The following is a 70,030-nucleotide window of genomic DNA, read 5'->3' on the forward strand; positions in this document are numbered from 1 at the left end:
CTCTGAGGTGACGTTACGTGATGTCTGCCCCCTGGTGGTAGGGAGGCTCATTGACTTCGCCTTCACCTCACGCATCACCGTGGGGGAGAAGTGTGTGCTGCAGGTCCTACTGGCTGCCATGAGGTAAGAGTCTATGTGGTGACATAAATAATTGGACTGTTAGATGGTCTACATATAAAGTTCTTCCTGGTGTCTTAAATGACGAATCCTTCTGTACCTTTTAAGGCATGTTGTGACTACCTCATTGAACATGTCTAAAATGTCTGTGTGTCTGTCAGGTACCAGATAGAAGACATGGCTAAGGCTTGCTGTGACTACCTCACTAAACTTGAAGCCGGCCAACGTGATCGGCATCGCTCGCTTCGCTGAGGAGATTGGCTGCACCTGAGGAGCCGCGAGTACATCAATATACACTTGAACGAGGTAGGAACCACACACACACACACTTTGTATCTCACTCAAATAATGTAGCCAATATGGCTGGCTATGTGTCTGAAGTGACCTGAAGTAACCTTTCAGATTTGGGTCAAAATAATGTTGCTGTCTGTCAAGCAGCTGTCATATTGCACACATGAGCTATTTTAGCACGATGTCATAAAGACTAAAACATCAACGAGACAAAGACGGTTCTGCCTTTTGTTGATAGATGTTAGAAGAACCATTTTGGAAGAGGCCCTGACATACAGACTCTTTACTAGAGACAATTACAGCATCCATGATGTTCTCACACTGTGAAGAGCAGGAAGCCACTGAAGGGGTTATAGTTTTCGTAGGAATCCCAGAGCTTCCACAATGTAGGGTTGCACATCTACACAGTACAGTCGTGGCCAAAAGATTTGAGAATGACACAAATATTAATTTTCACAAAGTCTGCTGCCTCAGTGTCTTTAGATATTTTTGTCAGATGTTACTATGGAATACTGAAGTATAATTACAAGCATTTCATAAGTGCCAAAGGCTTTTATTGACAATTACATGAAGTTGATGCAGAGTCATGCAGTGTTGACCCTTCTTTTTCAAGACCTCTGCAATTTGCCCTGGCATGATGTCAATTAACTTCTGGGCCACATCCTGACTGATGGCAGCCCATTCTTGCATAATCAATGCTTGGAGTTTGTCAGAATTTGTGGGTTTTTGTTTGTCCACCTGCCTCTTGAGGATTGACCACAAGTTCTCAATGGGATTAAGGTCTGGGGAGTTTCCTGGCCATGGACCCACAATATCGATGTTTTGTTCCCCGAGCCACTTAGTTATCACTTTTGCCTTATGGCAAGGTGCGCCATCATGCTGGAAAAGGGATTGTTTGTCACCATACTGTTCCTGGATGGTTGGGAGAAGTTGCTCTCTGAGGATGTGTTGGTACCATTCTTTATTCATGGCTGTGTTCTTAGGCAAAATTGTGAGTGAGCCCACTCCCTTGGCTGAGAAGCAACCCCACACATGAATGGTCTCAGGATGCTTTACTGTTGGCATGACACAGGACTGATGGTAGCGCTTACCTTGTCTTCTCCGGACAAGCTTTATTCTAGATGCCCCAAACAATCGGAAAGGGGATTCATCAGAGAAAATGACTTTACCCCAGTCCTCAGCAGTCCAATCCCTGTACCGTTTGCAGAATATCAGTCTGTCCCTGATGTTTTTCCTGGAGAGAAGTGGCTTCTTTGCTGCCCTTCTTGACACCAGGCCATCCTCCAAAAGTCTTCGCCTCACTGTGCGTGCAGATGCACTCACACCTGCCTGCTGCCATTTCTGAGCAAGCTCTGTACTGGTGGTGCCCCGATCCCGCAGCTGAATCAACTTTAGGAGACGGTCCTGGCGCTTGCTGGACGTTCTTGGGTGCCCTGAAGCCTTCTTCACAACAATTGAACCGCTCTCCTTGAAGTTCTTGATGATCTGATAAATGGTTGATTTAGGTGCAATCTTACTAGCGGCAATATCCTTGCCTGTGAAGCCCTTTTTGTGCAAAGCGATGACGGCACGTGTTTCCTTGCAGGTAACCATGGTTGACAGAGAAAGAACAATGATTCCAAGCACCACCCTCCTTTTGAAGCTTCCAGTCTGTTATTCGAACTCAATCAGCATGACAGAGTGATCTCCAGCCTTGTCCTCATCAACACTCACACCTGTGTTAACGAGAGAATCACTGGCATGATGTCAGCTGGTCCTTTTGTGGCAGGGCTGAAATGCAGTGGAAATGTTTTTTTGGGAGTCAGTTCATTTGCATGGCAAAGAGTGACTTTGCAATTCATCTGATCACTCTTCATAACATTCTGGAGTATATGCAAATTGCCATCATACAAACTGAGGCAGCAGACTTTGAAAATTAATGTTTGTGTCATTCTCAAAACTTTTGGTTTTCACTCAGTTCCAGAGTGAAAGCATTAGACATGTGCTTATGCTTATCGTCAGGCTTGAAGTCATAATTATACAGGATTCTCTGACCTTTTTTGTACATGTACAGTGCCTTCAGAAAATATTCACACCCCTTGACTTTTTCCGCATTTTGTTGTTAAAGTGGGTTTAAATTTGATTTAATTGTCATTTTTGGTAAACAATCTACACAAAATACTCTTGTCAAAGTGCAAGAATAATTCTAACATATAAAAAATATATAAAGTCAGCAAAAAAAGAAACGTCCCTTTTTCAGGACTCCGTCTTTCAAAGATAATTCGTAAAAATCCAAATAACTTCACAGATCTTCATTGTAAAGGGTTTTAACACTGTTTCCCATGCTTGTTCATTGAACCATAAATAATTAATGAACATGCACCTGTGGAACGGTCGTTAAGACACTAACAGCTTACAGACGGTAGGCAATTAAGGTCACAGTTATGAAAAACTTAGGACACTGAAGAGGCCTTTCTACTGACTCCAAAAGAAGGATGCCCAGGGTCCCTGCTCATCTGCGTGAACGTGCCTTAGACATGCTGCAAGGAGGCATGATGACGGCAGATGTGGCCAGGGCAATAAATTGCAATGTCCGTACTGGGAGACACCTAAGACAGCACTACAGGGAGACGGGACGGACAGCTGATCATCCTCGCAGTGGCAGACCACATGTAACAACACCTGCACAGGATCGGTACATTCGAACATCACCCCTGCGGGACAGGTACAGGATGGCAACAACTGCCTGAGTTAAACCAGGAATGCACAATCCCTCCATCAGTGCTCAGACTGTCCGCAATAGGCTGAGAGAGGCTGGACTGAGGGCTTGTAGGCCTGTTGCAAGGCAGGTCCTCACCAGACCTCACCGGCAACAACGTTGCCTATGGGCACAAACCCACCATCGCTGGACCAGACAAGACTGGCAAAAAGTGCTCTTCACTGACGAGTCGCGGTTTTGTCTCACCAGGGGTCATTGTCGGATTCGCGTTTATTGTCGAAGGAATGAGCGTTACAGCGAGGCCTGTACTCTGGAGCGGGATCGATTTGGAGGTGGAGGGTCCGTCATGGTCTAGGGCGGTGTGTCACAGCATCATCGGACTGAGCTTGTTGTCATTGCAGGCAATCTCAGCGCTGTGCGTTACAGGGAAGACATCCTCCTCCCTCATGTGGTAGCCTTCCTGCAGGCTCATCCTGACATGACCCTCCAGCAACAATACCACCAGCCATACTGCTCGTTCTGTGTGTGATTTCCTGCAAGACTGGAATGTCAGTGTTCTGCCATGGCCAGCGAAGAGCCCGGATCTCAATCCATTGAGCACGTCTGGGACCTGTTTGATCGGAGGGTGAGGGCTAGGGCCATTCCCCCCAGAAATGTCTGGGAACTTGCAGGTGCCTTGGTGGAAGAGTGGGGTAACATCTCACAGCAAGAACTGGCAAATCTGGTGCAGTCTGAGGGGGAGATGCACTGCAGTACTTAATGCAGCTGGTGGCCACACCAGATACTGATGGTTACTTTTGATTTTGACCCGCCCTTTTTTTCAGGGACACATTATTCCATTTCTGTTAGTCACATGTCTGTGGAACTTGTTCAGTTTGTCTGTTGTTAAATCTTGTTATATTCATACAAATATTTACACATGTTAAGTTTGCTGAAAAATAAATGCAGTTGACACAGAGGACGTTTCTCTTTTTGCTGAGTTTATATTAAAAATGAAACACTATCTTGATTAGATAAGTATTCACCCCCCTGAGAGAATATCTGTTAGAAAAATCTTTGGCAGTGATTCCAGCTGTAAGTCTTTTTGGGAAAGTGTTAGGAATTTTGTTAATAAATAGTTAAAACAAATTCTAGCTTTAGATAAAACTATAACTAATTGAACTCTGCATGCCTGGTGAAAAGAGATTTGTGTTGTGGGTCATAAAATAAGCAGAAAGGGTCGTTAAACTATGGTTGAACTGACCCAACTTAGCCCTGAGGTGTTTAGATAAACTTTTTAGGTTTAGGCATGACAATATGAGAGTGGTTCTCAGTGATGGCTTTGCCCCAAACATAATGCTTTGTATTCAGGACTTGCCTTGTTGCAAACAGGATGCATGTTTTGGAATATTTTTTATTCTGTACAGGGTTCCTTTTTTCACTCTGTCATTTAGGTCACTATTGTGGAGTAAATACAATGCTGTTGATCCATCCTCAGTTTTCTCATATCACAGCCTATCACTCTAACTGTTAAAAATCACCATTGGTTTCATGGTGAAACCCCTGAGCAATTTCCTTCCTCTCTGACAACTGAGTTAGGAAGGACACGTATATCTTTGTAGTGACTGGGTGTATTGATACACCATCCAAAGCCTAATTAATTACTTCACCATGCTCAAAGTGATATCCAGCATCTGCTTTTTTATTTTTTACACATCTACCAATCGGTGCCCTTCTTTGCAAGCATTAAAAACCTCCCTGGTCTTTGGTTGAATCTGTGCTTAAAATTCACTATTCGATTGAGAGACGTTACAATTATCTGTATGTGTGGGGTATAGAGATGAGGTAGTCATTCAAAAATCATGTTAAACACTATTGATCACAGAGTGAGTCCATGCAAATTATTATGTGACTTATTAAGCACAGTTTTACTCCTGAACTTATTTAAGCTTGCCATAAGGAAGGGGTTGATTACTTAATGACTCAATTAATGACTCAAGACATTTAAGCTTTTCATTTTTTAAATTAATTTTGAAAAATGTTCTACAAACAAAATCACACTTTTATTTAGGCCATAACACAACAAAATGTGGAAAAAGTATAGGGGTGTGAATAGTTTTTGAAGGCAATGTAAAATGTGTTAATGACAGTGAATCTCTAGTACACTCCTCTTACTGATAATGTGGAGATACCGGGAGCAGAGGACAAGAACATTTTGCATACACGCTTGAACTCCAAGACTAAAGTAAATCAAAAACAGTCTATATGATTGGGCCACAAAGTGACTACCTGTTGTCGGGTCGTAGGCCCTGCCGATGTTGGTGATGACTCTGGTGTAGACCGGGGTGGTGACATTATTGAAGGGGCCTACAGGTCCATTGTGGCTCAAACCAGCAGAGAAAACAGTAGAATTACTTGATGATACATTTACATCATTCTTCTATTCTCAGAGTGCAAATGACAGTATATTTTATGGTTCACAGGCTCTCAATGGTATTCAATACATTATATTTGTGCAACAGTGAATTCTGCAGCAATGTAGATTTTGTGAAATTAACTGATCCCCCAACTAAAAAGAAATGTTGTTTACATCCGTTTTACTATAACTACAGCTGCCCTCGTCAGCTCTCACTGGCACTCAGTCTGGCCTCCAGGCCTGAAAACAACAGACATATATTCACACTAAGGGTCACCAGTAACTTTACATCCAACATGAAACAATGTTAACCCTTCTTCAAGTCATTATAAACAGTGGGACGCTGTGACTGACTTATTTCCTTCAATTTACACTTTTTACAACCACACCTGTTAAATCACCTGTGTCCTTTATCTTCAGCTTTCCCATGGTGGCTTCTAAGGTCCACCACTGTGTTATTCTGTTTCTATACCTCACCCTCATTGGTTGTCACTCTGATCTCCATGTTCCTCAGCTTCTCTCTCTGCTCCACCACGATGGTTTCCAGGTTGTGCACCATGTCTCTCAGCGCCTTCATCTCAGTCCAGATGTCAGGGGTGGTCGTCTGTTTGTTTGTTGGTCATCTCTCCATCTGAACCTCACTCTCCTGCTCTCTCTCACTGCACTGTGTCCCTGTTGAGTGATGTCACTCTCTGACCCCTCCACTCTCCTCCTGAGCCCATGCCCCAGACAGACAGAACAGCAACACCAGCAGAGCAACAGCACCCCTCATTCTGAAACGATACCTGTTCAGATATGATGCACTTTGAGGCTTATACACACACATCTCAGTTAAGCAGTACGTGTACAAGAGACACGTCGTTAAAAAGCCAAGGTTGGTAAGTTTTATCAATGTTGTATAAGACCATGAGAAGTCCAACTGTTTGGTGAAGGGTCCCCTGACGTCACCTGTTCTTTATAGACAAAAACAGTGCGCTTAGTCGGACATAGAATTGCTTTGACGGACTGTGTTGGTGAGCATGTGACGTGTGTTGACTCTGTGTATTTGTCCCTACCCCAGGTAACCAAAGAGGAGGAGTTCTTCAGTCTGTCTCACTGTCAGCTGTTGGAGCTCATCAGCCAGGACAGCCTCAAGGTGCTCTGTGAGTCAGAGGTATGGATTTGATTTATATTCTATATACATTGTTTATCCTGAGGTGTATATTTATATACTTCACTTATATGCATATTTCTATGTGAAAATCAAGATAACCGCCTGCCAAAGTTTGACCATGAGCTCCTTGATGTCAGGTGTACAAGGCTTGTACAGACTGGGTGCGATGGGATGTGGAGAGCAGAGCTCCGTATCTCCACGCCCTCCTCAATGCTCTCCACGTCTACGCTCTGCCTCCCAAGTTCATCAAGATACAGCTCCAGTCCTGCCCCATCCTCAGCAAGGCAAGTCTCTATCTATGAAACTTATGTCATCTATTTATCTATGACCGGCTGCTGGGATTGATTGATAGATTGAGGAATACCAAATTCGATCATTTTTCTATTTTCATGTTCCTTCATTCCAGGCCAACTCCTGTAGAGACTTCCTGTCGAAGATATTCCAGGAAATAGCGTTGAGGAAGCCCCTCCCCCCTGCGCCTCACCGTGGAACACAGCTTATCTACGTAGCCGGAGGGTAGTCTACAAACATATGATGGGATGGAATGTAGTAGGATACGATACAATGAGATAATTGGATGATATGATATGATGATATAATCCTGATATGGTTATGTACTGTCTGATCCGCCTGTGTTCCATCCCAGGTATCGGCAGCACTCTGTCTTCTATGGAGGCCTATGACCCTGGTAGGAACGTCTGGCTGAAGCTAGCTGACATGGGCTCTCCCTGCAGTGGCCTGGGCTCCTGTGTGCTGTTTGGCCTGCTCTACACGAACGCACGCACACACCTTGCTTTATACGGCCTTGTAGGTCTATCTAACCCCTCTCCATCCTTCCCTCCCTCTCTCTCCCTCTCCCTCTTTCCCTCATCCTCAGGTGGGAGGCAGGAACCTGTCCCTACAGAAAACACTGAGTCCAGTTCCCTGTGCTGTTACAACCCCATGACCAATCAGTGGAGTCAGCACGCTTCCCTGAACACCCCCAGGAACAGGGTGGGGGTGGCCGTGGTGGACGGGAGCATTTACGCCGTGGGGGGGTCCCAGGGGTCCACACATCATAACACTGTGGAGAGGTGGAGGAGAAATAGTGAGGAGAAGGGGGGGTAGAGGAGAAAAGAAAGAGAGAGAGAGAGAGGGTTGTGTAAATTCCCCAGATAATGTAGAAATTCCTGACTAATTAGTGTGACATCCTTTGGTCCGGCTGTGTTGGTACCCACTTCCAAGGAATGTCAACTGGTTGGGAATGCTTCACAACTCGCTGCTGAGCGGCTAACAGGTAGGGAATCGTCTTCACCGGAATGTTGTTACAGGACCCATGGCTCTGGTAGAATACCTCAGAGATGTGTCCTTCCTGCTTTTTTTTCTATCTTCCTACCTTCCCTCCTTCCATCCATCCACCCTTGCCTCTCCGCTGCTCTCTCACACAGCGTGTTACTAGACACTGCACAAAGCTGGTAGCTTTAGTTAATCCACTGTACGTTACTTGGCTCCTATACAATGAGTTAGTTATACTATCAAACTCACACTCTGATAGCTCCTACAGTCCCATGCACTCAGGTCATGATGATGAGCATTAAAGTTGCACTATGCAGAAATCGCTCCACCATTTCCTGATTGCAGAAATTCTAATAGTTTGCCTAATTTCAATTTATGTGACAAAACAAGCAAGTATAGTGTAGAGAATCATTGTACCATCTAAACCGCTGTGAAATATATTTTCCATAACCAAAAATATTGTATTTTCAGCTGTTCGAAGCTGGTGTACAAAACCCAAAGTAAAAGATGCAAAAGTGAAACTTAAGACAGGGAAGCATAGAAATAACGCACATAGAGCAGATCTACTGCTTCTTAGATTTGCTTTCTTTAACTGGCATTTCTATGTGAATTTGGTCAGGCATGCCTAAAAAGTTACACATTGCAGCTTTAAGGCAACAACCACCATACATTTTTTCTCTCTCCGCCAGGTATGAACCAGAGGCGAACTGCTGGGTGTTTGTGAGCCCCGTGTCAGTTGCCCATCTGGGGGCGGGGGTAGCAGGTTGTGGGGGTTCTCTACGTGGTGGGGGGGGTTTGACGGCCAGAACCGCTGGAACACAGCAGAGGTGTTCCACCCCGACTCCAACACCTGGCACCAACTGGCCCCCATGACTACTGTACGCAGCGGACTGGGTGAGTGTGTGTGTGTGTGTGTGTGTGTGTGTATACACCTGTCAAAGTGTGTGGATAACGTTTCTCCCTCTGTGTGTGGGTGTGGTGTGTGTGGACTCGTATGCAATAGGAGGGTATGACGGTCATGCTCAGCTCCATGGAGAGGTACAGTGTAACCAGAGATGTGTGGGAGCCAGTGGCCTCCATGCAGCACTGCCGCAGCGCTCACGGGGTCACCATCTACCAGGGACGCATCTTCATACTGGGTGAGTCTGGAGAAACCTGCCATCTCTCTGGAGAGTTTGGCCAACTTTAGAACCAGATACCATGTTGCTCCTCCTGAGCCTTGGATTCACTCATCCTGTTTCCCTTTCTCTCCTCCTCCCTCCCTCCCTTCTGCCTCCTGGTGGTTTTAACTCCACAGGGTTTCTGTCCAGTGTTGAGAGTTACTGCCCTGACACCAGCCAGTGTTGAGAGTTACCGCCCTGACACCAGCCAGTGTTGAGAGTTACCGCCCTGACACCAGCCAGTGTTGAGAGTTACCGCCCTGACACCAGCCAGTGTTGAGAGTTACCGCCCTGACACCACCCAGTGTTGAGAGTTACCGCCCTGACACCACCCAGTGTTGAGAGTTACCGCCCTGACACCAGCCAGTGTTGAGAGTTACCGCCCTGACACCACCCAGTGTTGAGAGTTACCACCCTGACACCACCCAGTGTTGCTAGGACGCAGTGGAATGGCCGCCGCAGTAACAATGGAGCCCTGCCCCGGCAACCTGCCCGAGGAGGAAGAGGAAGTGACATGGAGATATGACTCATCATAACTCTTTTTATATCTGACTCAACATGGCGGCAGAGCAGGACTTGTTGCAATAGAATTAGAATGAGTAGAAAGGACAAAGCTCTAAGATCACTTTTATCCAAAGCCACAAAGTTTGCATTAATCAGGAATGTCTGTTCTGCTCATTCATATGTGGAGTCAGTAGGAAGTGATCTCACAAGGACTTCAAAGTGACCTCACCATTATTAGGGTGCTACAGACATAGAGTTAGGAATTAGAATACTAGAATGGACATGAATCTTCGTATGATGCCATTGTAAGACACATTGTCTGAATCACTAAAAGGGCTGTCACTCCCAAACAGAAGACAACTGCATTGGTCACAATTTATTTTTAAGTGTATCAACTTAAATTTAAGGAACACCTAACTTTACCAGACTGACATGACTTATTTCAACAACAGCAGCAATTACAAAGTCCAAGGGTACATCATGAGGTTAGAGTAAGATCTTTCAGATACAAAGGCCCAACTGACTGGAATTATGTACCTATAGAAAAAACGGTGAATTTAAGAAAGTCATTTTTCAAATGTTAAGAAAAAACAGTTTGTTTTTAACTAGCTAATAGAAACATCACCATGTGAAGATATTTGTATGTATATACACTGCTCAAAAAAATAAAGGGAACACTTAAACAACACAATGTAACTCCAAGTCAATCACACTTCTGTGAAATCAAACTGTCCACTTAGGAAGCAACACTGATTGACAATAAATTTCACATGCTGTTGTGCAAATGGAATAGACAAAAGATGGAAATTATAGGCAATTAGCAAGACACCCCCAAAAAAGGAGTGATTCTGCAGGTGGTGACCACAGACCACTTCTCAGTTCCTATGCTTCCTGGCTGATGTTTTGGTCACTTTTGAATGCTGGCGGTGCTCTCACTCTAGTGGTAGCATGAGACGGAGTCTACAACCCACACAAGTGGCTCAGGTAGTGCAGTTCATCCAGGATGGCACATCAATGCGAGCTGTGGCAAAAAGGTTTGCTGTGTCTGTCAGCGTAGTGTCCAGAGCATGGAGGCGCTACCAGGAGACAGGCCAGTACATCAGGAGACGTGGAGGAGGCCGTAGGAGGGCAACAACCCAGCAGCAGGACCGCTACCTCCGCCTTTGTGCAAGGAGGTGCACTGCCAGAGCCCTGCAAAATGACCTCCAGCAGGCCACAAATGTGCATGTGTCAGCATATGGTCTCACAAGGGGTCTGAGGATCTCATCTCGGTACCTAATGGCAGTCAGGCTACCTCTGGCGAGCACATGGAGGGCTGTGCGGCCCCACAAAGAAATGCCACCCCACACCATGACTGACCCATCGCCAAACCGGTCATGCTGGAGGATGTTGCAGGCAGCAGAACGTTCTCCACGGCGTCTCCAGACTCTGTCACGTCTGTCACATGTGCTCATGTGCTCAGTGTGAACCTGCTTTCATCTGTGAAGAGCACAGGGCGCCAGTGGCGAATTTGCCAATCTTGGTGTTCTCTGGCAAATGCCAAACGTCCTGCACGGTGTTGGGCTGTAAGCACAATCCCCACCTGTGGACGTCGGGCCCTCATACCACCCCCATGGAGTCTGTTTCTGACCGTTTGAGCAGACACATGCACATTTGTGGCCTGCTGGAGGTCATTTTGCAGGGCGCTGGCAGTGCACCTCCTTGCACAAAGGCGGAGGTAGCGGTCCTGCTGCTGGGTTGTTGCCCTCCTACGGCCTCCTCCACGTCTCCTGATGTACTGGCCTGTCTCCTGGTAGCGCCTCCATGCTCTGGACACTACGCTGACAGACACAGCAAACCTTTTTGCCACAGCTCGCATTGATGTGCCATCCTGGATGAACTGCACTACCTGAGCCACTTGTGTGGGTTGTAGACTCCGTCTCATGCTACCACTAGAGTGAGAGCACCGCCAGCATTCAAAAGTGACCAAAACATCAGCCAGGAAGCATAGGAACTGAGAAGTGGTCTGTGGTCACCACCTGCAGAATCACTCCTTTTTTGGGGGTGTCTTGCTAATTGCCTATAATTTCCATCTTTTGTCTATTCCATTTGCACAACAGCATGTGAAATTTATTGTCAATCAGTGTTGCTTCCTAAGTGGACAGTTTGATTTCACAGAAGTGTGATTGACTTGGAGTTACATTGTGTTGTTTAAGTGTTCCCTTTATTTTTTTGAGCAGTGTATTATAGGTACTTAGTTTTATTAGTAGTTGGAGTAGTATTTGTAACTTTTTAATTCTGTTAATGCATGTTGTTTTTTTGTATATATATATATATTTTGTTATTATTAGACAGTAGTTTCCATATTATTCTAAGTATTGTTTAGTTTTTTTCATTTGGACTCTTGAAAACGAGATGGTGCGTCTCAAGAGATTTCCTCCTGCAAAATGTCAAATACATAAATAAATGATGGGATAAAGGTCAGACATTTTGGTCAGGGAGTTTGTCAACCATGGTTTGCCAGTGCTGTGATAGTGTCAAATAATGCATTTGAAGAATTTATTTGCACTCTGTGTGTTAGCCTGCCAGGTAGTTTTAGAGGTTTGATTCCATAAATGTTTTAAATTAACTGCCAATATGCCAACATTCCATTTAAACAATGCAGTCAATCCACAGCCATACACTGTCTGAAATCAGTTGATGATGGGACTTAGACAAGTTGTAAATGCAACAAGTACTGATATTGCATCATATAATAGAACTCTCAGCTTTCCAAGAAAACACAATTTAGACATTTATGGTCTGTTTACATATATTTTAGTGGCTTTTTACAGCAAATGGTATAAAACCCATAAATTGTATTTATGATTATATGACAATATTTTAGGTTGACAGTAATTCTATTACATCATTTCCAATATATCACATGCCTTACTTAAATTTTCCTGCATAAGTAAAACCAGGATTATGCCTTTACTGCCATTCATTCCAATTAGGCTGGTTTGGATTTCTCCCTGACCACAATGGCTGATCACCCCATTCTGGAACGTTGAGGGTTTATGACATAGCCCCTCTAGTAATTTAATGGAATTTATTTTGCTACAGAACTTATCTCAGAGACTCTTCTAATTGACTGTGCCATCATGTCCCCTCTCTCTATCGACAACTCTGACCATAACTCTAGCAGTTTTTCACATGCAGTGTTTTCATAATCCAAGTGCACCTTATTATAGTTCACATACTGTTGTCTTGCCCACATCATTAGAGGAGGCTCCAGAGAAGCTAAAATGAAGACAGTTCTCTCTCTGACCTCACATAGTTTGTGTTACAAATGGCACCCTATTCCCTTTATAGTGCCCTACTTTTGACCAGGGCCCATATGTATTAAAACTTGTGGTTCATTTCTCTTGCTGCGCTGCAGTAGAGCCTAGTCACTGTGGGAGCATGTTGGTTAACCACCACTAGGTGGAGGAAGACTACTACCAAAGACTAGAGGGATGAGAACACAACAGGGCACATAACAGTCACACATAACAACAGGACCCATTCAAGTGTGTTGTTCATTCTGTATTCTAACCATGGCCACAGGACTGTTTAGTAGACATCACTGCATTAGTCACCACTGGTTTATGTCAGACAACTGTTTACTTATCTCTGTATGTGTGACCCCTCCCCCTCTGTGCTAGCTGATATCTCTGTGTGTGTTCAGTAGGAGTCTTTAGGGTCAGGCATATTCACATCCAAACCTCCAGGTCTCCAGTACTGCCAGGGCAGCGTTCACCTGCTGTCCCAGGTCTCACACCTGAGATCTGAATCAGTCCCTGATAAGAGGGGAAGGATGAGCACTAAAAGTTTGTATATTTGACTGAAAGGCAGTGGAAATGGAAGGAGGAGAGGGAGATGAGGTGGGAGCAGAGAGAGAGGTGGAAGGAGCAGAGAGGGAGGTGGAAGGAGCAGAGAGGGAGGTGAAAGGAGCAGAGAGGGAGGTGGAAGGAGCAGAGAGGGAGGTGGAAGGAGCAGAGAGGGAGGTGGAAGAGGCAGAGAGGGAGGTGAAAGGAGCAGAGAGGGAGGTGAAAGGAGCAGAGAGGGAGGTGAAAGGAGCAGAGAGGGAAGTGAAAGGAGCAGAGAGGGAGGTGGAAGGAGCAGAGAGGGAGGTTGAAGGAGCAGAGGGAGGTTGAAGGAGCAGAGAGGGAGGTTGAAGGAGCAGAGAGGGAGGTGAAAGGAGCAGAGAGGGAGGTGGAAGGAGCAGAGAGAGAGGTGGGAGGAGCAGACAGGGAGGTGGAAGGAGCAGAGAGGGAGGTGGAAGGAGCAGAGAGGGAGGTTAGGAGGAGCAGAGATGGAGGAGGTGGGAGGAGCAGAGGGAGGTGGAATGAGTAGAGAGAGGGGAGGTGGAATGAGGAGAGGGGGAGAAGAAATGGGAGGTGGAATGAGTAGAGAGGGAGGAGGTGAAAGGAATAGAGGGAGGAGGTGAAAGGAATAGAGAGGGAGGAGGTGAAAGGAATAGAGAGGGAGGAGGTGAAAGGAGTAGAGGGAGGAGGTGAAAGGAGAAGAGGGGGAGGAGGTGGAAGGAGAAGAGGGGGAAGGAGCAGAAATGGAGGTGGAAGGAGGAAAGGGAGAGGGAGGAGGTGGAAGGAGGAGAGGTGGAGGTGGAGGGAGGAGAGGGAGGAGGTGGAAGGAGGAAAGGGAGAAGAGGGGGCGGTGGAAGGAGCAGAAATGGAGGTGAAGGAGGGGAGGTGGAAGGAGGAAAGGGAGAGGTGGGAGAAGAGAGGAGGTGGGAGGAGGTGGTGGGAGGAGAGAGGGAGGAGGTGGTGGGAGGAGAGAGGGAGGAGGAAAGGGAGAGATGGAAGGAGGAGAGAGGAGGTGGAAGGAGGAGAGAGGGAGGAGGTGGAGGGAGGAGGTAGAGGGAGGAGGTGGAGGTTGAAGGAGGAGAGAGGGAGGGAGGAAAGGGAGGAGGTGGAAGGAGAGAGAGGGAGGAGGTAGGTGGAGAGGGAGGTGGTGAGAAGGAGGAGAGAAAGGAGGTGGAAGGAAAAGAGGGAGGAGAGTGAGGAGGTGGAAGGAGGAGAGGGGGAGGAGGTGGAAGGGGCAGAAATGGAGGTGGGGGGAGAGAGGGAGGAGGTGGAAAGAGGAGAGAGGGAGGAGGTGGAAGGAGAGGTGGAAGGAGGAAAGGGAGAGGTGGTGGAAGGAGGAGAGATGGAAGGAGGAGAGGGAGGAGACAAAGGTGGAAGGAGGAGAGAGGGGGGAGGTGGAAGGAGTAGAGAGAGGAGGTGGAAAGAGGACAGAGGGAGGAGATGTAAGGAGGAGAGAGGGGAGATGGAAGGAGGAGAGAGGGAGGAGGTGGAAGGAGGGAAGAGGTGGAAGGAAGAGAGATGGATGAGGTGAAAGGAGTAGAGATGGATGAGTTGGAAGGAGGTGGAAGGAGAGGAGGTGGAAGGAGGAGAGAGGGAGGAGGTGGAAGGAGGACAGGTATGAAGTTAAAGGAGGAGAGGGAGGAGGTGGGAGGAGAGAGAGGTGGAAGGAGGAGAGAAAGGGGTGGAAGGAGGAGAGAGAGGGGAGGTGGAAGGAGGAGAGAGGGAGGAGTTGGAAGGAGGAGAAAGGGAGGAGTTGGAAGGAGGAGAGAAAGGTAGAAGGAGGAGAGAGGTGGAAGGAGGGGGAAGAGAGAGGGAGGTGGGAGGAGAGAGGTGAAATAAGTAGAAAGGGAGGAGAGGGAAGGAGGAGAGGGGGGAGGTGGAAGGAGGAGAGAGGGAGGAGGTGGAAGGAGGAGAGGGAGGAGGTGGAAGGAGGAGAGAGGGGAGGTGGAAGGAGATGGAAGGAGGGGAGGTAAAAGGAGGAGAGAGGGGAGGTGTAAGGAGGAGCGAGGGAGGTGTAAGGAGGAGCGAGGGAGGTGGAAGGAGGAGATAGGGGAGGTGGAAGGAGGAGCGAGGGACGGGAGGTGGTGGGAGGTGGTGGAAGGAGGGGAGGTGGAAGGAGGAGAGAGGGAGGAGGTTGAAAGGAGTGGAGAGGGAGGAGGTGGAAGGAGGAGAGGGAGGAGAGAAAGGAGGGAGGAGGTGGAAGGAGAGAGGGAGGAGGTGGAAGGAGTGGAGAGGGTGGAGGTGGAAGGAGGAGAGGAGTAGGAGGAGAGGATCTTTCTACTTAGACCCTCACACTTGAGGATGACTCACATGGCAAACACATGGCAAACACTGACACGCATCACACACACTGACTGTTCCTGATCTGACTGGCTCATAGAGACCTCTTGCTTCAGTCTATGCAGTGTGTCCTTAAAGAAAGCAGAGCTAGGTTTCAACCTGTCTTAAACACATAGAAACAGATCATACAGAATGTATATAGTTCTGTATGATATATAGAGGATGAAATGGAATACGCATACATGTGGAAGTGACCTTGGGAAGGGATGACCTTATCAATATCTCTGCCTGCAAACATTCTGTTTCCTTCTGAAGGATGCTCCAACGGAACACACACATCAACATCCCTCCCTGCCTACAAACCTTATCTGTTACATTCTGAAGGATGCTCTATGTATAGTGTTCCATGAAGGTGACATTGGTGGTTACGCACACACACAGGCACACACAGATTACATTGATGCATATGGGTGATACACACACACACACACAATGGAATAATGCGCCTGATTTCCCCCCAAGCCATGTTCCCTGTGACGCAAAGTAATGTACGTACATGAGTGACATAAGTACTCAAAGCTCCAAAGCATCTAGTTTGTTACCTGTCCAGTTCAACCTGCTCCAGGTGTGGTGGTGGCCTGGATACAGTGACCAGGTAAGACCATACATGACTGCCTGTCCCAAATGGCATCCTATTCCCTTCATAGTGCACTAGTTTTGACCAGGGCCCATAGGGAATAGGGACATTTGGGACGGTGATTACGAGAAATCTCACTCATCACAGGGCTTCATCTAGATGTGATGGTTGCTATGTTTCGCCCCCACCTCCTTAGTTACTACCCAACTGCTACAATACCTTCAACTTCACACAGAGAAAGAAGCGGATTATGATCAGGGATCATTTCAGATATTCTTTTCAGTTTAATTGGAATTTCGATCGATTTTTGTTATGAGAGATGATCTTAAAGTTGGCATATTCATTTTGCATTCTAGCACATGAAGACATGTTTTAAACCCTCTCAGTGTATATGACTGAAGTGTTGAGCGTTATGCAGTCCATTTCAGTGCTCAAAACACAATGACTATTGTTTAAGCATAGCCTTCATGTAGTTAATGTATTACACTGTTATTTAACTTAACATAATTATTCATTTGATAATCGGTCAAGGAAAAGCAAAGATTAATGAGTGTGATCGACAGTGTGTGCAACTTGTGTGGTGCTGCTGATATCCCACTAGCTGACTGTATTCAGTTTGACTGTGTTTCTCCAGAGCTCCGAGGAAAGCATCAGTTGACAGTTTCAAGCTCCCCCTAGCTGAATTGATTCTACTATGGGGCCGCTCGAAACGCAGCAGTGTATGGCGGGGGTCTGCGATGTTACGTCCTTCTTTAACCAACCCCTTTAAACAAACAGAACTCGTCGAAATAAAAATTAAGCCTATTCGTCTTCTTTGTTGTTTATTTTAGACTTTATAGTAGTCCGAATTAAAGTTGAGCAGCCAATGGTTAAGAATTCAATGTTTCGTCAAATATGCTCCCCCACCCCTGTTCTTGGAAATAGTATATTCCACAATTTATTCCAGGCAAAGACTGACAGTTTTTTGGGTCACAGAACGGCTGTTGAAGTCACCAGTTTACCCTCCCCCCGCCATAATAAGGAATTAGTACATTTTAGATAACGAAAATGTTCGTGGACTGAGGGAGAAAGCGTGTTGACATGTCTGCCCATTTCTACTGAATAAAAAGTATTTTGCCATCTTTTTAAAAAGGTTTTAATGTTTTCTTGTTTTTCTCTAGTCTACCACATCCACCTTTCCTTTATTTAATTAAAACATGTATTTCACCTTTATTTAACTAGGTAGGCCAGTTGAGAACAAGTTCTCATTTACAACTGCGACCTAGCCAAAATAAAGCAAAGCAGTGCGACAAACAACAACACAGAGTTACACATGGAATAAACAAATGCACAGTCAATAACACAATAGAAAAATATGTATACAGTGTGTGCAAATGAAGTAAGGAGGTAAGGCAATAAATAGGCCAATAGTGGAGAAGTAATTCCAATTTAGCAATTAACACTGGAGTGATAGATGTGCATATGAAGATGTGCAAGTAGAAATACTGGTGTGCAAAATATCAGAAAAACAAATATGGGATGAGGTAGGTAGTTGGTTGGATGGGCTATTGACAGATGGGCTGTGTACAGCTGCAGCGATCGGTAAGCTGCTCTGACAGCTGATGCTTAAAGTTAGTGAGGGAGATATAAGTGATATAACTTCAGTGATTTTTGGAACTGGAAGGAAAGGAGGTGCTGGCTTTGGGGATGACCAGTGAAATATACCTGCTGGAGCGCGCGCTACGGGTGGGTGTTGCTATGGTGACCAGTGAGCTAAGATAAGGCGGAGCATTACCTAGCAAAGACTTATAGATGACCTGGAGTCAGTGGGTTTGGCAACGAATATGTAGAGAGGGCCAGCCGACGAGAGCATACAGGTCGCAGTGGTGGGTAGTATATGGCACTGTGATAGACTGCATCCAATTTGCTGAGTAGAGTGTTGGAGGCTATTTTGTAAATGACTTCGCCGAAGTCAAGGACCGGTAGGATAGTCAGTTTTACGAGGGTATGTTTGGCAGCATGAGTGAAGGAGGCTTTGTTGCGAAATAGGAAGCCGATTCTAGATTTAATTTTGGATTGGAGATGCTTAATATGATGCTTAATATCAGTCTGGAAGGAGAGTTTACAGTCTAGCCAGACACCTAGGTATTTATAGTTGTCCACATATTCTAAGTCAGAACCGTCCAGAGTAGTGATGCTAGTCGGGCGGGTGGGTGCGGGCAGCGATCGGTTGAAGAGCATGCATTTCGTTTTACTAGCATTTAAGAGCAGTTGGAGGCCACGGAAGGAGTGTTGTATGGCATTGAAGCTCGTTTGTAGCTTTGTTAACACAGTGTCCAAAGGGCCAGATGTATACAGAATGGTGTCTGCGTAGAGGTGGATCAAAGAATCGCCCGCAGCAAGAGCGACATCATTGATATATACAGAGAAAAGAGTCGGCCCGAGAATTGAACCCTGTGGCAACCAATTGAGACTGCCAGAGGTCCGGACAACAGGCCCTCCGATTTGACACACTGAACTCTGTCTGCAAAGTAGTTAGTGAACCAGGCGAGGCAGTCATTTGAGAAACCAAGGCTGTTGAGTCTCCCGATAAGAATACGGGGATTGACAGAGTCGAAAGCCTTGGCTAGGTCGATGAAGACGGCTGCACAATATTGTCTTTTATCGATGGCGGTTATGATATCGTTTAAGACCTTGAGCGTGGCTGAGGTGCACCCGTGACCAGCTCGGAAACAGGATCGCATAGCGGAGAAGGTATGGTGGGATTCTAAATGGTCGGTGATCTGTTTGTTCACTTGGCTTTCGAAGACTTTAGAAAGGCAGGGCAGGATGGCTATAGGTCTGTAACAGTTTCGGTCTAGAGTGTCTCCGCATTTGAAGAAGGGGATGACCACGGCCGCTTTCCAATCTTTAGGAATCTCAGATGATATGAGAGGTTGAACAGACTAGTAATAGGGGTTCCAACAATGGCGGTAGATAATTTTAGGAAGAGAGGGTCCAGATTGTCTAGCCCAGCTGATTTGTAGGGATCCAGATTTGGCAGCTCAGCTGTCTGGATTTGGGTGAAGGAGAAGCGGGAGGGGGGGGGGGGGGGGGGGGGCTTGGGGCAGTTGCTGCGGGGGGTGCAGAGCTGTTGGCTGGGGTTTGGGTAGCCAGGTGGAAAGCATGGCCAAGCGTGGAGAAATGCTTATTGAAGTTCTCGATTATCGTGGATTTATCTGTGGTGACAGTGTTTCCTAGCTTCAGTGCAGTTGACAGCTTGGAGGAGGTGCTCTTATTCTCCATGGGCTTTACAGTGTCCCAAAACTTTTTGGAATTAGTGCTGCAGGATGCAAATTTCTGTTTGAAAAAGCTAGCATTTTCTTTCCTAACTGACTGTGTACTGTATATTGGTTCCTGACTTCCCTGAAAAGTTGCATATCGCTGAGACTATTCGATGCTAGTGCAGTACGCCACAGGATGTTTTTGTGCTGGTCAAGGGCAGTCAAGTCTGGAATGAAGTAAGGGCTATATCTGTTCTTAGTTCAAAATGTTTTGAAATGGGCCTGCTTATAAAGATGGTGAGGAAAGCACTTTTAAAGAACAACCAGGCATCCTCTATTGATGGGATGAGGTCAATATCCTTCCAGAATACCCGGGCCAGGTCGATTAGAAAGGCCTGCTCGCAGAAGTGTTTTAGCGAGCGTTTGACAGTGATGAGGGGTGGTCGTTTGACCGCGGACGTTTAACGGACGCAGGCAATGAGGCAGTGATCGCTGAGATCCTGGTTGAAAAAGGCAGAGGTGTATTTAGAGGGCAAGTTGGTCAGGATGATATCTATGAGGGTGCCCAAGTTTACGGATTTGGGGTTGTACCTGGTAGGTTCCTTGATAATTTGTGTGAGATTGATGGCATCTAGCTTAGATTGTAGGACGGCCGGGGTGTTAAGCATATCCCAGTTTAGGTCACCTAACAGTACAAACTCTGACGATAGATGGGGGTCAATCAATTCACATATGGTGTCCAGGGCACAGCTGGGAGCTGAGGGGGGTCTATAACAAGTGGCAACATTGAGGGACTTATTTCTGGAGAGATGGATTTTTAAAAGTAGAAGCTCAAACTGTTTGGGCATAGACCTGGATAGTATGACAGAACTCTGCAGGCTATCTCTACAGTAGATTGCAACTCTGGCCCCTTTAGCTGTTCTATATCGACAGAAAATGTTGTAATTTGGAATGGAAATTTCAGAACTTTTGGTGGCCTTCCTAAGCCACGATTCAGACACGGCTAGGACATCAGGGTTGGCGGAGTGTGCTAAAGCAGTGAATAAAGCAAACTTAAGGGGGAGGCTTCTGATGTTAACATGCATGAACCCAAGGCTTTTATAGTTAGGGGTTGCATCTCTGCAGGCACCAGTTAAGCTAGGTGCGGTCTCCGCAAGTGTGGGGTGTGGGACAAAGGAGCTATCTGAGGCATGTTGAGCAGGACTAGGGGCTCCGCAGTAAAATTAAACAATAGAGCTGCCCTAAACAACAGTATACAAGGCATATTGACATTAGAGAGAGGCATAAAGCAATCACAGGTGTTGATTGGGAGAGCTAAGACAACAACGGGTAAACAGCTAAGACAACAACAACGGGTAAATGGCGATGAATGGGCAGAGAGGGTCAGTTAGCTACACACAGGGCCTGAGTTCGAGGCTGGGGCCAACAGATAAACAAAATGAAGTACCGTGTTAATGAACAGTCCAGCAGGCATCAGCTGTGTAGCCGAGTGATCATAGGGTCCAATGAGCAGCAATAGATGAAACAGGGAGCCGTTCGGTAGTCATTACTACGCTAGGCGAGCGGGAGACACGGCGTTCAGAAAGCTTGCGGGCTGGGGCTAGCAGATGGGTCTTCACCGACATCCACGACGCAGAGGCTGGTTGAGAGCACATCGGCCGAATTACGTCAGCAGACTAGCAGACAAGTCGTGATGGATCAGCGGGGCTCCGTGTTGACAAAGGGTCCAGGCCAATTGGCAAGAGAGGTATTGTAGTTGGTGTACTTCGTTTGCTAGCCGAGAGATGGGCCTAGCTCGAGGCTAACTGGTGCTTGCTTCTGGACAAGGGCGTTAGCCACAATAGCTACTTGGTAGCAGCTAGCTAGCTGCGATGATCCGGTGTAATGGTCCAGAGCTTGCAACAGGAATCCGGTGATGTAGTGAAAAAAACTGTATCGCGCTGTGCAGACTGGCAGGTATTATCCGGGCTATCGCGGCTGGTGTCTGAGCTAAAAGGTAAAGACCGCTATTAGTGGCTAACAATGACTAAATAGCTAGTAGCTAATTAGCTGGCTAGCTTCTGATGGCTAGCCTCTGATGGAGGTTCCTGTTATAAGGTCTAAAAAAAAATAGCAGATCCGTACCACATTGGGTGAGGCGGGTTGCAGGAAGGTATATTTAATCCGAAAATGGAAAAAAGAGATTGAAATGTATACAAAAAAATGAGAAAAAACCCCGGAATATTTACATGGGACAAAAACAAACACGTCTTACTGCTACGCCATTTTGGATCAGTTTCGTTGTGAAAATGTAGGCCTGCCTATGCTGTAACACATTTATCATAAAGTATATTATAATAGAGTAATTCCAGTGCATGCCGTCTTAGTGATGTGAACTGATTGTCATGTTGTCATTTTATTTTCTCCAGAATAAAAAAAAGAAAAGACAAACAGAAGAGATTGAATAATAACATGTTGGACAATTATTATCAATAATGGAAAACTCTCTATCCCTCTTTCCGTCTCTCTCTTTCTCCCCATATCCTGTACTGTACATATGGCTGGTAACAGAACAGTGGTGGCAGTTAAGGGAGAAGGACTAGTGACACTTGACTCTACAGGTCCTATATAGCCATTCATCAAATCAAATTTGATTAGTCACATGCGCCGAATAAAATGCTTACTTACGAGCCCCTAACCGACAGTGCAGTTTCAAAAAATACGGATAAGAATAAGAGATAAAAGTAACAAGTTATTAAAGAGGAGCAGTAAAAAAATAACAATATATACAGGGGGGTGCCGGTACAGAGTCAATGTGCGCGGGCACAGGTTAGTTGAGGTAGTATGTACATGTAGGTAGAGATAATTAAAGTGACTATGCATAGATGACAACAGAGAGTACCACTGGTATGGAGAGGGGGGGGGGGGGGCAATGTGAATAGTCTGGGTAGACATTTGACTAGACGTTCAGGAGTCTTATGGCTTGGGGGTAGAAGCTGTTTAGAAGCCTCTTGGACCTAGACTTGGCGCTCCGGTACCGCTTGCCATGTGGCAGCAGAGAGAACAGTCTATGACTACGGTGGCTGGAGTCTTTGACAATTTTTAGGGCCTTCCTCTGACACTGTCTGGTATAGAGGTCCCGGATGGCAGGAAGCTTGGCCCCAGTGATGTACTGTGCCATTCACACTACCCGCTGCAGTGCCTTGCGGTCGGAGGCCGAGAAGTTAGAATACCAGGCAGTGATGCAACCAGTCAAGATTAGTTCAATGGTGCAGATGTAGAACCTTTTGAGGATCTGAGGACCCATGCCAAATCTTTTCAGTCTCCTGAAGGGGAATAGGTTTTGTCATGCCCGCTTCACGACTGTCATGGTGTGCTTGGACCATGTTAGTTTGTTGGCAATGTGGACACCAAGGAACTTGAAGCTCTCAACCTGCTCCACAGTAGCCCCCGTCGATGAGAATGGGGGTGTGCTCTGTTCTCTTTTTCCTGTAGTCCACAATCATCTCCTTTGTCTTGATCACGTTGAGGGAGAGGTTGTTGTCCTGGCACCACACGGCCAGGTCTCTGACCTTCTCCCTATAGACTTTCTCGTTGTTGCCGGTGATCAGGCCTACCACTGTTGTGCCATCGGCAAATTTAATGATGGGATTGGAGTCGTGCCTGGCCGTGCAGTCATGAGTGAACAGAGAGTACAGGAGGAGGCTTCGCACGCACCCCTGAGGGGCCCCTGTGTTGAGGATCAACGTGGTGGACGTGTTGTTACCTAACCTTACCACCTGGGGGCGGCCCGTCAGGAAGTCCAGGATCCAGTTGCAGAGGGAGGTGTTCAGTCCCAGGGTCCTTAGCTTATTGATGAGCTTTGAGGGCACTATGGTGTTGAACGCTGAGCTGTAGTCAATGAATAGCATTCTCACATAGGTGTTCCTTTTGTCCAGGTGGGAAAGGGCAGTGTGGAGTGCAATTCATACAATAATTATAATGCTTTATCACAGGTCAAGATCTGGAAGATAGCATACATACTCACAGTGTGTGTGTGTTTACTAAAACAATACAGTGAATCCCCAGGACCAATAAAGCATTAGTGTAGTTAAGATCTGATTATCCCCTATGGGGCTTCTGTGGTTATTGACGATTATGTTTTTCATGTTGCTACAGTGCGAACCTTAAAAGCTCCAACATATTTTTAGCTTAAAAGCACCAACAGGGCTCATTTTGACCCCAAATTTGTAATGATTGCAAAGAGACACTGTCTGTCAAGCAGTAACACAAATATAAATAGTTTAAACACACACAAGTAAATGGTTTATATTTCCCCCAAATAAGTGTATAGTATTGCAGTTGAAGCGCCCTCTAGTCGCTTCATCGGTGGAATGTTATTCATATTTTTCATAATTAATAAACATGATTAAATTTGTCACGAAAATCCGTTTTTTCTATGTCAAACGGTTTTGCTATATTTCAGTCTTCTGTGATGTATATAAAGTCTAATATTGGGATGCAAACTCTAAATGTAATACATTTCAACTCTATATCTGCAGTGTCATCTTATTTTTAACCCCACAACCATGTGTGTGAAGGTGTATACTTTTGTTTCAAAGAAGATTTGTTTAAGACTACCCAGAAACACTCTGTGACCTTGATTTAGCTCACTGCAGTAAAAGGTTTAAATAAAGAAATGCACACATTGATAGTCAAAGTTGATCTTTCAAAACATACGTTTGAATGTTTTTCATGTTTTGAACAGATATGTGGATACATTTCATCCAGCCACTTTGACATTTGTTTGTTATTCAAAGTGTTGTGTTTCTGTGATACTCAGAGGCTGAGAAATTGACGATTGAGCTAATCTGACATACTGACACGATTTAAAATGGCCAACGATACAGTCACATGTGCATCAGACTTTGAGCTCTAACTTTGAAACGCCACGGGCTGTCAACTCAGTTCTAATTACATCTGAAACATGACACTCTGGACTTGGTATAGAGACATTGACTAGAAGAATGTGCATTAACATTTTTTTATTTTTTTATAAAACAAATTGTTGTTCATGTTGCTTTCATGTCTCCCACACCTAATAATCGTTAGAACCTTTGTAATCTACATTAGATTTTGACAAACAATTGATAAACCTTTAAAGCAAAATATAAAGATGAATGTTTTATTCACCACATCTGAATAGAACGTAATAGAACCTAATAGAATAGAGCAGGTATGTACAAGTGATTTGTGATGTCTGCAGTAGATACTGCTGAACAGCTAGAATGGACCCATTATGGCTAACACTGGATTAACGTCATCCTTCACCGTGAATGTGTGTATGTACCCCCGTTAGCTAATGATGAGGATCATATGTGGAGTCAGCACAGAAACACTAAACAATTTACTTTCCCCACCACCACCACACACACAAACATCCTCGGCCTTAAACCCCTCGTCAGTGAGTTAAACACTACTCCTTGGGGAGGTAGAGTACAGCCCTGCCACCGTGTGTGTTAGAGATAGGTGGATGTGGTGGTGAATGGTGGGAGAGGCGAGGAGAGAGAGAGAGACGGAGAGAGAGCAGGAGGTATGGAGTGCGCAGAGGGAGAGGGACAGCAGTATAGAACGAGAAAGACAGAGAGAGAAGAGAGGTTTAGAGGCCCACAGAGGGGTAGAGGGGCCCTGTAGTTCTGGCAGAGGGGCGAGACTGTCAACAACGCATGTATCAAAACCCCCAGACAACATACTCCATATACACACACACACAGCCCCTGTTTTTGGTGTGTGTACGTACATAACACTGCATGTGACACCAAGAGCAGAGGTAAGACAAACATAATGCCAAGCAGAACCTTCTCTACTGGAGAGAGTGGGGGAGGAAGAAGGAGAGAGAGGGGTGAGGGAGAAGCAGCGAGAGAGGGGGATGAGGGAGAAGGAGAGAAAGGGGGAGGAAGAAGGGGAGAGGGGGAGGAAGAAGCAGAAAGATGGGAGAGGGTGAAGGAGAGAGAGCGGGAGGGAGCAGGAGAGAGGGGGAGAAGGATAGAAGGCGGGAGGGAGCAGGAGAGAGGGGGAGAAGGGTAGAAAGGTGGAGGAGAGAGGGGAAGGGAGAAGGAATGAGAGGGGGAGGGAGGGAAAAGGGGGGAGGGAGAAGGAGAGAGATGGGCGAGGGAGAAGGATAAAAAGGGGAGGAAGAAGGGTAGAGAGGGGGAGAGAATGAGAGAGAGGGGGGAGGGAGAATGGGAAAGATGGGAGAGGGAGTGGGAGGGGAGAGAGGGAAAGCGGTAAAGAGAGAGAACATTTAGAGAGAGATTAGAAGGGGGGATAGAATAGAGCATTATTTATTCAGTCAACAAACATACCTGGGAAAGTAGTTATGTGGTCATTTTACCTAAAACCATTTAGACATTTCGGGAATAAAGCAATATCAAGACATTACCAGATAACCATTGCAGTAAGAGTTTGATTGAATTCAACATTTAAATAAAATAGTGTTAAAACCTGAGAACATCAGTGTACTCCTGTCTGTGTAGTAGCAGAGCACACCACAGTCTGTGTTCCTTTAATGAAAAAACTGTGTTCCGGGTGTGTGTGTGAGTGCATGTGTACGTACGTGTGAGTGCGTGCCACTGTTAAAACCCTTCTTTAAGAGGACATGCAATCTGGATCCTATTTAACAGCCATGTGTTTTTATTTCAGGGCTCTTAGGTCAGATGTACTTGACTCTGCTCCAACTGTTTAAAAGTTTGCCATTATTGACACACAGTATCAAAACTTTAGAGGTGGTATTTGACATTCTGATCCTAAAGCCTGTACATGCATGTATGTGTGTGTGTGTGTGTGTTTGTGTGCCTACGGGTATGATATGACTGTATAGAGTTGTGTTCTGTCAGAAATAGGGCAGGTTAGGTCATAGACAGTTTCATAAGCCCAGTCTGACCTCTTTATACAGACACACACAATCTCTCTCTCTCTCCCTCTCTTTCTTTCTCTCCTTTAATCTCTCAGAATATTAGTCAACTCGCTCAAATTCCCACATCTCTCTCTCCCTCTGGATCCCCTTTGTTTTCCACTGGCTGATTACAACCACGCTGATACGATTCATATCTACACTTAACAAAAATATAAACGCAACATGTAAAGTGTAGGTGCCATGTTTCATGAACTGAAATAAAAGATCACAGAAATGTTCCATACGCACAAAAAGCTTATTTCTCTCAAGTTGTGCACAAATTTGTTTACATCCCTGTTAGTGAGCATTTCTCCTTTGCCAAGATAATCCATCCATCTGACAGGTGTGGCATATCAAGAAGCTGATTAAACAGCACACCCATTACACATGTGCACCTTGTGCTGGGGACAATAAAAGGCCACTCTAAAATGTGCAGTTTTGTCACACAACACAATGCCACAGATGTCTCAAGTTTTGAGAGAGCCTACAATTGGAATGCAGATTGCAGGAATGTTCACCAGAGCGGTTGCCAGAGAATTCAACGTTAATTTGTTTTAGAGAATTTGGCAGTACGTCAAACTGGCCTCATAACCGCAGACCACGTGTAACTACACCAGCCCAGGACCTCCACATCCGACTTCATCACCTGCGGGATCGTCTGAGGGGAGAAGGAGCTGAGGAGTATTTCTGTCTGTATTAAAGCCCTTTTTGTGGGGAAAAACTCATTCTGATTGGCTGGGCCTGGTTTCCCATTAGGTTGGCCTGGTACCCAAGTGAATGGGCCTATGCCTCCAAGGCCCACCCATGGCAGCGCCCTTGCCCAGTCATGTGAAATCCATAGATTAGGGCCTAATTCATTTATTTCAATTGACTGATTTCCTTATATGAACTGTAACTCAGCTAAATCTTTTAAATTGTTGCATGTTGCAATTTTATATTTTTGTTCAGTATAAAACAACAGCAACCTGACATTTTAGTTTCTGGAAATATGGTCCACCTATATGTTGTGGTGCTAAAACCCATGTACTTACATGGTAATTAGCAGGTAATCATTAGCGAGTAATTAGCATGAGCAGGTAAGGTGTACATACAGTCCAGGTACACATTGTTGCAAAACACCTACAACTGATATACCTGTCTGCAGCTTGCACAAGGAGTGGGGAGGATGGAGAAGATGGGTGGAAGAATGAATGAAGGGGAGAGGAAAGAAGAGGAGAGAAAAAGAGGCTGAAAAAGCAAGGAGAGGCAGCGTCATACAGAGGCAGTGGTTGTCTGTGGTTTTCCCCTTAGACAGTTAAAATAGGGGCGTGGAGAAACCAGGCAGTATGATCTTTAGAGAGATTACATTTCTATAGAGATAGAACGTATTCAGAGAAAACAGAGATTAGAGAGATACAGGAGCAGGTAGACATTTCCCTTAACTCTAAGGCTGTGTTTACACAGGCAGGCCAATTCTGATCTTCTGCCCAATTATTTGCAAAAGAGCTCTTTTGATTGCTCAAAAGACCAATTAGTGGAAAAATAATCTGAATTGGGCTGCATGTGCAAACGCAGCCTAGCTGGTCCCAGGTCAGACACTTGTTCAGTCCTGTTAATGGTTATGTTTAGAATGTGAGGTCGGGTAACCTGATCCTAGATCTGTAGTTAGCTATTCTGAGAGATAGTAGAACTATCAGGTATCAGGAAGTGTGAGAAGCAAAATAGTTAATCACATTGATTAAATGTGCTACTACTGAAACTCCCACAAGCTCTACTAGCTAGATTGTGGTATTGACACACTCATGTCAGAGCCATGTTCCAGTAACCTCCTTCTTTCTTACTACAGTATTGAAACGAGGCCCAAGTCTTTGAGACGAAGCCATCTATAGGAATCTAGTGAGTACTGATCCAGAAATCCAACAAACAGCCTAATTGGTGAGTCAAACGGCCTCATTCAATTAGCAATGAAACATGTGAATGTAATATTCTGAGAGGTCCTCTTCTGGAGTGATTGAAAATACAGGTCTGGCTCGACTGAACACAACCTGTTTGGAGTGTGTGTGAGATGTGTGTACATTAGGGTGAATACCTCTGAATTCCAGGAGTGGAGTTGATTTATAATTATCATAACGAATCATCCTACCCTATCAGAAATATACACACATACACACACACAGGCACACTCCCTCAACAGTATATGTGTTCTGAGAGGTATGTGGGCTCAGACCAATCGATACTGATGCTATGATGAGACAGTGATAGAGTTTGTGGTCTAGAGCTGAGTAGATACAAACACACTCTCCCTCACTCTCTTCCCTATTGGAGCAACACAAGCACACTGACAGCTCTGCCTAGCTAGACTGTGTTTGCACTCTCTCTTCTCTTTCCCCCTTTTTTGGACAATGTGTTTGCTTATGTGTGTCCTGTAGAAAACAGTGGAGGTGGCTAACCCCAAGAATGACACATGCATGCGCACACACGCATGCAGTCAGTGTGTCCTTCCCACAGATGAGCAACATTTAAACAGAACACTTCGCTCCTGCACACACACACACACACACACCCCCAGCCACTGCACTGGCACTCACACACATTCTTAAAGGGACAGGACACACACACATCCCTCTACTTCATACTTGGTATACATGTACACATTTTATGAATAATTCCCTCACACGACACATGGGCTGTGTTTAGACAGGCACCCCAATTCTGATCTGTTTATCTCCACTAAATTGGTCCTTTCACCAAACAGATCAGCTCTGAAAAAGATCTGATGTGATTCGTAAAAAGACCAATTAGTGGGAAAATGATCCGAATTTGGCTTACTGTGTAAACACAGCCATAGAACTATATCTAAACAGGACACGCAGAGCTGTTATATACCATTCCTGGCTGGAACATACCTTACAGAGCACACAGTTAAATGTGGTCACAGTAGGGTACTGTTAAAAGAGGTATGTTAGTGCTGTGCTATATCAAAACCCTGCACACAACCATGTGGGTCTCCAGGCACAGGAATGAAGAACACTGACCAGTCTATCATAATTTAGTTTGGCAAATAAACAAAAAAGGTATCTATCCCTTTAAGAAGCCCCCACCCTTCTATAACAGGGGGAGCGTTAGTAAAACCCTGGAACAGCGACAAAAAAAAAAAAACGATCACCAACAGACGGTTTCAAGCTCCCCGCGACGGCAGCAGCCCCTGTTCGGATCGGCAATGTTGAGGATGGATGTAGCCTGCTAGAAAAAAAAGACACCGGGGCACAGTGAGAGAGAGAGAACACTACTGCCGTGTAGCTATGGAGATCGTAAGTGGTCGCTTTCTTTGACAGGTGTCGGAACCGGACTGAATAAAAAGTATCGAAACCAGCTTCAAGGATGTACGCCAAGGGGAAAGGTGCTGTTGTGCCCTCAGATAACCAAGCAAGAGAAAAGTAAGTGGGAATAGTGCAATGTCACAAACACCAGCTAGAGACACTAATGCTAGGATATCTACTGTTATCTCCAACGCTCACATACACCACCTCGCTTGTTGTCATAGAAAGGGTGCAGATTAGGATACGATATGCTCTCTCTTCGTAGTTTTGGTTCTTTGTTTTTCAGGTTGTTTTCTTGCATCGGTGAAGTCTTGTAGCCCTCCCTAACAAGCAAGCAGTTATTGGGGGTTGATTGCTAGCCTAACTAACGTTAGCTTACTACCAAGGTATCCATTCCTACTCGTTTCATTCTCATCCGGTACAGTATATTATTAACTTCATGTATGACATTGTAGATATTAAACACCATTGGCAAATTCGTTTGTTTTTAAACTGTCAGTGCAGTATGTTGCATTTTATAATTGAGTGGAAAAGAGAATCCCTACCTCTCTGGGTATTGGGAACAATGCATTCGTGAAGATGATTGTGTGTTTCAGGAAGCCTGGGATTAGTTTATGGTGAAATAACGTAGCCGACTGATAGCTTTTACAAAGTTGAAACCAATGTAACCGGTTTTGTTTCAATGTAACAAAGGAGTGTCCAACGTTCCAAAAAGTAACTATTCGAACTCACTCTACATTGTATGAATGTGTTCCTTCATACGCGAGTTACTGCTAGGTAGGCTAGGAGCTAGCTAGCGGCAAGTATGACAACTTTGTGTCCAAACAGTTTGTTTAGCTCTTTTTAAAGAGTAAAATACGTGTACTTTATAAAACTAGGTTTTCTATAATTTTAAAATTGGCCACTATGCTAAGCATTTAGCCGAATAGTTGAGTTAAACTCTAGGTAGTGTGCTAGCTCAGATAGCGGTAGCTTACCTATCCCTTTGTCTGCTAGCTACGGGTGCCGTTTAGTCCGTGAAGGATGCTGTTCCGCTGATGTAGGAACTGGCTGCTAGTACGACAAACGTTATCTTACCCACCTAGTACTACTGTGTTGCATATGTTTAGTTCCTAAACATGTTTGTCTCTCAACATGTGTTATTTGGTTTCTAAAGAGATTTCATTGTTTTGTTGTTATAACCTGCAGAACCAGATACTCAACATTATGCACCGTGAACAACACAACTACTAGGCTATTCATACTGATTTATTTGAACTTTACTGACAAGCTGTAGATGGCTTTTTTTCCTGTGTCTTTCCAAATGTCAACAAAGCCAATACCTCATTATTTGCCCATGCTTTAACCCACACACTTCAGTCCATATTTCAATAAAAACTGTTCTAAGCCTTGTCCCTTAGATGTGCAAATAAATTGTCAAAACATTTGTCTGCTCCTTTTGTGTATGTCGCTGCTGTGCTTGATATAAGTATGTTAATCTCTACAATCTAGCCTAACTGATTTTATGAATCAACCTCAGCACTTGAGCTCTGGGCAGACCATAGCTTTACTCAGAAGGCAAACTTTTGTTCATTTTCCTCCACTCTGTGTCTCTATTCTTCTGCCTCCTTACCTCCCCTCCCTCTCCTCCTCTGTCTCCTCTCCTTTCTTCCCCTCCTCTCCAATGCTCAGTTCTCTCTTCCAAGTCCTCATCTCCCTCTTCTGTGTTGAATTATTGAGTGTCTGACTGAAGCGGTTGCTCTGTGCTGTGAGTCGGAGTGGTGTGTGCGGTCGCTCTGAGCTAGAATAATGTGTGTGTTTTTCGGGTCTGTGAGAAAGAGAGAGTGTGTGTGTCGGTGGGCTGGCTTATCCATGTTTAAAGGGGGGGGGTTTGTCTGCAGACGCAGCCAGGATGTCAGGTGTACTGGTGGCGCACATCAGGAGGGAAGTTTGTGTGAGAGAAAGGGACTGAGGGAGGAGTGAGCTGTCCCTTTGCTGACTGAGTAATTGTGCGTGTGTGCAGAGACACTACCTTCCCATCAAAACATCTCCCCAGTGTTGCAGCTCAAGAAACTCTCTTCCTCTCAATGCGTGAGCTTAAATAATGCAGCAGACCAGGTGCATGTAGCCCCCCCCACCCCGCGCACACACACAGACAGGCCTCCCATCACACATAAACATTTCATCAGTGCCCTTATGGGGGAGATCAGTAGTTTCTGTTAACCATAGCCTTCTGTTAACGGGCAGGAGAAGACATGGTGTGTATGTGAGAGTAGACCTACACTAACTAAAGTCAGTGGTGTAGTGGAGGGTAAAGGCAGTTTACCCTCCATGCATCCCACTTCTGGCTTGCCTCTGAAGCTAAGCAGAGGCACTCTTTCCTCTGGTCTAAAAAAAATAATAATTCCAGTGCCCCAGGGCAGTGATTGGGGACGTTTCCCTGTGTAGAGTGCCGTCTTTCGGCACACTCATGTTGTCATGTTAAGAGTGTCCTGACTGTGGCCACTAAAAGATCCCATGGCACGTAGCATGAGAGAATGAGTGTTAACCCTGGTGTCCTGGCTACATTTCCCCACCTTTTGGGGAAAAATGCATTGAAAGTATAGGCAGCGTTACTTTATTCACTGTAACCGCCGATCAGTTTGCCCACCTGTTTTTTTTTTTTACCCCTACAGCACTGCCTAAGGTGTGTGCAGAGAGACCCACACTAAACCAGCAGTCTCAAAGAGCTACGGGACTTTCAAATCATTGAGTGCCCTGTGCAGTGGTCACATTGATACATTGGTCAGATGTGTGTGTGAGAGGGAGGCCTAACTGACCAAAGACAGACAGTAAACTTTACTACACCACCAGGCAGCCACAGACAGTTTTGTGTGTGTGTGTGTGTGTGTGTGTGTGTTAGAACCACTACCTCTGACATCCTGGCTCATAAATCACAGGCTCGCCTGTCCGAAGAGCTGCAACCTCACAATTACCTCCTGCTCTTAAGAGGGTTCGTACTCTTCTCTGGCAGTGTGTGTGTGTGTGTGTCCTGTCTCACCAGTTGTTTTATCTGTGTGATCACTGGGTGGGAACACCCCTCAGCTATTTATGACCCTGTCCTGTGAGACAGCACTTACGACTGTACACACACACATCAGACCTGGGTTCAAATACATGTGTATTTTGTTATTTAAGTACTTATTTTCTGTGTATTTTAGTATTTTCAAATAATATGTGCTGACTCAATTACTTCGATTTTATTCACGAGCTGTTGCGTCTCAACTGATGGCAGGCACAACACAAACCTCAGATGATGAAAGCTCTAAGCTACAACATATGCGAATATAAAAAAAGTTTTTCATGAAATTATAAAATAGTTTGACCACCCTGTTTTTGTATGGATTTTTTTTTAAATAATCAAACTCAACCGTTTATCTTTTCCAATGCTGAAGACATGGCTGTCTCGTGGTATGTAAAATGGGTCAACTTTGAGCACCTTCATCTCCTGGATGTTTTGGTATTCAGGTGTAAGAAGTCAACTTTCTGACCATTTAGGTCATGGTCCAATATGTATGTGAATTTATTTTGGGGGAAAATTCAATCAAAGGGGATACGGTCAAAAAGTGATTAAATTTAAACATATTTACCCTATTTTCCAATACATGCCAATACCTTCCAAATGTTTTTCCCCACAGCATTCAAATATTCAACTACTTGTCTTTTCAAATATTTTTTTTTTATCTTAATATTTACTTGAAATGTGATAAGATATTTGAAATGGTATTTTAACCCAGGTCTGACATTCACAGGGCCAGCTCTAGCCTATTGCGGGCCCTAAGCGAGATTTGATTGGGGGGCCCTCCACCTCGCGGGCAAAACATTTGAGTGGACACTTACCCATGTGGTGTAGAGTGCTGCAGTTTTAAAGCAATTTTTCTGTAGTTCTACATATTTTGCAAAGAGAACATTTTAGCAATTTTATAACAAATTTCATGCCATTCTACAAATTTTGCCATGTGGTAGAAAACATATTTTTTGTTACTTTCCTGCAATTCTACCCATTTTGTCATGGGGTGAAATGTTTGAAGTTTTAAAGAGGCACTATGCAGTAATTTCTCTTAAAATTTGAATAGTTCGCCTAATTTCCGTTTGACAAAACAAGCAAGTATAGTGTAGAGAATCATATTTCACTTTCAGCTGTTTGAAGCTGGTGTACAAAATCAAAACTTTAAAATGGGAAGCATAGATATAGCGCACATAGAATCTGCGCACGCAGATCTGTAACTCACATTTCTATGACTTTTGTCAGGTCGCCGAAAAAGTTACATATTGTAGCTTTTGAAGCAAATTTACAGCAGTTCTACACGTTGACTTATGCCATGTTAATCCTTTACAGCCTGAGCAGAATGTTCCACTGGATCATGACCTCTGCGTGCATTAATGAGTATAATGAAAACATGATACCGATTTTGAAAGCTGAGAAACTGCCCTTTCAAATGACAATCAGTCAAGAAAGAACACCTGTGAAAATGTATCTTATATGAAAATCTATGCTTTCCCCCCCCTACAATTTACAACACTTTCTAATGAAGATCGAGAAAAACTTAGAGCATGTTTTGTTTTGTAAGGATTGAAAATCTGAAATCAGAATAGAAATAGCTTTTTTACTGTGAATAAGTTGTTTTAGTGACCAATGATATTTAAAAATGTTTTTATATGGAATGTTCCGTGATCGGACACTTATCTGCATAGTATATTCAACACATCTGCACCAAAAAAAAGTACAAATAGTATTTAGTCTGACATATGATAAGGAAAGTCATAAACAAATAATATAATATTAATAATTCAAGAACTTTATTGAAAGAATAACATTAGGGAGGACATTGTCTCATTCAAACCTGTAAAAAAAAATATATATATCTCCATCATAGCCATAACATTAAATACAACCATCTTAGAGATATTGTCATCAAAATGTATTTGTAATGACTTAATATGATAAAGGCATATAATGCTTTTACACCTTCAATTTCTTCTGTACATTCATTACACTAGGCCTATCACGTGAGGAGTCAGAACGGGAACAATTTAAAAGCCCAACATTAGTCTTTACATGTCCTTTACATCTCCAAGGCCATGAGAGTCATGACTCAAACATGTAGGCAGCCTGTTAGGCAGGATATATGGGAAAAGGAAAGGACAACATACACGGGTGAGGAACATACACGAGAGAGTTATGGAGGAGCTCTGGTGGGCAGAGGAGTCAGCTATCTCAGAGTAGCTGCGGTGGACCTGGAAGCTGATATGCAGCCGTTGTCTGGTAGGACTAGGAGGCAAGGCCAGTGGGGGGGTAAGAGGGGGGACCAGAAGGGGAGAGGCAAGGGTGGAAGCGGTCTGGGGAGGGGCGTTGGGAGGCCGGGGAGCAACGCTGGGAAGTGTCTTAGACCTGTGGGGGCAGGGGGACATCAAGCATACTGTATTTCCTTAACCTCCCAAAACCAGCCTGATCTGGCAAGCTCACATATTTCACTGCAAGTGAAGTGAAACCAGTGTGAGCACAGTGGTCAATCTGGTTTAATTGGCATTTGAGTCATTTAGCACTCTTATCCAGACTGACTTACAGGAGCAGTTAGGGTTAATTGCCTTGCTCAAGGGCAGATCAACAGATTATTTTTTCATGTAGTCAGCTCTGGGATTCGAACCAGCAACCTTTTGGTTACTGGCCCAATGCTCTTAACCGCTAGTCTACCTGCCTATTTTTACTAGCCCATATCAGCGACAAACTTAGCTATGTTATTGACAGTACACTGAAAATCTAGCTCACTTGTTTTGCCAGCTAGAAAGAAATGTCCCCAAAAAATTCAGAAACGGAGGAAATAGCAACTTTCTTTCCTCATCTGATCCACCTGGTGGTTTTCACTTTGAAGCTGTCAAAATAGCACTTGATCCATTCTCCTTTAAGTCATCTACCAGGGCACTGAGGCAAATGGAGGATTTGCGCCGTGACCTTTCATTGAAGTAAAAAAAGGTTCCCGCCCATAAATCCCTAAACCAATTCTATCTATTTGTAGCTCATGTTGTCATGTGTAAATGGCAGTTTACAGAAATACATTTGGTGATTGGACGGCAGTGTTAAGGCTTTAAACCATTGTTTAACTGTTATTACAAAATTAGAATGCTCCGGCTGGAAAGGGTTTTAATGATATCTGAGTGACAAAGACTAACAAAATCAATTGGGGACCTTAGGCACATACCTGGTCGGTATTTGGCCATGATTGGTAAATAAATCAAAAAAATTGTTAGCTGAAATTGAGAAATTGCTGATGCACAACCAAATTTCGAACTTGCACCTTGTGTATTCTACTATTCTAACTGGCAACAGTAAGTTGAGACCCTGACTGAGTTCCCAAAAACAACCTAGCGGCCTGGGGCCCTAAGCGACCGCCTATGCCTGGAGCTGGCCCTGCTCACACGGTCTGCCTTGTTGTTGTGGGAGGTTTGTGTATCCTCATCCAGATCTTTGCAAATGCTAACTCCTATGGCCTTTTCTATCATTTTGCTAATGTAATGTCCTGTTCTCCTCTGTTGCAGGTTAGCGCTGTACGTATATGAGTACCTGCTGCATGTAGGAGCACAGAAGTCTGCACAGACCTTCTTGTCAGAGGTAAGACGCACACACTTTTCTCTCCGACTTTGCTCCTTCCCAGTAAGGGACTAGAGTGAGACTGTGGGAGAAAGGTAGAGACTGACTGAGAGGAAAAGAGAGGGAGACTGAGGTAGAGATGTGGACAGGTAGCGGTAGCCTAGATGGAGGCAGTGGTAGAGGAAGGGAGACCGAGAGAGCGAGGGGGAAGGACGGTGTTGACGAAGAGGTAGAACGAGGTGTAACTGTGTCTGAGGGCATTGACTGAGAGGTAGGGAAAGCAGGAGAGCGGGAGAGAGAGCGTGGTCGAGAAAGAGGGACAGCATTGACTTGCTGAGACAGACTGATTATGTGTTCTTAACCTCTAGGCCAGGGGTGTCAAACTCATTCCAAGGAGGGCCAAGTGTCTGTGGGTTTTTGGTTTTTCCTTTCAATTAAGACCTAGACAACCAGGTGGGGGGAGTTCTTTACTAATCAGTGACCTTAATTCATCATTCAAGTACAAAGGAGGCGTGAAAACCCGCAGACGCTCAGCCCTCAGTGGAATGAGTTTCACACGTACTCTAGACACACACCCACCCTGACCGTCTCCTCTCCTGCTGAGTTTAAAACTAGACATCATGTTGCTTTCTCTCTTTCAGATACGATGGGAAAAGAATATTACGTTAGGGGAGCCTCCTGGATTCCTGCACTCGTGGTGGTGGTGAGTATCTCGGCCCCGTGCGCATCTTCTTGTGTTCACACGTTTGTGTATTCCTTTAGAATATCATTTACATTCAGATGCATACAGTTGAAGTCGGAAGTTTACATACACGTAGGTTGGAGTCATTAAAACTCATTTTTCAACCACTCCACAAATTTCTTTTTAACAAACTATAGTTTTGGCAAGTCGGTTAGGACATCTACTTTGTGCATGACACAAGTAATTTTTCCAACAATTGTTTATAGACAGATTATTTCACTTATAATTCACTGTATCACAATTCCAGTGGGTCAGAAGTTTACATACACTAAGTTGACTGTGCCTTTAAACAGCTTGGAAAATTCCAGAAAATTATGTCATGGCTTTAGAAGCTTCTGATAGACTAATTGACGCCATTTGAGTCAATTGGAGGTTTACCTGTGGACGTATTTCAAGGCCTACCTTCAAACTCAGTGCCTCTTTACTTTTGATTTTCCCATGATGTCAAGCAATCAGCCTAGACCTCAGAAAAAAAATTGTAGACCTCCACAAGTCTGGTCCATCCTTGGGAGCAATTTCCAAACACCTGAGGTACCATGTTCACCTGTACAAACAATAGTAGGCAAGTATAAACACCATGGGACCACGCAGCCGTCATACCGTTCAGGAAGGAGACGCGTTCTGTCTCCTAGAGATGATCGTACTTTGGTGCGAAAAGTGCAAATCAATCTCAGAACAACAGCAAAGATGAAGATGCTGGAGGAAACCGGTACAAAAGTATCTATATCCACAGTAAAACGAGTCCTATATCGACATAACCTGAAAAGACGCTCAGCAAGGAAGAAGCCACTGCTCCAAAACCGCCATAAAAAAGCCAGACTACGGTTCGCAACTGCACATGGGGACAAATATCGCACTTTTTGGAGAAATGTCGTCTGGTCCGATGAAACAAAAATACAACTGTTTGGCATAATGACCATAGATATGTTTGGAGGAAAAAGGGGAGGCTTGCAAGCCGAAGAACACCATCCCAACCGTGACGCACGAGGGTGGCAGCATCATGTTGTGGGGGGGCTTTGCTGCAGGAGGGACTGGTGCACTTTACAAAATAGATGGCATCATGAGGAAAGGAAATTATGTGGATATCTTGAAGCAACATCTCAAGACATCAGTCAGGAAGTTAAAGCTTTGTTGCAAATGGGTCTTCCAAATGGACAATGACCCCAAGCATACTTCCAAAGTTGTGGCAAAATGGCTTAAGGACAACAAAGTCAAGGTATTGGAGTGGCCATCACAAAGCCCTGACCTCAATCCTATAGAACATTTGTGGGCAGAACTGAAAAAGTGTGTGTGCGCAAGGAGGCCTACAAACCTGACTCAGTTACTCCAGCTCTGTCAGGAGGAATGGGCCAAAATTCACCCAACTTATTGTGGGAAGCTTGTGGAAGGCTACCTGAAACGTTTGACCCAAGTTAAACAATTTCAAGGCAATGCTACCAAATACTAATTGAGTGTATGTAAACTTCTGACCCACTGGGAATGTGATGAAAGAAATAAAAGCTGAAATAAATCCTTCTCTCTACTATTATTCTGACATTTCACATTCTTAAAATAAATTGGTGATCCTAACTGACCTAAGACAGGGAATCTTTAATAGGATTAAATGTCAGAAATTGTGAAAAATGTAGTTTAAATGTATTTGGCTAAGGTGTATGTAAACTTCAAACTTCAACTGTACGTGTGTGAGTGAGAGAGCGCACATGTCGGTGTGATAGATGGCAAGTGAGAGTAGTATGGTGAAAAACTGATGTACTGTACATAGATGTCGGTGGAACGCAGACGTTCCATTGACCAGGTTGGCACACGTTTTAACAAAGTGGACATTTATCTACTGTAACTGGCCCACAATGTGGTTACTTAAGTCCGATTTGGATATATTTAGCTGTTTTCGCTGCGTAACATGTGGAAGGTTTAGAAGTGACTGCTAAATGCTAACTCCCGTTTGTATAAACTGGTTAGCATAGCTAGCATACAGAAATTGGTGGTGGTCAGTCGTTTTTTAATTATATAATGCGATTGATTTGTAACGATGACATAAACATGTTGGGGTTGACATCCATACAAGCATTATATTGAGATTTCTACCTCAACATAGTGTGAAATACACATGTAAACAATAGCCTAAATGTAGGCTAATTTTGCTGGGGGGGCAATGAGGAGAGTCGGGATCTTTCCCCCACGGTCCTTCATGCGTTTCCATGGCAATTCAATTGCTTTGGTGGAGTTCGATTGACCTCTTTACCACCTCTATTTGCTCATCAGGTGCTCCCTGACATGAACCCTCTTGCTCTATTTCCCGTTGCAGTGTATTCTGGGATTTGTATTGCGCTGCGCCGGACAGACGGGAGAACTGCGAACACTCCAGCGAGGCCAAGGCCTTCCATGATTACGTGAGTGACAGGCCCAAGTGTGTGTGCGTCTTCGTCCCGCCTCTTCCCTTGTCCTAGGTGTGTGTGTTGCTATCGTCAGTGTGTGGAAATAATGGAATAGAGGTCTTAATCCAGTAATCCCAGCACTGGGCCGGGGTTAAGCCAGGGATTTGTGTGTGTGTGTGTGTGTGTGTGTTGCAGCCCTGGCATCCGGCCCAGAGCAAGGGGGGCTTTCACATCCTCAGTGCCAGAGAGAGCTGGTTAACCGTGTGTGTGTGTTCTGCTTTCATGCTTTGTGTGTTCTGTTTTGTCTGCCTTGGCTGGCAACTGTTTGAGTGAAGTGCCAGTTTGCAAGTCTTGAGGACCAGATGGGCACTCAAACACACAAGGTGTGTGTCTATATCCATGTCTAGCATTCTGGCAGGGGGAGTGTGCATCTCTGTCTGTGTGGGTGTCTGTGTCCATATCCATGTCTAGCATTCTGGCAGGGGGAGTGTGCATCTCTGTCTGTGTGGGTGTCTGTGTCCATATCCATGTCTAGCATTCTGGCAGGGGGAGTGTGCATCTCTGTCTGTGTGGGTGTCTGTGTCCATATCCATGTCTAGCATTCTGGCAGGGGGAGTGTGCATCTCTGTCTGTGTGGGTGTCTGTGTCCATATCCATGTCTAGCATTCTGGCAGGGGGAGTGTGCATCTCTGTCTGTGTGGGTGTCTGTGGGCTCAGACTTGCTGTTTTCTAAATTCATAGAAAACAAGTTATTTTGTTTTCCTGTAACTTTCTCTTTGCCCTCCTCCCTCTCTCATTTTGCCACCTTCACTCTCTCATCTCTCTTTGGGGGGTGGGGGGGATTACCACTCTTCTCTCCCCCTTTTATTTTCTCTCTCCTCCACTCTTTTTCTTTCTCTCCCTCTTCATCTTCCAGTGTTTGTTTGTGTCTTACCATTGAAAAGGTACAAGGGAAAAGGTCAATAATGTGTTGAGCACCATTGATCTGTCCGTTTCTGTGTGTGGGCTGGATAGATCAATTCCATTCAGTATCGGTGAGCCACATACCACATCGCCCAATCAAATCATCAGTTTTGATTTGTTGATTAATTATTCATGGTGGTGGATTCCTATAGGCTGAGCCAGACATTAACCTTCCCCTGTGGTGCTTCCTGTCACTGTGTGTGTGTGATGGTGTGTGTTGAAATGTATTTCTGTTTGTGTGGGTGAGTGATAGTCAACCATGTAGCTGTATTGATGTACAGTTATTTGTCATTGACGTGTAGGATTTAGGATTTGTCTGTGTTTTGTCAATATGTCAAGCATGATGCCAGTAGCCTGGTTAATGGTATTTCTATATGAACCTAGCCCTCTGATATGATAGGTGGAGTTTTCACCATATTGCCCATGTGTGGATAGGAAATAATTGGATAGACAAGTGGCTAGGGCCTGGTTAGAGGTTGTTACTAAAAACTCGTCACTCTGTCTCTCTCGGTCTCTTTCTCCTACCTCCCTCTTCTCCCCCTCTCTGAGAGGGGGATGCTAGAGGGACAGGGAGCAAAGGACCAGTCTCCATAGCAACAGCTTCGACTAGCTACTGCAAGAGAGATGAGAGAGGGGGAGTGAGCAAAAGGAAGTGAGAGCGACGGGGAAGAACTGAGGCAGGTGAGGGTGGGGAGGTTAGGGCTGTGGAGGAGGGAGGGGAGGGGAGGAGGGAGGGGGATAGAGGTGAGAAAGAGGAGTAGTACAGATGTTTGGGGATGGAGAGGGGTTTAAGGGGAATGAGCCGGAGAAAGAGGGGAGAGCGAGATGGAGGAAGACCCAATGCATCTATTAGTGTGTGATTGTGTGCTTCATCTTTTAACGTGTGTGTGTGTTGCAGAGTGCGGCAGCAGCCCCCAGTCCTGTGATGGGGAACATGCCTCCTAATGATGGCATGCCAGGAGGACCCATGCCGCCCGGCTTCTTCCAGGTAAAACTCCCTCTATTCATCCCTCTCTTTTGCTACCTCCCTCGCCCCTCACTTTATGCATGGTAAAACTCCCTCTTGTCATCCCTCCCTCCACTCCTCCAAGCATCTTCACCATCCATTACTTTATTCCCTCTCTTCCTACATCTCCTCACACTTTTTCACCTCCCACTCTTTCTCTCCACCTCCAATAATCCCTCACTCCTCTTCTCTCATATATATATATATTTATATATATATATATATATATATATATATATATATATATATATATATATATATATATATATACACACACACACAGCCAGACAGCGTGATGGACAGCCCTGGCATTTGGCAGCAGCGATGATAAGGTGGAACGGAGAGAGAGGGGCCTCAATGTGTTTGTTTCTGTGGCTACCACTTCATTGTTTGTCTAGAGAGCGAGAGAGTGGAAGAGAACTGGAGAGAGAGAGAGATGGAATGAAATAATGGGAGGGAGGAAGTAGGTGAGAGTGGGAGATGGCAAGAGTAGTGAGAGAGCGAGAAAAGAGAGGAGAGGCACGGAAGTGCTATTTATAACACAAGTGAGGGAGGAGGGTGTGTGTGTGTGTGCTTGTTGTCCTTTTTGTACAAGTGGCCTTATCATTAGCAAGAGCTGTTTGCTGCAAATATGCCTGTTGTTATTATCGTGTGTGTTTTGGTGTTTGTTCGCTAAGATTTATTTTTTTAAATAGAAGACCCACACAACTCACAAAACAAACCTGAAGTCATACATGCACAGTCTCTGCAGTTCGTCAGTCTAGTTGCATGTCCTGATGTTGAACAGTGTGGGATGGACGGTGACCAACCATGCTGTAGGCTCCTCGGATCCACTGTCGTTCTGAGCTGTGCGTTTTAGCTGTGTCAACATTGCCCTCTAGTGGTGAAGACACCCTCTTACCATGGATTAGGAAAAACGGCCTCCTCTCCCTCTCTGTGTTCTGATTGGCTACTGCCTAGCTTCTCCAGTCCCTTGCTCCTGAAGGTGTAATTGTGTTAGCTCCTCCCTCACTCTGATGTCACTCTTCCCTTCTCTCAGGGTCCGCCAGGCTCCCAGCAGTCTCCTCACGCACAGCCCCCCCACGGCATGGGACCACACGGACAGGTAACACACACACACACACAGAGAGAGAAATAATTGACTCTCCTCTGGAGCTGTTCTGGGGGGAGGGAGCTTTAGCCTCCACACAGACACACTCCACCTACACCTCATCAATAAAACAAAAGATGAGCCACTGTGGACCTACACACTGAGCATGTGCACAGGACAGACAAAACCCACACACTCATCTACATGTAAGGCTAAGGGAGGAGAGCAAAGCCAACATCCATGAAGACAAGCTTCCTCTGTAAAATACCTCGTTAATGAGCCTGCTCATTTTTTTGTTTTCTGTGTTGTCACCCCCCTTCCTCCTCATCCTCCATTCACACTCTGTCCATCATCTGTCTGCTCCGCTCCTTTTCAGTCGGAATGACAAACTCTCTCTCTGTCTCTCTCAGCCTTTCATGTCGCCACGGTTTCCAGGTGGACCACGCCCCTCACTCCGAATGCCAAATCAGGTATGGACCACACACTCACCTATACAGCTGAACATGAACTTCCAGGTAAGTATGTGCTGGTGGTCCATACTCACGATCACCCTTTCTCTCATCCATCTGTTTCCCTCAGCCTCCAGGGGGAATCCCTGGTTCTCAGCCTCTCCTGCCAAACAGCATGGACCCCATCAGACCACAAGGTAGGTGTGTGTGTGTGCACGGCACACACATTATTCATGCTTGTGTTTATGTAAGCTTGCAGTTTTTCAAGTGGCGTTCCTCTCTGAGAACGCAGGTGCCCCCAGGACCTTACAGATCTAGGGGCCATCTGGGTAGAAGATAGGATAGTGTGTGTCTCTGAGTTTTGGCTTGAGATTACAGGTTCAGATTAGAGATGCCCATTTAACCCAACAGGGGTCCCAGTTAATGAGGTTAGAGGAGAGTTTAGTCTGTTGCCTGCCATGAACCCTGCCTTCCAGGTTCAGACTGGCCATATGTGGATTAGGTGTGGAGGTGACCGTCTCATTGGATAAAAGCGTTTGCTAAGTGAATCGAATTATCCATTAGACCATCACATAGTATCTTTATGTTAACTACCAGTGTGTGTTGGTGTTAAGACTGTGTTCTTGTCATCTTTTCTCCTATAGGACATCCTAATATGGGCGGGCCAATGAGAATGAACGCTCCGCGAGGAATGGGGCCTATGGGTCCACAGGTAAGTACACACACACATACACACACACATACACACACACACACACACACACACACACACACACACACACACACTCTCTATAGTTTTGACACTGTGTATCTCTTCTCTCTATGTAGAACTATGGGGGTATGAGACCTCCTCCTAACTCCATGGGTGGTCCTATGCCTGGGATGAACATGTAAGTGTTCCCTCCATAGGGAGAAATACAGTCTATCCCTTAGCACCAGCTTGATGGTTGAATATCGAAGGCCCCGACATCATGATTGTTGAACTGTTGTTTTCTTGGTTTATGGCAGTGTTTCCCTATACTTACAGTCTCTCTCTGTCTCTCAGGGGACCTGGTGGTAGAGGGCCGTGGCCTGGTCCCAATGCTAACTCAGTAAGTTGTTTCCTCCTCGCTCAATTTGCCATAGATTAGATGATTCATTACAATGATTATTATTTAACAGGTGGCTTGAAAAGGTACTATACTGCCCTCTTGTTGCTGGAGGAAAGAACTACTGCTTAGTTGAGAATCTCTCCTGGCGGTAACTATGACCCCGTAACCTCTAGTTTCCCTTCTCTCATCACAGATACAATACTCCTCCTCATCTCCAGGCCACTATGTGGTGAGTAGCCAACCGTCAGTGTTTTCAATAACACGTCAGTTCTAAAACTGTTCCTTAGCTGTGGAAATGGGAAATTGTGTGCACTGTTCTTATTGACCTTTTTGAACTGTTTCCCAGGGTCCTCCAGGAGGAGGGGGGCCGCCCGGAACTCCCATCATGCCCAGCCCAGGTGGTGCGTCTCTTAAATATGTCCACCCAGCACCAGTACTATATTTAGACACTATGTGTGTTGCCTCTCTCTGTGGACTAATGTTGTGCTATTGTGTTTGTCTCCCCCAGACTCCAACAACTCCAGTGAAAACATCTACACTATGATGAACCCTATAGGACCAGGAGGAAACAGACCCAACGTGAGTCACATAACACGTCGTATTCCACCGCTTGACATCATGCAGCGTAACACCACAATACAGTATGACTTTATCCCCCTGCTGATTAGATAGGGCAATAAAACCAGTCTGAAGGTCCAGTTTCGCTGAGACATCTTTATCTTCTGTGTGTGTGTGTTCTCTCCCAGTTCCCTATGGGCCCGGGGCCTGATGGACCGATGGGAGCTATGGGAGCCATGGAACCTCACCACATGAACGGCTCACTAGGTGGGTGCAATGACAGGGTTATGAAACCTGTTATAATGCAGTCGTAAGGGTGACATAATGTTCAGTGCATGGATGAACTGTTTTGAATCTCATCTCTCTCTCATTGTCTCTCAGGCTCTGGGGACATGGACGGGTTGCCAAAGGTGAATATAAATCCCCTTTTCTACAACATTTGACTTGAATCTCTCAAACCGACAGAGGGTTTACAGTCAGAGGGACATGTCTTGGTGCTGCTGGTCAAATAACTTGTGGTATGACATATTTGTAGAGTTATCTTACTCTCTATCTATTCATCCAGAACTCTCCTAACAACATGGGGGGTATGAGCAACCCTCCCGGGACGCCGCGGGACGATGGAGAGATGGGTGGAAACTTCCTCAACCCATTCCAAAGTGAAAGTGTGAGTACTGCTGGCCGATGACCCCTGACCCTTGTACCTTGACCCCACAAGAACCAGGGTGGGTGACCTGGTATGTAATGTTGTAGCGTTTACATTTTTCACTCATGCCTACCACCCCCCCCCCCCCCCCCCCCCTTCCCTTTCTCTCTTCACAGTATTCACCCAACATGACGATGAGTGTGTAATTTTAATTTCTTTATTTTTGTATTTTCTTTTGGTTATTTTTGTTTTTGTACCTTTCCACCTGGATTTTTCCAACCCCTCACCTTGGATCGGACTCATTCTGCCTTTCCCACCTCACCTCCACCCCCTCGGAACTCTCGCCGCTACCCAGGCTTCTAGGACAGCCCTGGGGCATGCTGGGCCTCTAGTGAAGGTGGAGCTTCCCGACGCTGTCTGTGGCATAGACAGGAAACAGAGACACAGGAAGTCCCTACTCTCTAACCCCGCCCCCTGCCTCTCTGACTTCTTGTCAGGCTCTGGACAATGAGAGCGGGGATGAGAGGAAGAAGGATGGAGAGACTGGATAACATGGACACCCTTCAGGACACAGCATGGTAGGGTTCTGTCAGTAGCTGTCTGGAAGCTCGACAAACATCACATTGGCATTCACTTTTATTTAGATGTTTTTATGGTTTCTAATGGATTTGATTGTGTTTCTAATGGATACAGGGGTGGAACAGGGAGCGAATCTCGAATGATCCCCTTTTCCCTATGTAGTGCACTACTTTAGAGGAATAGGGTGTCATTTGAGACGTAGACATGGAAGAGTCGTCCATCCCCCCTCCCCCCTCGTTCACTCTGTGTATACATTTGAAAAACAGAAGTGTTGTGATTTCCATTACTCTGTATGTAATGTATTATTGCTATTCTTTTATAATATTTTATTGTTATGATTAATAATATTGTTATGATGATTCTGGTTATTTTAAAATGTAGGATTTAATTTCTGGAGTTTTTGTTGTTGTTGAAAGGACACACACACACACACACTGATGACCTTTTCGTTAGTAACTTCACAGGATGGTGAACCTTCGCTAGTCTCCTTAAGGAAAACCCCACAGGATATACACAATCTACTGCCCCCTCTTTGACCAGTCAGAGAACAGCACCGTGGTCCATCATGGTACTTTAAATAGTAATGTCCCTCTCCATCCCCCTGAGAAGGCGTTTTCTCTGTAGTAGACTAAGTGACCCTGAACATGCAGAGGATGCACAGTTGTATTTATTTGTATGTTTAATTTTCCATTGAGACAGAACAGGTTGACAATAAGTCTATCTGCACACTCCGGAATCACTCTGCACCAATCAGCATCCATCTCCTAGAGGAAGACATCTTGGAAGTGTCTGGTTTTTGTTTTGATTGTATTTTTTACCCAGAGGGCAATTCTGACCTTCTGTGAAATTATTCTGATTGGATGCTTAAAGGACTCTTGTAACAGAGCTGAGCCAATCAGTAGGCGGTGTGGCAGTTGCCATGGTAACCGGCTGTCAAGCTCCCCCCAAAAGGACAACATTTGTCCTTACACACACACAACCAACCAATCGGCCTACCTACGCCATCCCCCTACCCAACCACCTCTCTCTCCTTTTGTGACGTCTCCATCTGTCTTTTGGTTTGTTTTGTAAATACTGTAAAGTGAATTTTGATATCATGACATTTTGATATTTCCCTCACAACCAATTTACTGATGAGAAATGAGTTGATTCAGACCAACTGGGTTTGAAAGAGACGATGTGTGTTTTGTTGTTACAGTACCTCACTGTTCAACGCAGACACAACTAGGGCCAGGAGGAACACTCTTTATTGGATCATTATGTAGTTAGGAACTACAACTAACGTTAGAGTCCAGAGTATTTCCTGGCCAGGTCAAGCTGTTAGGGAAATCTCCTGTCCCTAGTAACGATAGATGAAAAGAAAATGATTGTTTTCTATTAAGGATTTTTCTGTATTTGAATTGAGGAAAGATGTTAACACAGTTTCTTAATGATATGAAGAGAGAGAGTTAAGGGGGAGAAAGGCTTCTGGTGTATTTTGAGATACTGCTGTATAGATTCAACTCTGAACCATATTCACTAAGGGCAAATCTGAAATGCACACAATTCCCTATATAGTGCACTACTGAAGCCAAAAGTACTGCACTACATAGGGAATTGGGTGCCATTTGGAACGTGCCCTAGTTTGCACCAGTGCAAAGTGTTTATTGTTGGAAGAGGATAATTATTGGAAAACGAACCGTGAAACTGTTTGTTTTTGAAATGTGAGATATATTTACTTACCATAACTAGGGCTAGGAGTGTTTTATATGCCCTTGTCAGTGGAGGCTGCTGAGGGGAGGATGGCTCATAATAATGTCTGGAATGGAGCGTGGAACCATGTTTGATGTATGTAACATTTCACTGATTCGGGCTCCAGCCATTAGCACAAGCCCGTCGTCCCCAATTAAGGTGCACCGACCTCCTGTGGCCCTTGTCGTTTCATGGCCCTACTCATGACCTTTATTTGACCTTTCCACTCTGCCCATACGGAAGAGGACTCCTCTTTATATCTGTGACCGCATGGGCAGCGCCATTGAGGTTACAACCCATAGGAACCCCCATCCGGTTGACTGCTTTGACTACTTTAGTATGGTGGAAGCCGTCAATGGCGCTGTCCATGCTAAAAATGGCATTTTGGCCACTATAGGCCTCTATCATTCTCTATGGCTCTACCTTTTTCAAGTTGTGTTTCCTGACTGTGACCTGTTCAGGGAAACCTCCTGGCCCTAGTTCTTCCATTCTGATTGCGAGGTGTCAAACTCTGCACCGGTGCAAACTCCTCTCCTGTATGTAAAATCAACGTTGTCACATTGTTGGGCATTTCTGTGTTTCTATGGTGATGTATAATACTGCTTCATTCTGGGAGGGTTGAAAGGAGGGGACAGCGGGTAAGGAAACATGTTACTGTTCCTTGGGTTTATCCATCTCGCTAGTCTAAAGTAGTGTCCTCCTCTCCCTTCACCTGCACTGATGTGGAAGCTGGATCTGTGCAGATGAAGGAGATGACGTGAGGAGAGGAAGCCACTTTAGATTTGAGATGCAGACCATGTTTTTCTCTGACGACAAAGCAGTATTGAATACGAGGCAGTTTGTTTTTCAGAACATTTAGTCCATTTTACAATGATCCTGTGTTTTAAATTCTGTTAACCCCTTTTTAGATTGGGTGACACTTTGATTTGGAGATCCAACTGAAAGAGAACGCTGACCTATCTCTTGCAGTGCTGTGTATATAAATGATCCCATGACATTTGGTTGGAATATTGCCATATTCAGGTTCTTTTCAAAAGCAGCGGGAACATAATCTAAGGGGGGCAACACGGTATCATGGAAATCTGGATTAAACATTGTGAAGAACTGCTTCCTGGGTTTGCTTTGTATTTCCTGATAGGCTAGTTTCCGCTCCTAAATGTCTTGTGTAGTAATAAAATGTTTCCTATTTGTACGTTTTCTTTATGTTGTAATAAAGTTTCTTTAGAGACTGATTAAAAAATTGCTTATTGAGAAAAAGGTGGGAAATGTTGCATCAATAAATGTCATTTGTTTTAGGTTTTTCATCGAGTCATCTATTTTTTTTCCTGTGTCCCTCTTGTTGTAGATACATCAAAATAAAATGACTTCACTACTTTTGCTAAGACATTTAGTTCATTCAACACCTTTTTTGAGGCTTCTAGTTCCGTGACCTCAATTAGAGTTTGCTCTCTCTCGCACTGCTGACGATGAAGGCAAAGGAAGTGTGTGTGTTTACAGGCCTATCCAAAGGCAGAACAGCCAGTAGAGTCATTAGCAGAGCGCTTCATTACATTCCTACATATCCACAGGTCTTTTTATCACTAGTGTGTGTTCTGACAAGATGGCAGCTCTGCTTCTAGCTCCTAAGCAACTTGGCAGTATTTAGTTGTTTTTTTTGTGTGTGACAAGAATTTCGCTACACCCGCAATAACATCTGTTAAATATGTTTATGTGACCAATAAAATTTGATTTCGAGTGCCATTTCTGCACACACCCCTCTGGGCTGTTTGAACTCAGTCGGTGGTCTGCCAGATGAAGGCTGTTCAAAGCTGACTTCTATCAGTCCTTCCCAGTGCCTTTGTAGTGTGGAGACTCAGCAACAGGTGACATTTAGAGCTGAAAACCATTGACAACTTTGAACGCTCACCGCTACCCACGCCTGCCCTTCACCTGAGACAGGACCCACGCTCCTCGTACAGGAGAGGTAGAACGGAGTGAGATGGAGAGGAAGTAGGAGAGAGAAGAGGATGTGTATCGGTGTCCAGTCGGCTGAAGTTGTCTGCTGCCAATATGTGATGTGTGGATCTCCACTTCGTCTGGAGTGAAACCTTAACAATCTACCCAGGACCTCAGACAACCCAGGTACGTTTGGATGCTAACTCACTATTTGACTTTCGCCTGTCTGTTTGACTGCCTCTCTCTACCTTTTCCTCTCCTCCAGACCATGTCGGTCCCCCAGGACCTCCTGCCAGACGGCAGTCCCCTGATTGGAGCAGCGAGGCTGGGGAAGCTTCGCCTCGTTAGGCTGCTCCTGGAGGGGGGTGCCCAGGTCAACGAGAGAAACCCAGGAGGAGAGACTCCTCTCCTGGCTGCGTGTAAAGCCCTGAGAGGGGAACCCACTGGACCTGGAACCCTGAAACTGCTCAGATACCTACTAGACAACCAGGTCTGTGTCTGCTTTTAAAGGAGCGCTCTGTAGGTTTAATTTCCCCTTGTGGGATTCTATCCTACTCTATTCTAAACAGGCCCACTGTGTGTGTGTGTGTGCCTACCTACATCCTAACCCCATCCTATCTTTCCCCACCCAGGCAGACCCTAATGCCCAGGACCGGTCAGGCCGTACAGCTCTGATGTATTCCTGTATGGAGAGGGCTGGAGCTCAGCTAGCCTCTACTCTCCTCTCAGCTGGAGCTGACCCCAGTATGGAGGACTACTCTGGAGCTTCAGCTATGGTCTACGCTATCAACGCACAGCACCAGCCTACACTACAGGTCAGGAGGGAGGAGGGGTGTGTCTGTGTTTAACTATACTTGTGGGGACCAGAAGTCCCCATAGTAAACAAACAAAACATCGACCAATTGGGGACATTTTGTTGGTCCCCACAAGGTCAAATGCTATTTCTAGTGGGTTTAGAGTTAAGGTTAGAATTAGGTTTTGGGTTAGAGTTAAGGGTATGGGTTAGGGAAAATAGTATTTTGAATGGTACTGAATTGTGTGTGTCCTCAAAAGGTTAGTTATACAAGACTGTGTGTGTGGTGAAATTATTATAACTGACCATTACATACCCCAGGTGCTACTGGACGCATGTCGCGCCAAAGGCCGTGACATCATCATCATCACTACGGAGATGGGTGTGAGCGGAGGGCCGGTGACGAGGCGCTACCTGAACGTTCTGCCGTCTCCCGATGCATCACCTGTCACCTGCATGTCACCCTCTGACATCATCATCAAGACGGGCTCACCTAACTCACTTGAGGGAGAGAACGTGTTCAATTTCAGAGGATCAGGTTAGAGGGAGGGAGGGAAGGAAGGTGTTAAACATCTCAGGAACCTGTCTCATCCTTTCTTATCTCATCCCAGGTAAGAGGGGGAGTGGCAGCAGCAGCAGATTCTCCCCATGTGAGCTGAGTCCAGTGGACCAGTCCTGTATCACCCCTCCCAGACAGCGACAGTGGTCTGAACCATGGCTAGCTATTCACAATCTGGCTCGACTTAACAAGGTCTACCAAGAGGGAAGGAGGGAGAGGAAGGTAGAGGAAGAGAAAGAGGGAAGAGAGGAAGGAGGAAAGGGAGAAAAAGGTTATCTTCAGCACGGCTTTAAGAAGGAAAGGAGGGAGAAGGCCGAGCTAGAGGAAGAGGTGGGAGATGACAAGGAGAGTCAATCTGTCCATCTCTACCATAAGGAGATATCTTCCGGGGCCTCTTGTTCTCTCCTCTTTCCTACAGAGGAGCACCTTTTCCAGGCAGCCCAGAGCAGACTGTCCCCTGAGAGGAGGCTAGCCCCTGGAGGTTCCACCTTGGATTTATACAGAGAACACCCCAGTACTCAAACTGCTTTACATTGTAGAGGGGGATCTAATCTCATCGGAGGCGACCCAATGACCCGGAAGTGCTCCGTGGACAGACTTCCTCCCTGCTCTCCCTCTCGCTGGCAGGGGGCTCGTAGGAACACCCTCCCCTCCTTGACTCCAGCTCCACCCCTTCTTCACCTGCCTCCCCTATCATGTCATGAGTCTCACCTACAGGTCCCACCCCTTGGCCTACCTGTTGCAGGTGTAGGTATGGTGTGTCGGACGCAGCTGCCCTCCTCCCCTCTTTCTCCCACTCCCCCCCTCTCTCTTCCCTTTAAAGCAATATTTAGACCAGGCTTTCTGCCTCCTCTACCCCTCTCTACCTCCTCTTCCATTCCTGCTCTCCTTCTCTCCACCTCCTCCTCGTCCTCCTTTGTTCCCTCTCTCCCTCCCTCCAGTGAGAGGTCACCTCGACGTCACTCTATCCAGCTGGAGCCGCTGAGAGGAGAGGAGGAGGAATAGAGGAGACAAGAGGGAAAGGAGGAGCGGGAGTGAGACCCTATGTTAGCTGTTGTGGTGTGTGTAGTTACTTGTAATAACCTCTAGAGCATGCTCTAGAGACACTTATTTAGTGCTTGCTGACCTGAATGTGTGCATTCATATCAACAGTCTAAAGCAGTAATCTCCAATCCAAAGAATTATTTGGAATCATTTGTTTATTAGATATTTCCTATTTATACTGTATGGGTAATAAAACCCAGCCTTTATTCACTTGTGTTGTAGCTTTTTCCCCACAACCACACTGAAAGTTGTCGCTGTCACTGAACTTTAGTCTGTCTTGCTTTATGATAGTCACATGCCCCTACCTTTACAAGAAGTCAGTCAGTATTCTTAGTGAGGGCTTTAAAGCAAATGTTAATTTGACTGTGTACTTTAACTACAGGATCGGTGTCCCGTCAACGGGACGGTTCAGCTAACGTAGGCTACTGTGATTTGCATGAGGTTGTAAGAAACAAAAAAAAAAATCTCAGGACATTGACATATCTGATATGGGCAGAAAGCTTCAATTCTTACTAATCTAACTGCACTGTCCAATTTACAGTAGCTATTACAGTGAAGGAATACCATGCTATTTGAGGAGAGTGCACAATTATGAACTTGAAAATGTATGAATTAACCAATTAGGCACATTTGGGCAGTCTTGATACAACATTTTAAATAGATATGCAATAGTTCATTGGATCACTCTAAAACTTTGCACATACACTGCTGCCATCTAGTGGCCAAAGTCTAAATTTCACCGGGGCTAGAATAATTCATTATGGCCTTTCTCTTGCATTTCAAAGATGATGGTACAAAAAAATGGTTGTTTTTGTCTTTGTATTATCTTTTACCAGATCTAAAGTGTTATATTCTCCTACATTAATTTCACATTAACACAAACTTCAAAGTGTTTCCTTTCAAATGGTATCAAGAATATGCATGTCCTTGCTTCAGGTCCTGAGCTACAGGCAGTTAGATTAGGGTATGTACTAATTTCGGCATTTGATCTAGTAACAGGGGTGGGCAATTCCAGTCCACGAGGGCCTGATTGGTGTCACAGTTTTGTCCCAGCTCCAGCTAACACACCTGACTCTAATAATCACCTAATCATGATCTTCAGTTTAGAATGCAATTTGATTAATCAGCTGTGTTTGCTAGGGATGGAGAAAAAGTGTGACACGAATCAGGCCCTCGAGGACTGGAGTTGCCCACCCCTGCAGAAATCACTCTTCTTTTCCGACTCACGTGTTTTACAACAGCTGTTAATCAGATAAATTAAAGCGCTGTACCAAAATGAACAAATGACGGAGTCAATGCAATCGTGCGTTAGTTGACGTATTTGGAATACTACTGCTGCGTTCATGTGCTAGTCGGAACTAGGAAACTTGGAAATGTCAGACTTGGTTACTGGTTGTAGTTATATACGTGTCGCATTCAACGAATCAGCAAGTTGGACATTTCAGAGTTTCCTAGTTCCGACTAGCATGTGAACGCTGCATACTTTCTATATTTCACATACTATAAAACATTTATTTTTTTTGCATACTAATTAGTATGCTAATATGGGTATTCTGATACTGCCTCTTTTTCTCTCACGCACTGAGCACAAGCACAGTCATCTCCATTATGACCACAGCTTCCTCTGACCTGGCAGAGCACCTGTCCTGTTCCATCTGGACAGAGATCTACACTGAGCCGGTGTCTCTGAGCTGTCAACACACCTTCTGCAAGAGATGCCTCCAAGACAGCCGGAATGCTGGACACCAGCTCTGTCCAGAGGGCAGGGCTCTGGTCAGAGCCAGAAACTTCCAGATCAACAGACTGATCAGGAATGTGGCCTACCAGCTGAAACTGGAGGAAGATCCTAAAAGATAGAGAGCTACAGCCGAGAGAGAAAACGGCAGAGAAGATGAATGTCGTGAACATGGACAGGCTCTGAAGCTGCCTTGTGAGATGGACAGTAATCTGATCTCTGGGATCTGCAGAGATGGGAGAGACGACAGAGGACACATATTCCAACCTATAAGAGCAGCACATAAGGATCTGAAAAAAGAGGTAGCCTCAGATTTATGCTACTTCAAGAAGGACATTAGTGTGCTGGAATATGATGAGCAGCAACGAGAAATGTCTCAAACAAACGAGACGTCAGATCATCTCAAAGCCCAGATCCGGGGTGATTTTGAGGATCAATAGAGAGCAACTGAGAGTTAAAGAGGAGGCAATCAAATATGTGGAAAAGGAAGGTTGCCTGGTTGACAAGGAGATGGTACTTTCCAGGCTGGAGGAACAGCTAAAGGAGAAGACAGTTAAAATGGCCTCTGAGCTGGACCTCACTGAGCCCAGAGACTTCCTGCTCTGGTGGATGGAGAGGGGCTGCACAGAGGGAGAGGAGGAGGGAGGGGCAGTGGATGGAGGGTGGAGAGGAACATGATAGAGGGGGATATGATAGAGGGGAGTACGACAGAGAAATATTATAGAGAGGAATATGATAGAGTGTGATGGAGAGGAGTATGATAGAGAGGAATATGATGGAGAGGAATATGATGGAGAGGAGTACGACAGAGGAATTTATTGAGAGAGAGGAATGTGACAGAGAGGATTTGTTTCACTAGATCACTTTAAGATTTAAAACCTCTTAAACTGACAGTCCCCGAAACACTATGACATTAATAAAATGTTGCCCTCTTGCTAGATTGATGACTAAAGCCATAGTGAAACAGTGCAAAATGGAGGTCAGATCAACTGTTCATTGTGAAATGTATGTGTTCAATCTAATACATTTGCTCAGTATATATTTTCTGCTCTGTATGTAATTATATTTGTTTAAGCTGTTTGGATTGTTCATTGAACCATTGAAAAAGAGACCCTGGTCTCAATTGGGATTCCCTGTATAAATAAAGTGGAATATAAAAGAGGGGAATAGGAAAGAGGGGAATATGATAGAGAGGAATATGATAGAGGATAATGATAATGGAGGAATGTGTGATGCTGTTGAGCAACCAAGGTTGTCTGTTTGGTTCGATCAGCTGGAACGTGTTTAAAAAATGGGTGCTGTTGGCAGGTTTGTAAATACTGTTATATAGTCATCTGATACTGATTTCCTTAATTAATAATTTAGTGAACTAGAATGCAAGAATTCAGGGACACCTACTCTTCAATCAAGTGTTTTAGGCCTAGATAATTACACATCCAACAAATCTTATTTCTCTACCAGCATGCGTACCGTAAAGATCCCTCGACTGCAACAGCTCTAGTTGATTTAACCCACCAATGGCTCAGGTCACATGACCAAGATATACTTGTGGGTGAGCCGCTTCTTGATTTTAGTGCTGCATTTGACCTTGTTGATCATATGGCTAAGAACTGAGGCCATTGAAGAGAGATGTTTTCTTAAACCCTCATTTCTTTGATGGAACTTTGTTACTGAGTTGGCATAGACTATGGAAGACTTGTCTTACTGTAGTTAGGTAGCCTACATATGTTATTAAGGATGATGAGAAACATTGATATTAGTGGTAGGCTGAGATCAAACAAGTAACCTAAGTAAACCTGGATGCTAGTTGTGATATCTAAAACACATTGACTTTGAATTAGTCAAAACACCTGTATTATGAATGGTCAACCATTTGATATGAGGTAGAGCATTTTAATTGAAAAAGAAATGTGGTTACATGGATTCAATGTAAATATTAGTTATGACTGTGCTGCATAGGTTAAAAAAAGTGAATTGTTCCAGCATTTGATTACACATGAGAGCTTCTGTGGGTAATCATGGCAACGAGGCCTTCATTGTGACATCACAAGATTCTGATTCTGGGAGGTTAGCTGTTGTACAGACAAACAGAACAGTGCAAAGAGACTGATTCAATGAACCACTGACAGATTATTCATGTCCTATTTCATTAGAGAGAGAACACACTGCTTACTTGAGAGGTAGGTTGTAATATAACTTACTGAATAACTATGATTCTGTAGAATAACTACTTCAAATTACTTGTGTGCTAACATGACCTTTTAAGTAGGCATAACATGCAATCATGGTGACAAGAGAAACTGTTGACGAGAGACAGTTTGCTTGAATCCTTTTTTTGTGAGAAAATGGTTCATCCTGACACCTGAGATGGCATGTTAGTTGTTGTAGTGAGCCAGGCTAATGGCAAATCATTATATTGATGAAAGAAAACCCTCTCTCTGTGTTAATAACAACCTATATTGTAATGAATTATCTCAATAATATTGTACCAAAAGGGAAGGTTCTGTAAAAAAAACAAGTAGGCCTAACTAATTTGTAGTTGCTAAATTGCTAATGAAAATCAGCTTTTCTTAATTGAACGGTCATCCATTTTAAATGGTTGAATTGAGAGACCTCTTTAAATGAAGGTGCACAAAGGGGCACTCAAAGAGAAGACTGGAGTGTTTCCCTCCTTGTTTTATAAAATAGATGAAACTGTACAATAAGTTACGTCCTGCATGGATATAGAGTCATTTTCTATCCCAAACCTTTTTTTGAATGATATGATATAAGTGATTAGTGTGGTTTGTGAGAACCAGGCCCAATATGGAGTGGAGTTACATGATGGGAGGGGGGGGTTGAATAAGGCTCAGTAGTAAGGTACAGAGAGAGACTGAAGTTTTCTTTCAGAGGTATTGTTAGCTAGGAGGAAGACATGGAGGGTTCAACGCTGACACAGAGGAGGGCTGAGTGTCAGTTGAAGGAAAGGGTGATCCAGACAGACTACATGATGGATCTGGGAGTCAGGTTGGCTCTGGTGTGGCAGATCCAGAGGGAGCAGGAGAAGGTAATTAAGAGGATTTGGTTTGAGACGAGGAAAATGCCAAGCCTGATTGAGGAGGTAACAAGACCAACTTTGACAAAGTTGACTAGAGTTCTATTCAACAATATTGATTAAAGCAAATACGTGTTAATATACGGGCAAAATGTGCGATATGCCATGAAATGTAAGCTAACAATATTTGGTCTGATATCTTCTCTTGTGTTGTATCGTGTCTGTCTCTCTGTCTGAGTATTGTTATGTACATAGTCCTCAGTTCTTATGGTTATCTTGTCTTTAAAAAAATATAAATTACAAGACCAAGCGATCTCTAGTAGACCTTCATATCAGGATTATATGGTTCTCCCACCTCGTTATCTTATTGAGTTGAATGCACTAACTGTAAGTCGTCCTGGATAAAAGCATCTGCTAAATGTCTAAAATGTCAGATGTTATGCTGGGTGTGGGACATGTATATTTACACTTAGTTGACCCATTGGCTAGAAGACCCAGGGTTGGTACAGACTGGTGCAGAGCATCTGTGACTTAACAGCCTTATTTTAAATGTATTAAATAAATGCAAATTCTCAGCAATCTACAAACAATACCCCATATTGACAAAGCAAAAACAGGTTTTTAGAAATGTTGAAATACCTTTTTTACATAAGTATACAGACCCTTTGCTTTGAGACTGTAAATATAGCTCATGTTCATCCTGTTTCCACTGATCGTCCTTGAGATGTTTCTGCAACATGATTGGAATCCACCAGCTGTAAATTCAACTGATTGGACATGATTTGGAAAGACACACACCTGTCTATATAAGGTCCCACAGTTGACAGTGCATGTCAGAGCAAACACCAAACCATGAGGTCGAAGGAGTTGTCCGTAGAGCTCCGAGACAGGATTGTGTCGAGGCACAGATCTGGGGAAGGGTACCAAAAAGTCTCTGCAACATTGAAGGTCCCCAAGAACACACTGTTCTCCATCATTCTTAAATGGAAGACGTTTGGAACCACCAAGACTCTTCCTAGAGCTGGCCGCCCAGCCAAACTGAGCAACCGGGGGAGAAGAGCCTTGGTCAGGGAGGTGACCAAGAACCAGATGGTGACTGACAGAGCTCTAGAGTTCCTCTGTGGAGATGGGAGAATATTACAGAAGGACAACCATCTCTGCAGCACTCCACCAATCAGGCCTTTAAGGTAGAGTGGCCAGATGGAAGCCACTCCTCAGTAAAAGGCACATGACAGCCCTCTTGGAGTTTGCCAAAAGGCACCTAAAGACTCTCAGACCATGAGAAACAAGATGCTCTGGTCTGATGAAACCAAGATTGAACTCTTTGGCCCCAATGCCAAGCGTCACGTCTGGACGAAATCTGCCACAATCCCTTCGGTGAAGCATGGTGGTGGCAGCATCATGCTGTGGGGATGTTTTTCAGCAGCAGGGAATGTGAGACTTGTCAGGGTTGAGGCAAAGATGAACAGAGCAAAGTACAGGGAGATCCTTGATGAAAACCTGCTCCAGAACACTCAGGACCTCAGACTGGGGTGAAGGGTCACCTTCCAACAGAACAATGACCCTAAGTACAAAGCCAAGACAATGCAGGAGTGGCTTCGGGACAAGTCTCTGAATGTCCTTGAGTGGCCCAGCCAGAGTCTGGACTTGAACCGGATCGAACATCTCTGGAGAGACCGGAAAATAGCTGTGCAGAAAATCTCCCCATCCAACCTAACTTAGATTGAGAGGATCTTTAGAGAAGAATGGGAGAATTCCCCAAACACAAGATTGCCAAGCTTGTAGCGTAATACCCAAAAAGATTCTATGCTGTAATCGCTGCCAAAGGTGCTTGAACAAAGTACTGAGTAAAGGGTCTGAATACTTATGTAAATGTGATATTCCAAATTATTTTTGTAATGAATTTGGAACGATTCTGTTTTTGCTCTGTCATTATGGGCTATTGTGTGTAGATTGAAGAGGGGGAAAAACGATTTAATCATTTTTAGAATAAGGCCGTAAGGTAACAAAATGTGGAAAAAGTGAAGGGGTCTGAATACTTTCCGAAGGCACTGTATATGTGATGTATAAGTAAATAGCATTGATTCATAAAGTATTTATGTAGCAAATATGATCACATGTCAGTTTTTTTTCTCCCGCAGAATGTGAGAGATGTGACCAACCGTCCACTCACTGAGTTCATGGCTCCCTGTATTGACTCCCTCCCACCGCTGGCTTTCACCAATCGGAGGGATATACCAACCATGTTACACCCCCCCTCTCTATTGGCCATACGCACTCAGGATGCACAGCGGTTCATTGTATTTTCATACTTTGTCCCTGCTGAGTGCCCAGTTGCCGCAGAGGCCATTGCAGATGTATGTACTGGTAAAAGAGAGGACTTATCGACAGATACACATCTTTCCTCAATGCTGCATCGATACCTGCCACACTTCTTTAACGATGACTCCATTCCACCACAGCAGACAGTAGAGGGAACCACTGAGGTCTCAGTTGCTCCAGTGGCAAAATCGAATATCAAGGAAGAGGACAGATTCTATCCTTTCTCCCTCCTACCACTGGCTCAGCGGTTCATTGGCAATTCATTCAATGTCCCGGAAACCTCCCAGCCTGCTGTTTCAGCCACAGAGTGCCGAGTTGCCAAAGAGGCCACTGCAGGCACAGCCACTGTCAAGACAGAGAACCGATGGGCAGATAGAAGTCTTCCTTCAGTGCTGCCTCCATGCCTGCCATCAGTCTTTGACGATGACTTCATGCCTCCAGAGCAGACAGTAGAGGATGCCTATGAGGTCTCAGGTGCTACAGAGAACACTTCAGGCACAGCTACTGTTGATGGAGTGGACAGATCAGCAGCTAAATGCCCTGTCCCAATGCTGCCTCCAAGTCTGCCACCTGTCTTTCACATTGACTACAAGCTGCCAGGGTCGGCAGTAGAGGGAACCAACAAGTGTCCAGTTGCCAGTGAAACAGCCAATGATGTGTCCACTCACCTCAAAGAGGACATGGCAGCTGATCAAAGCCCTCCTGACCCTGCAGCACTGCCTCCAAGCTTGCCATGTATCCGAGACTCTGACCACAAACTGACAAAGGAGCAAAAAGAGGACGCCACCGAGTCCTCCCTTGCCACAGAGATCGCTGTAGACACATCCATTGTCCAGGGAGAGGACCTGTTGGGTGATAAAAGCCCTGCTCCAAGGCTGCCTCCAAACTTGTCACACATTTTGGACAATGACCATAAGCAGCCAGAGGAGACGATAGAGGGCGCCACTGAGTGCTCAGTTTCCACAGAAGCATCAGTTGTTAATAGAGAGGATCCATCGGCAGCTACACGTCTTCCCTCAGTGCTGCCTTCAAGTCTGCCACTTGTCTTTGACAATGACTACAAACTGCCAGAGGAGGCAGTAGAGGACACGTGTCCAGTTGCCAGTGAAGCAGCCGCTTCCGTGTCCACTGTCCTCCAAGAGGAGGTTTCGGCTGATATAAGTCCTCCTGCACCCGCAGTACTGCCTCTAAGGCTGTCCTGCACCCACAGCACTGACCACAAACAGCTATGGGAGACAGTTGAGGACAACACAGAGTGCTCAGTCGACACAGAGGCAACTGATGTCATTTACACTTGGAATGAAAAAAGTCCTTCAGTTCTGCCATGCCTCCACTACAACAACGACCACCAACTGCCAGAGGAGACAGTTGAGGACAACACAGAGTGCTCAGTTGACACAGAGGCAAGTGCAGTTGCATCCACTGTCAAGAGAGAGGAACTGACAGGTGATAAAAGCCCTGTCCTAGCACTTCCTCCAAGCCTGGCATGCATCCATGACAAGGACCACAAGGAGGCAGAGCAGAAAGTGAAGGGCACTAGTGAAGAGGTGGATCTCTGCCCTCACGCTCACCAGCTGGTCCCAGATGTTAACTTAACTCTGGCAACCCACAATGATGAACCCAGGACCTGGACCCGGACCCTGGAAGAGGCAAAGGTAGGTGTCCTATTTTACACTACAATTTTACAGGGTTGGGGTCAGTTCCATTTCAATTCAAAGCATTGAAGAGATTTGGAATTTTAGAGTTCTTCTTGAATTGACTGGAATTGACTGGAATTGACCCCAACCTTGCTGCTCTTTGCTCATAGTATGAGCCATCACCCCTCACTAGGGTTAACATTTGTATTACGTTTAGTATGGACCCAGGAAGAACATCTATGAGTATTGTAAAATATAATGGGGATACAAAAAAACAAAGGACCTTAATTACTGTCCTCCAAATTGTGTGCCCCATGAGGCCATCATTGTATGTTGATCACTCAAATGTGTATTGAATGTGCCACATTGGAACAATATTACATCTAGAGTCAATGTCTTCCTGTCAGGATTATTGGACAGATATTGAACTTGAGAGTGAAGAGAGGAGCGTCAAGGAGGAGGTGAGACCGAGGGAGGGATGGAAGCGTGAGGCGGACTGTACCCATTCCAAGAGCTCCAATGGGATGTTTTCATCAGAGAGAGCAGAGACCATCCTGGGAAGAGTGGGCTTTCTGGTCAGGAACCACATGCAGAAAATCCCGTTTTTGAAGAATACGAAACTGAATAAGAAGTTGAAAGATGATGAGAAAGAGAGAAAGGGGATGAAAAACAAGGAGCAGGAGAAAATAAAGAGGGAGAAGAAAGAGATGAATGAGAGAGAGAAACAGCAGAAGGAAGTCATGAAGGCTGAGGAAAAGAGGGAGAAGTTAGAACAGAAAAAGAGAGAGAAGGAAAGAAAAGAGGAGGAAAAGGCAGAGAAAAAGAGGTTAGAGGGGCTGATGAAGATACATAATGACACGATGAAAGACAGGATTAAGAAAGAGAAGAAGTGTTCTGAGGAGCTGAAAAAGAGAGAGAAAGCTCAAGCTGAGTTCCTGGAGATGGAGAGAAAGATTCAAGAAAAGGAGGAGAAGAAGAGAGAAAAGATGAGGAAAGAGGAGAGGAAGAGACTGGAGAAGAAGAAAAAGAGCCAGCTGGAGGTGGAACTGAGAGGGTGATAGAAGAGCAGGGAAAGGATGAAAGCTTGAAGATGGATGAGCATACTGGGTAATAGAGAGAGAGAGCAGGGAGGGATACTGTATTTTTGCATGCAATGAAAAAAGGAATAAAATATTTTAATTGAACAGGTTTACTCTCTGTTTGATTTTTGTCAAGGCATACTGTATAACACAGTATAAACACACAATGTTTACTTTTCACAAATCTGGGGAGTGTTGCACTGTTAAAATGTTGAGTTCCAAATTGACCCGATGGAGCGTAGCTGTGCTGAGATGATGAGGATGGAAAGGGATGACGAGGATGGGTGGAGGGTAGTGCGGAATATGATAGCGAGGAATATGATAGAGAGGAATATGATAGAGAGGAATATGATAGAGAGGAATATGATAGAGAGGGTTTGATAGAGAGGAATATGATAGAGATGAATATGATAGAGAGGAATATGATAGAGGATTTGATAGAGATGAATATGATAAAGAGGAATATGATAGAGATTAATATGATATAGAGGAAAATTATAAAGTGGAATATGATAGAGAGGAATATGATAGAGAGGAATATGATACAGACAAATATGATAAAGGGGAATACGATAGAGAGGAATATGATAAAGGGGAATATGATAGAGAGGAATATGATTGAGGGGAATATATGATATGATGTTTTATTTATTTAATTTAATTTAACCTTCATTTTACTAGGCAAGTCAGTTAAGAACAAATTCTTATTTACAATGACGGCCTACCAAAAGGCAAAAGGCTTTCTGCGGGGATGGGGGCTGGGATTAAAAATATAAATACATTAAATGAAAATATAGGACAATACACACATCTACATCATGAGAGACCTAAGATGACAACATAGCATGGCAGCAACACATGACAACACAACATGTTAGCAACACAACATGACAACAACATGGAGGCAACACAACATGGCAGCAGCACAAAACAAGGCACATACATTGTTGGGCACAGACAACAGCAAAACAGACAAGAAGGTAGAGACAACAATACATCACTCGAAGCAGCCATGGAGGGAATATGATAGAGGCACATGATAGAGGAGAATATGAGATAGGGAATATGAAATAGAGAAAAATGATAGAGGAATACAATAGAGAGGAATATGACAGAGGAATATGATTTAGAGGAATGTAATAAGAGGGGAATATGAAATAGGGGAATATGATAGAGGGGAATTAAATACAGACAAAAATGATAGAGCGGAATATGATATATAATGAGCTGCAGGTGGTGACCACAGACCACTTCTCAGTTCCTATGCTTCCTGGCTGATGTTTTGGTCACTTTTGAATGCTGGCGGTGCTTTCACTCTAGTGGTAGCATGAGACGGAGTCTACAACCCACACAAGTGGCTCAGGTAGTGCAGCTCATCGAGGATGGCACATCAATGCGAGCTGTGGCAAGGTTTGCTGTGTCTGTCAGCGTAGTGTCCAGAGCATGGAGGCGCTACCAGGAGACAGGCCAGTACATCAGGAGACGTGGAGGAGGCCGTAGGAGGGCAACAACCCAGCAGCAGGACCGCTACCTCCGCCTTTGTGCAAGGAGGAGCACTGCCAGAGCCCTGCAAAATGACCTCCAGCAGGCCACAAATGTGCATGTGTCTGCTCAAACGATTAGAAACAGACTCCATGAGGGTGGTATGAGGGCCCGACGTCCACAGGTGGGGGTTGTGCTTACAGCCCAACACCGTGCAGGACGTTTGGCATTTGCCAGAGAACACCAAGATTGGCAAATTCGCCACTGGCGCCCTGTGCTCTTCACAGATGAAAGCAGGTTCACACTGAGCACATGAGCACATGTGACAGACGTGACAGAGTCTGGAGACGCCGTGGAGAACGTTCTGCTGCCTGCAACATCCTCCAGCATGACCGGTTTGGCGGTGGGTCAGTCATGGTGTGGGGTGGCATTTCTTTGTGGGGCCGCACAGCCCTCCATGTGCTCGCCAGAGGTAGCCTGACTGCCATTAGGTACCGAGATGAGATCCTCAGACCCCTTGTGAGACCATATGCTGACACATGCACATTTGTGGCCTGCTGGAGGTCATTTTGCAGTACACACATCTATATCATGAGAGACCTAAGATGACAACATAGCATGGCAGCAACACATGACAACACAACATGTTAGCAACACAACATGACAACAACATGGAGGCAACACAACATGGCAGCAGCACAAAACAAGGCACATACATTGCTGGGCACAGACAACAGCAAAACAGACAAGAAGGTAGAGACAACAATACATCACTCGAAGCAGCCATAGAGGGAATATTATAGAGGCACATGATAGAGGTGAATATGAGAGAGGGAACATGAAATAGAGAAAAATGATAGAGGAATACAATAGAGAGGAATATGATTTAGAGGAATGGAATAAGAGGGGGATATGAAATAGAGGGAAAAGATAAAGGGAATATGAAATAGGGGAATATGATAGAGGGGAATTAAATGTGGCCTCCCGGGTGGCGCAGTGGTCTAGGGCACTGCATCGCAGTGCTAGCTGCGCCACCAGAGTCTCTGGGTTCGCGCACAGGCTGGGCTGGGTTCGCGCCCAGGCTCTGTCGCAGCCGGCCGCAACCGGGAGGTCCGTGGGGCGACGCACAATTGGCATAGCGTCGTCCGGGTTAGGGAGGGTTTGGCCGGTAGGGATCTCCTTGTCTCAGTATGTAAAAATGTAATAAAATGTATGCACTCTACTGTAAGTCGCTCTGGATAAGAGCGTCTGCTAAATGACTAAAATGTAAAATGTAAATACAGACAAAAATGATAGAGCGGAATATGATATATAAGGAATATGATAGAGGGTAAAATGATAGAGAGGAATATGGTAGAGAGGAATATGATAGAGGGTAAAATGATAGAGAGGAATATGAAAGAGGGGAATATGAAAGAGGGGAATATGATAGAGAGGATTATGATAGAGAGGAATATGATAGAGAGTAATATAATAGAGGGAATATGATAGAGAGGAATATGATAGAGGGGAGAATGATAGAGAGGAATATGATAGAGGGGAGAATGATAGAGAGGAATATGATAGAGAGGAATATGATAGAGGTTAGTATGATAGAGGGGAATATGATAGAGGTTAATATGATAGAGGGGAATATGATAGAGAGGAATATGATAGAGAAGAATATGATAGAAAGGAATATGATAGAGGGGAATTTGATAGAGAGGAATATGATAGAGGGGAGAATGATAGAGAGGAATATGATAGAGAGGAATATGATAGAGGTTAGTATGATAGAGGGGAATATGATAGAGGTTAATATGATAGAGGGGAATATGATAGAGAGGAATATGATAGAGAAGAATATGATAGAAAGGAATATGATAGAGGGGAATTTGATAGAGAGGAATATGATAGAGAGGAATATGATAGAGAGGAATATGATAGAGAGGAATATGATAGAGGGGAATATGATAGAGGGGAATATGATAGAGAGGAATATGATAGAGGGGAATATGATAGAGGGGAATATGATAGAGGGGAATATGATAGAGAGAAATATGATAGAAGAGAATATGATTCAGGGGAATATGATAGAGAGGAATATGATAGAGGGAATATGATATAGAGGGAATATGATATATAGTGAATATGATAGAGAGGAATATGATAGAGGGGAATATGATAAAGAGGAATATGATAGAGAGGAATATGATAGAGAGGAATATGATAGAGAGGAATATGAAAGAGGGGAATATGATAGAGAGGAATATGGTAGCGAGGAATATGATAGAGTGGAATATGATAGAGAGGAATATGATAGAGAGGAATATGATAAAGAGGAATATGATGGAGGGAATATGATGGAGGGAATATGATAGAGAGGAATATGATGGAGGGAATATGATAGAGAGGAATATGATAGAGGGGAATATGATAAAGAGGAATATGATGGAGGGAATATGATAGAGGGGAATATGATAAAGAGGAATATGATTGAGGGAATATGATAGAGAGGAATATGATAGAGGGGAATATGATGGAGGGAATATGATAGAGAGGAATATGATAAAGAGGAATATGATGGAGGGGATATGATAGAGAGGATTATGATAGAGGGGAATATGATAGAAGGGAATATGATAAAGAGGAATATGATGGAGGGAATATGATAGAGGGGAATATGATAAAGAGGAATATGATGGAGGGAATATGATAGAGAGGAATATGATAGAGGGGAATATGATAGAGGGGAATATGATAAAGAGGAATATGATGGAGGGAATATGATAGAGGGGAATATGATAAAGAGGAATATGATGGAGGGAATATGATAGAGAGGAATATGATAGAGGGGAATATGATAAAGAGGAATATGATTGAGGGAATATGATAGAGAGGAATATGATAGATGGGAATATAATGGAGGGAATATGATAGAGGGGAATATGATAAAGAGGAATATGATGGAGGGAATATGATAGAGAGGAATATGATAGAGGGGAATATGATAGAGGGGAATATGATAAAGAGGAATATGATGGAGGGAATATGATAGAGGGGAATATGATAAAGAGGAATATGATGGAGGGAATATGATAGAGAGGAATATGATAGAGGGGAATATGATAAAGAGGAATATGATGGAGGGTATATGATAGAGAGGAATATGATAGAGAGGAATATGATAGAGAGGAATATGATAGAAGGCAATATGAAAGAAGGGAATATGATAGAGGGGAATATGATAGAGGGCAATATGATAGAGGGGAATATGATAGAGGGGAATATGATATAGAGGGATATGATAGAGGGTAATATGATAGAGAGGAATATGATAGAGAGGAATATGATAGAGGGGAATATGATAAAGAGGAATATGATGGAGGGAATATGATAGAGAGGAATATGATAGAGAAGAATATGATAGAGGGGAATATGATAGAGGGGAATATGATAGAGGGGAATATGATAGAGGGGAATATGATTCAGGGGAATATGATAGAGAGGAATATGATAGAGAGGAATATGATAGAGGGGAATATGATAGAGGGGAATATGATAAAGAGGAATATAATGGAGGGAATATGATAGAGGGGAATATGATAAAGAGGAATATGATTGAGGGAATATGATAGAGAGGAATATGATAGAGGGGAATATGATGGAGGGAATATGATAGAGAGGAATATGATAAAGAGGAATATGATGGAGGGAATATAATAGAGAGGAATATGATAGAGGGGAATATGATAGAGGGGAATATGATAAAGAGGAATATGATGGAGGGAATATGATAGAGGGGAATATGATAAAGAGGAATATGATGGAGGGAATATGATAGAGAGGAATATGATAGAGGGGAATATGATAGAGGGGAATATGATAAAGAGGAATATGATGGAGGGAATATGAGAGAGGGGAATATGATAAAGAGGAATATGATGGAGGGAATATGATAGAGAGGAATATGATAGAGGTGAATATGATAAAGAGGAATATGATGGAGGGAATATGATAGAGAGGAATATGATAGAGAGGAATATGATAGAGAGGAATATGATAGAAGGCAATATGAAAGAAGGGAATATGATAGAGGGCAATATGATAGAGGGGAATATGATAGAGGGGAATATGATATAGAGGAATATGATAGAGGGTAATATGATAGAGAGGAATATGATAGAGAGGAATATGATAGAGGGGAATATGATAAAGAGGAATATGATGGAGGGAATATGATAGAGAGGAATATGATAGAGAGGAATATGATAGAGGGGAATATGATAGAGGGGAATATGATAGAGAGGAATATGATAGAGGGGAATATGATAGAGGGGAATATGATAGAGGGGAATATGATAGAGAGAAATATGATAGAAGAGAATATGATTCAGGGGAATATGATAGAGAGGAATATGATAGAGGGGAATATGATAGAGGGGAATATGATAGAGAGAAATATGATAGAAGAGAATATGATTCAGGGGAATATGATAGAGAGGAATATGATAGAGGGAATATGATATATAGTGAATATGATAGAGAGGAATATGATAGAGGGGAATATGATAAAGAGGAATATGATAGAGAGGAATATGATAGAGAGGAATTTGATAGAGAGGAATATGATAGAGAGGAATATGAAAGAGGGGAATATGATAGAGAGGAATATGGTAGAGAGGAATATGATAGAGTGGAATATGATAGAGAGGAATATGATAGAGAGGAATATGATAGAGAGGAATATGATAAAGAGGAATATGATGGAGGGAATATGATAAAGAGGAATATGATAGAGGGGAATATGATGGAGGGAATATGATAGAGAGGAATATGATAAAGAGGAATATGATGGAGGGAATATGATAGAGGGGAATATGATAGAGGGGAATATGATAGAGGGGAATATGATAAAGAGGAATATGATGGAGGGAATATGATAGAGGGGAATATGATAAAGAGGAATATGATGGAGGGAATATGATAGAGAGGAATATGATAGAGGGGAATATGATAGAGGGGAATATGATAAAGAGGAATATGATGGAGGGAATATGATAGAGGGGAATATGATAAAGAGGAATATGATGGAGGGAATATGATAGAGAGGAATATGATAGAGGGGAATATGATAAAGAGGAATATGATGGAGGGAATATGATAGAGAGGAATATGATAGAGAGGAATATGATAGAGAGGAATATGATAGAGAGGAATATGATAGAAGGCAATATGAAAGAAGGGAATATGATAGAGGGCAATATGATAGAGGGGAATATGATAGAGGGGAATATGATATAGAGGAATATGATAGAGGGTAATATGATAGAGAGGAATATGATAGAGAGGAATATGATAGAGGGGAATATGATAAAGAGGAATATGATGGAGGGAATATGATAGAGAGGAATATGATAGAGAGGAATATGATAGAGGGGAATATGATAGAGGGGAATATGATAGAGAGGAATATGATAGAGGGGAATATGATAGAGGGGAATATGATAGAGGGGAATATGATAGAGAGAAATATGATAGAAGAGAATATGATTCAGGGGAATATGATAGAGAGGAATATGATAGAGGGAATATGATATATAGTGAATATGATAGAGAGGAATATGATAGAGGGGAATATGATAATAAGGAATATGATAGAGAGGAATATGATAGAGAGGATTTGATAGAGAGGAATATGATAGAGAGGAATATGAAAGAGGGGAATATGATAGAGAGGAATATGGTAGAGAGGAATATGATAGAGTGGAATATGATAGAGGGGAATATGATGGAGGGAATATGATAGAGAGGAATATGATAAAGAGGAATATGATGGAGGGAATATGATAGAGAGGAATATGATAGAGGGGAATATGATAGAGGGGAATATGATAAAGAGGAATATGATGGAGGGAATATGATAGAGGGGAATATGATAAAGAGGAATATGATTGAGGGAATATGATAGAGAGGAATATGATAGAGGGGAATATGATGGAGGGAATATGATAGAGAGGAATATGATAAAGAGGAATATGATGGAGGGAATATGATAGAGAGGAATATGATAGAGGGGAATATGATAGAGGGGAATATGATAAAGAGGAATATGATGGAGGGAATATGATAGAGGGGAATATGATAAAGAGGAATATGATGGAGGGAATATGATAGAGAGGAATATGATAGAGGGGAATATGATAGAGGGGAATGTGATAAAGAGGAATATGATGGAGGGAATATGATAGAGGGGAATATGATAAAGAGAATATGATGGAGGGAATATGATAGAGAGGAATATGATATGATAGAGGGAATATGATAAAGAGGAATATGATGGAGGAATATGATAGAGAGGAATATGATAGAGAGGAATATGATAGAGAGGAATATGATAGAGATGAATATGATAGAAGGCAATATGAAAGAAGGGAATATGATAGAGGGAAATATGATAGAGGGCAATATGATAGAGGGGAATATGATAGAGGGGAATATGATATAGAGGCATATGATAGAGGGTAATATGATAGAGAGGAATATGATAGAGAGGAATATGATAGAGGGGAATATGATAAAGAGGAATATGATGGAGGAATATGATAGAGAGGAATATGATAGAGAGGAATATGATAGAGGGGAATATCATAGAGGGGAATATGATAGAGAGGAATATGATAGAGGGGAATATGATAGAGGGGAATATGATAGAAGGAGGAATATGATGAGAGAATATGATAGAAGAGGACTATGATTCAGGGGAAATATGATAGAGAGGAATATGATAGAGGGGAATATGA

General features: G+C 44.2%; 3 protein-coding genes across 6 annotated transcripts in view; all 3 read left to right on the top strand.

Moving 5' to 3' along the window:
* Positions 1-9,173, top strand: part of keap1a (kelch-like ECH-associated protein 1a) — a 9,668-nt gene extending 495 nt beyond the window's left edge. The window contains 13 exon segments of the mRNA XM_038979965.1: positions 1-123; positions 279-323; positions 325-383; positions 386-423; positions 6,562-6,654; positions 6,792-6,938; positions 7,061-7,173; positions 7,311-7,456; positions 7,559-7,727; positions 8,619-8,710; positions 8,713-8,820; positions 8,900-8,957; positions 8,959-9,173. The exon segment at positions 1-123 is cut by the window's left edge and continues 27 nt beyond it. Of these exon segments, the coding sequence (XP_038835893.1) occupies positions 1-123; positions 279-323; positions 325-383; positions 386-423; positions 6,562-6,654; positions 6,792-6,938; positions 7,061-7,173; positions 7,311-7,456; positions 7,559-7,727; positions 8,619-8,710; positions 8,713-8,820; positions 8,900-8,957; positions 8,959-9,118 (1,351 nt within the window). The 3' untranslated portion in view covers positions 9,119-9,173.
* A 20,458-nt stretch (positions 9,174-29,631) lies between these two features.
* Positions 29,632-48,932, top strand: LOC120033545 (single-stranded DNA-binding protein 3-like). Of its 4 annotated transcripts, none has more exons than XM_038979936.1 (18): positions 29,632-29,908; positions 36,347-36,419; positions 37,040-37,101; positions 39,446-39,530; positions 41,377-41,466; positions 42,524-42,589; positions 42,985-43,044; positions 43,154-43,220; positions 43,668-43,735; positions 43,852-43,913; positions 44,069-44,114; positions 44,308-44,343; positions 44,461-44,515; positions 44,623-44,693; positions 44,861-44,939; positions 45,054-45,082; positions 45,238-45,339; positions 45,674-48,932. In XM_038979936.1, exons 1-18 carry the CDS (start codon positions 29,853-29,855, stop codon positions 45,827-45,829), a joined length of 1,263 nt encoding a protein of 420 aa, XP_038835864.1. In that variant the 5' UTR covers positions 29,632-29,852; the 3' UTR covers positions 45,830-48,932. The 4 variants fall into 4 exon arrangements, with proteins under 4 accessions (XP_038835864.1, XP_038835865.1, XP_038835866.1 ...); XM_038979937.1 differs by having other exon boundaries at positions 44,461-44,512; XM_038979938.1 differs by having other exon boundaries at positions 45,495-45,792.
* A 460-nt stretch (positions 48,933-49,392) lies between these two features.
* LOC120033536 (ankyrin repeat domain-containing protein 34C) lies at positions 49,393-52,440 on the top strand. Its single transcript, XM_038979924.1, has 4 exons — positions 49,393-50,053; positions 50,196-50,378; positions 50,678-50,894; positions 50,968-52,440. The coding sequence occupies exons 1-4, from the start codon at positions 49,760-49,762 to the stop codon at positions 51,918-51,920; spliced, it is 1,647 nt and encodes a 548-aa protein (XP_038835852.1). The 5' UTR covers positions 49,393-49,759; the 3' UTR covers positions 51,921-52,440.
* Positions 52,441-70,030: the final 17,590 nt, after the last annotated feature.

This window comes from Salvelinus namaycush, chromosome 40, assembly GCF_016432855.1.
Source record: "Salvelinus namaycush isolate Seneca chromosome 40, SaNama_1.0, whole genome shotgun sequence".
Taxonomy (NCBI): domain Eukaryota; kingdom Metazoa; phylum Chordata; class Actinopteri; order Salmoniformes; family Salmonidae; genus Salvelinus; species Salvelinus namaycush.

Coding starts and splice junctions, on each gene's coding strand:
- LOC120033545 (XM_038979936.1), top strand. CDS start 29,853: ATGTACGCCAAGGGGAAAGGTGCTGTTGTGCCCTCAGATAACCAAGCA. Junction 36,420..37,039: donor CACAGACCTTCTTGTCAGAG/GTAAGACGCACA, acceptor TCTCTCTTTCAG/ATACGATGGGAAAAGAATAT. Junction 45,340..45,673: donor ACCCATTCCAAAGTGAAAGT/GTGAGTACTGCT, acceptor GCCGCTACCCAG/GCTTCTAGGACAGCCCTGGG.
- LOC120033536 (XM_038979924.1), top strand. CDS start 49,760: ATGCTAACTCACTATTTGACTTTCGCCTGTCTGTTTGACTGCCTCTCT. Junction 50,379..50,677: donor AGCACCAGCCTACACTACAG/GTCAGGAGGGAG, acceptor TACATACCCCAG/GTGCTACTGGACGCATGTCG. Junction 50,895..50,967: donor GTTCAATTTCAGAGGATCAG/GTTAGAGGGAGG, acceptor ATCTCATCCCAG/GTAAGAGGGGGAGTGGCAGC.